General features: G+C 45.6%; 1 protein-coding gene and 1 pseudogene across 1 annotated transcript; one reads left to right on the top strand and one right to left on the bottom strand.

Moving 5' to 3' along the window:
• Nucleotides 1-38901: 38901 nt before the first annotated feature.
• Nucleotides 38902-40257, top strand: SOX3 (SRY-box transcription factor 3). The gene has a single exon (XM_040265392.1). It carries the CDS (start codon nt 38902-38904, stop codon nt 40255-40257), a length of 1356 nt encoding a protein of 451 aa, XP_040121326.1.
• Nucleotides 40258-51315: 11058 nt separating this feature from the next.
• Nucleotides 51316-51624, bottom strand: LOC120881556 (annotated as a pseudogene).
• Nucleotides 51625-72089: the final 20465 nt, after the last annotated feature.

Below are 72089 nucleotides of genomic sequence, written 5' to 3'. Positions count from 1 at the left end.
AACTATTTTTAAAGCCAGCACATGGATAGAGCAAAGACAAGAAAGAGACATATCAGCAATGTTACAAGGAAGCAGGACCAGCTACATAAATAGCAGGACTCAGTGCAAAATGGAAATGTGAGGCCCCTTGTTCAAAACTTAAGAATGTCAAGACAGGGACTTCCCAGGTGGTCCAGGGGTTAGGACTCTGCACTTCCACTGTAGGGGCCACTGGTTTAATCCCTGGTTGGGAAAAAAAGACGCTTCATTAAGGTATTTCTGGGTGTTAATAATATCAGTTAGTTTGTATTTATCTGATTCTATTCGTGAACATACACTATCTTTTATTTTGAGAAAATATGAGTGAGGTTTAAAAGAGCCAACAAAAGTTAATGGATATTGACCTATAATTATAAAGGAGCCTGATTGGGAACACCAGCCATACTATTGCAATATATCACAGACAGATGGAGATTGAATCTGGGATGAAGGGAGAAGTGGTGATCTGGCCAGAGGGGAAAAAGTCAAAAGGTGCCCCAAAAAGATAGGGAGAGGGTAAGAAAGCTCGACACCTGACTGAGGAAACAAGGCCTCAGCTGGCTGCAAAAAAAAAGAGTCCCTCCCCCAATCTAGGAAGACATGAAAGATCAGCCTAATGTACGGACAAAAATTATGGTTCTACAGCAGTTATATATATATAATTCATTTTGTTGTACAGCAGAAATACAACATTGGAAAGCAATTATACTCCAATTAAAAAAATTTTTTTTAAGTAGTGGTCTGCTAAGGAACAAAAGGCACCCAAGTAGGGAGGGGCACCCAGCCGTTTCCCCATGCTAGGTGGCAGAGGCAGGGCCCAGAGGACTCGATGCTAGTATTGAGTATATTTTTGTACCTTCAGGCTGGTATGAAAGGGAACCACATATATTTTACTGATTTATTTAAACTAATGTTTATTGTCTGTCTCTGCTCAACTAGAGTATAAGGTCATCAAGGACTAGAATTGTTAACTGTTTTGTTCACTATTGTACCCCAGCCCTTAGGAACATGCCTAGCACATGTGTGCTGTGCTTAGTCGCTCAGTCGTATTTGACTCTTTGCGACCCCATGGAGTGTAGCCCACCAGGCTCCTTCTCTGTCCATGAGGATTCTCCAGGCAATAATACTGGAGTGGGTTGCCATGCTTTCCTCCAGGGGATCTTCCCAACCCAGGGATCGAACCCAGCTCTCCTACATTGCAGGCAGATTCTTTACCATCTGAGCCACCAGGGATAGTAGGCACACACACACAAAAAATCATTGAATGAAGTAATTGTGAGTTTGGTCCAATTCTTATCTCATTACATGTAAGGCGAAGATTAGTAGTAGATAGGCTAGGCCAAGTCTCAGGAACAATCCCAATTGGGGAAAAAAAAAAAAAGTCCTTATTTTTGAATTCCAAAGGGAACATGAGAGATTCCTTCTTAATTATTCACTGCCTTGATTATTCATTGTTCATCCCAGAGGGGATTGGGAAAAAATATACAACAGGGTCAGGTGTGAGCAATACACCTATCTACATCTCATTAAGATAAATCAATTCCTGGGAATTCCCCAGAAGACAGGCAGTCTCCTCTTAGCTTCACAAGGTGACCCCAGACCCCATACAATCTCAGGGTCATTCTGAAATTGTATTAAAAATTCCTGCCACCACATTGTGAACAGGTGGAAGAGAAAAAAAAGGAAAGCAATTACTGAGACAGTAGGAGCTTAGAAAGGGTTAAATATGGGCCTGTGAATGAACACAGCCCACCTCCTTCTCCAACCAGATTGTATGCTTGGCCTGTGTCTGAAGCTCCTGATGCAGTCTGGTACTGCTCCCTCACAATGGTGGCACCCCTACCCCAACGCCAAGAGGCCTCTCCTCCACATTTCTCACCTACTCTCAACCACTTTGAGAAGGTGAATGTAGCCACAAAATGCTTTTTTCCCCCTCTTCTTTTTGGGGCACCCCTCTCCCCAGCATAATAAACAGGAAATGTCTCCAATGTTCCAACATTATCCACTGCAGGTACTTTTCTGAACCAACAGAGAAATGCAGGCACGTACCTCCCCCTTTCTATTTTCTTTCCCCAAGGCAGCCTTAAAGAATGCAGTTATCTCAAGTCAAAAAATAGCAGCTTCGGAGAATGTTTCCAGCCCCTGTAGAGACATGGGCCGTCTTCCACGTTGGCCCACAATGCAGGGTCCAACTAAAAGGTTGAGCTGAGACTCATACTTAACTAAAGAGTGGATAAAGGAGAAGAATGTCCTTTTTGAACTTTGGTTCACAGCTGTGAATTCTAAGCTGTGTGTGGAGACATTCTAAAAGGTCCAGCTATCCGCCTTCCTAGCCTGGAGTTAGGACAGAAGTGGGACATTTGAGAGTCTCCTGGTTTAGACACAAGACTGTGGGGTGCACACAGGGGCTGTAAAGTCCCAAGCCCTGGCTTTGCCACAGAACTTGTGGGCAGGATGCAGCTCCTGCAGGAACCCCATGGGTAGCCAACTTAGGGATTTAAGACAAAACACAATTTTCCCTAAGAAAGCACATTCAAACTAGTAGTAGAATAAACCACCTGCTACCAAGGAATTTGAAAAGTTGAACCCAAAAGTGGAAAATAGCCAGGTTTTCTCACTGCAGATGTATGAAAATGTAGACTTAAACAGTCTATGCTAGCCAAGATAAAATTGGTAGGACCAGCCTCCTTCACACCAAGAGAATTTGTTCCATGAACTTTGCTAATAGTGTATATCAGTAGTGTTTGTGCTCATAAAGCTTCTACTAGCTGGATGACCCCAGGGAAGTTAATAACCTCTTTGTGCCTTGGTTTCTTCATCTATAAGATACAGGCAATAATACCTAACTTAGAAAGACTGTATAAAAATTAGGAATGATGTGTATAAGGTACCTAGGACATGATAGATAAGATAGCAGTGATGTTCCAGTTATTACGTGATAGAAGAAGTGATCAAGAAGATAATTTTCCCTTGTACCTCTGCCTTTGCCCTTAACTGCTACCAGTTTATAGGATATTTAGAAGAAAAAAAAACACACAAGAAAATTCAAATTATGACCATTCTATAATGATGAAATTCTATGGAAGCAGGTATAATCAAAAGTTATAAAAGAACTTCCAGAACCTGTATGTGAAGTATAGTTGACATGGAGATTATGGTGAGCAATGAGGCAGAAAAACACCAAAGGATGGACACTGGTTCACAAGCTGCCCATAACGATCAGTGTATGGCTAATAATGACTCAATATGGCTTTTCTGAAGAAATGAGGGTGAAGAAAGATCACTGGTTTTCTATTAATAGTAACAAGACTACTCAGTGATCTGTAGAGACCATGCCTGCTTCCACCACTGAGCAGTTGTCTCCATGAAGACCATCTCCATGCTTCCCTGCTTCTTCAGAACCCTATATCACCTCCTAGTCCATGCCTCACAGAGCCTCCTTGACATGCTATGTTGTGTTTCTTTTTTTGCAGATCCATTTTCCCAGGTGGCATGGTGGTAAACAATCTGCCTGCCAACGCAGGAGACACAAGAGCTGTGGGTTCAATCCCTGAGTCGGGAAAATGCCCTGGCGTAGGAAATGGCACCCCACTCCAGTATCTTTGCCTGTAAAAACTCATGGACAGAGTAGCCTGGCAGGTTATAGTCCATGGGATCGCAAAGCGTTGGACACAACTGAGCACACACACACGTTGGTAGCCTACAATCATAAGGTCCTTTAGCGCAGGATTTGATCTTATACTTCTTTAGGACTGTGTAAAATTGACCAATACAGGAAAAGACCCTGACACTGCCCTATGTGCTCAGCAAATGTGTAGATGTGATGAAGGGCAGAAGAGCTGTGCCATCCTGGTCTCTGATCACAACATTAACCCCAATTCTCTGTCTGGTTCTTAAAATTCTGTCCTTTCCTCGTCCCTTTGTAGCCCTCACCTTACTGAACACAGGACCCATCAACAAAGGAGGTCAACAAATAGGCTGAATTAATGAAAGGCATGCTGCCAAGACTGCTGACATCGTACTCTTTCATCACCATACAGATCCAAGCAGCTTGCTGATGAGAGGGTAGGAGGTTACTTGTTACAAACAATTCAAAGCAAGCAGGAAATATGCCTCCACTCTTTGTATGTCAGGAGTGGGGATCGAGAGTCTTCTCCACTGACAAGCTTTAAAAATGGCAGTATTACCAAGTAATGATGAGACAGCCTACAGTATTAGTGTGGGCTAATGAAGTTCAAGAATTGATGCTTTTCAACTGTGGTATTGGAAAAGACTTTTGAGTCCCTTGGACTGAAAGAAGATCCAACCAGTCCATGCGAAAAGAAACAGTTTTGAATATTCATTGGAAGGACTGATGCTGAAGCTGAAACTCCAATACTTTGGTCACCTGATGCAAAGAACCGACTCATTGGAAAAGACCCTGATGCTGGGAAAGATTGAAGGCAGAAGGAGAAGGGGATGACAGAAGATGAGATGGTTGGATGGCATCACCAGCACAATGGACATGAGTTTGAGTAGGCTCTGGGAATTGGTGATGGACAGGAAAGCCTGGCGTGCTGCAGTCCATGGGGTCGAAAAGTCAGACTGAGCGACTGAACTGAACTAAATGAAATTCAATCATAAAAGTCACATTAGTTTGCAACATAATGCCTGGAGAACCATCACCAGTGGTGCCTGTGAAGTGAGTCCTTCCTGACAAGATGGGAGGAATGATATGGAAGGTAACGTCCATTGAGATGCAGAAGAGGGGACACTTGAAGCCTGGAAGAAATGAAGACCTCTAAGCTACTTTCCAAAAAGATAAAGCAGTTAAAAAAAGGAAGGAATCAAAAACTTAAAAAAAAATCTGAGTGTGTGTGTGTGCATGCGTGTGCATGTGTGTGTGTGTATTTCTGACTAGACTGACAGTTTTTTTGAGGACAGGGACAAGATCTGCTTCCTCTGAGCAGTCCAGCCCCTGGTACATGCCATGTGCCTAGTAGATGCTCATGGAATGTTAGTTAAGATTATAAAGTACAGATAAGGGAGCGAGAGAGCTTGGCAAAGATAAAAAGGAGTCTTTATGAGACTCCTGAAAAAGAAAGGTAAAAATCACTCCCACAGCAGAGAGGGCTAATGTAGGATTAGATGTGTCCCCCTTTCACTTCAATGCTTTCATCTTGAGTCCAAATCCCCACTTGGAGGACAAATACTTGCTTTTTTTTTTTTGCACTTGCCAGCAGAGAGTGGTTAAGCTACCAGTTGGTCTTCTCCCTGGGGGTTGGTCCCTTTCTCCAACAAAGCACTGTGGACCTCAGAACCTACCCCATCTAAACACCAGGAACTAGATATTTCCACCAGATCTCTAGTAGGACCCACTCCGGTTCAGCACAGCAGGGAGCCTTTGCTATTTCCAGGCCCAATGGCACATCTACATCTACATTCCCATCTTCCGTTGTTGGTGAAAAGCTGTCAACACAGGCAGTTTCTACAGAATCAGTAACCAAACTTCATTTCATCTTAAAATAACTCTTGGAGATAGATATTATTTTTTCCATTTATAGGAGAAAACTAAGACTCAGTAAAGTGTCCTCATTGAGATCAGCTAGCTGGTAAGGAGCAGACCTGGTAGCAGGACTCAGGCCTCCAGAATTCATCCACCTACCTTGGGTGAATTCATGGATGTCCAGGACTAAAACCCAGAATGTGCATGAGTGCATAGTTACTTCAGTCGTGTCCGACTCTATGCAACCCTATGAACCATAGCCCACCATGGCTCCTCTGTCCATGGGAATTTCCAGGCAAGAATACTGGAGTGGGCTGCCATTTCATCTGCCAAGGGATCTTCCCCTGACCCGGGGATGGAACCCACATCTCCTGCATTGGCAGGTGGATTCTTTACCACTAGCACCACTGGGAAGCCCCAAAACCAGGACAGTGTCGGGCAAACAGGGACAAATGCTGACCCTGGCAGAGATGGTGTCACCTTGTTCAGTGTTGTATACCCGTGGTGCATTGTGGCTGCTCAACAAAGATTTGCTGGATGAATGAAGTTAGAATGGATGATTTTATGACGGCTCCAGGACACCTTTAGGTGCTCCACTTCCTTTCTGAAAGGCCATTCAAGGAGTCTCTTAGCCCCCTTCCCCGCCTCATCAAATAGTAAGTGAGGATCATTGAGTCACCACGCAGAAGAATTTCAATGAGAAAAAGGAAGACGGCAGATATACTCCAACAAGCAACCGAAATTGTGTTCTGCTTGTCTTTGTCGCTTTAGAGGAGGAAAAGAAATGAGCGGCCAAGTTGATTCTTATTTTCAAATAAATTAAACATTCATCTATGTGTGTTTGTTGCCTACTTTTAATAGCATGTTTCTTTCTTAAGCCAGACTCCAAGCCAGCCTCCTGTCCAAGTTTTCTGTCATGCCTTATTGTCTACTCTGTTCAGCTATTTTAAAAGATGTTGAATATCCATAATGGCTTTCAGACGAGCATTGTCAACTTTTGTATGAAGCAATCTTGGTTGAAAGAGAAGATCCCAGAGCTTATAGTCGCTGTCTACTGTGCTGCCCGGGGCTGGGCTTGAATGTGTGTGACTGATAATAGGACACATTTCTGCCTTCGTTATTACATTCCTGCTCCATAATTCATTGGCCATTCTCTTTTTAGGAAAGATCTTTATGGCAAAGTGGGCAGGACAGCAGGTAAGTGCTCTTAGGAGGAAAGTGTGAAGTCCAGCCACCTCGTGGGGCTGCCAGGCTGGATGCTCATCTCCCGGGACCCCTGACGGGCCCTGGAGTGGCCCTCCAGGAGGGCTTTCCAACACCAAGCAGTGAAAGCCCATCCGTCTACCTGCCTGCTGCGCTAAGAGTTCGGGCTCTATAATAAGGGCATATTTACAAGAGGCTTGCCCCACCTTGGTTTGTTTTTCTTTTGGCCAGGCTAGAATGAAAAATGAATATGATGATTTGGAATGGCCTTTCTTCCCCATTGCTGGCTGGTGCTCTTCTGGAGGGTTCTCTAGGAGGTGCAGCATGTAATTTCCTGCCTTTGCAGAGGGCTCCTAAGCTTTGAAAGAGCTTTTATTATTATTTTTTTCTGTCCTCAGGTAAACAAGGGTCCCAGCAGGGGCCAGGCCACTGATTCCAGATAACTAAGATTTATGTTTCTTCCAACGAAAGAAATGTACTGTTTGACAAACTGCTCTGTGTTTCCTATCAAGATAAATCACACTTTGAGATTGCATATCTTAGCACTGAAACCCCTAGGGAAAGCTTTGGGAACCACCATGGCTAACTCAGCTTGTGTGACTGGCTTGCTTCCTGGGTGACTGGCTTAGAAAAGATGACACCAAGTCTTCCCTGAATCCAAATGCATTACATAAAGGCAGAGACACAGGCCCCAAGTCATTCTGGGCAAAAAACCAAAAAACACGCTGATAAGTAACTTGAGAAAAAGAGAAAGGCAGCAAGGGCCCCAGTAGGATGAGGTGCGTGGAAGAAGAACGAGGGCGGGAACACATGAGGGAAGTCCTCTTCTTACAAACTGCTTCTCTGTGAATAAAGCTACATTCTGAAATCTAGGAGATTCTAGCTGGGAATGGGGAAAGGAGCGAGATATCCCACAGTGTGTTAACTTGGTGAGGTAGCCATCCAGACTTCTAAGTCCATTCATGTATCTGCTGTGGTCCCTTTGTCTCAAACCCAGAACCTTGTCAAGGTCTCAGAGTGCACATGCTTCATGATGGACACAGGAAAAAGATGTGCAAAGGGCTTTACAATCACTTCCAGTTTCTGAGGAGCAGCACTCCAAAATAATATTTTGGTTGGCATGTATTTGGCTTTCCAACAAATATGTGAGATACATTAGACTTTGCAGGCAAACAAATTAGTGGATGACAGCCTGGCTGGCTTTCCCTTTTTTTTTTTTTTTTGCTTTCCCAGGTTTAGGTTTACCATCCTCCTGAGGTTTTCTTAGGTTTGCAGGTTTCATGGTAAGAAGTTCTTGGATTTTGCATTTAAGTATGCTACTAGCGAGAGTCAGAAAGGCAAATATGCTAGAAACTTCCTTTTTTCCAAAAAGAATGGTATTTTTAAAAATACATGTGTGAAAAGTTAGCTGGGGAATTAGTAGAAAGCCACAAAAGTTAATGTTGGCTAATAGGTGTCTTGAAAAATGGGAAAATAAAGATTGCATGCCTGTGTGTTCAGTCGTGTCTGACTCTTTGCAACCCCACGGACTGTAGCTGGCCAGGCTTCTCTGTCCATGGGATTTCCCAGGTAAGAATACTGGAGTGGGCTGCCATGCCCTCCTCCAGAGAATCTTCCTAACCCAGGGATCGAACCCGCATGTCTTGCATGTCCTGCATTGGCAGGCATATTCTTTACCACTAGTGCCACCTAGGAAAGCCCCAAATAAAGATTACTACTGGCTTCCCTGGTGGCTCAGATGGTAAAGACTCTGCCTGCAATGTGGGAGACCTGGGTTTGGTCCCTGGGCTGGGAAGATCCCATGGAGGAGGGCAGGGCAACCCACTCCAGTATTCTTGCCTGGAGAATTACCTGGACAGAGGAGCCTGGCAGGCTACAGTCCATAGGGTCACAAAGGGTCAGACATGACTGAACGTCTAAACACAGCACTGTTCTGTTAGTAAATAATAGTCATATATATAGTGAATTTAAAAGAATGCAGGCACTCACATTATTTTTCTAGTATATCAATGATTTTTTTCTGGTTCAGCCTTATTTACTTTTATTTTTAATTAATATTTACTGGATTGTGGTTGCTTTACAATGTGTGTTAATTTCTACTGTACAGCAAAGTAGAAATCAGCTATACCTCTACATATATCCCCTCAAATGATACAGATGAACTTATTTGCAAAGCAGAAATAGAGATGTGGATGATTTTTAAACTTGAAGCCCTGGGTCAGGAAGATCCCCTGGAGGAGGGCAGGGCAACCCACTCCAGTATTCTTGCCTGGAGAATCCCATGGACAGAGCCCAGTGGGCCACAGTCCATAGGGTCACAGAGTCAGACACGACTGAAGCGACTTAGCATGCATGCGTATGAGGCAACAGATTTAGGAAGACTGAAATCCTCACATTTCATCTGTTGATGAAAAGAAAAATATGTGAGGATTTTAGTCTTGCTCTGCCACCAACTATGTGCTGTGTGACCTTAGGCAAACAGCTTGCCTTTTCTGCACTTCAGTTTCTGCCCTTATTTTGAGATAGTCATATCAGATGAGTTCCTTCTAGTGTTCACAGTCCATGATTCTCTTTTATTCAGTCTGGAAATGGGAGCATGGTCAATGGGAATGCCTGTAAGGGGACAAAAAACAGAATCAACTGAGAGATGTTTGGAGTAGGTAGGGATAGAGAGCCCGAAGAATAAAATAGCAACAAAAAGTGAAACTTAACTCTTTTGGACTCACGCCAGCCATTCAGCTTAAAATAACAGGACTTCTGGAGTAAAAGAAGGTTGCAACAATGAGTCACCCCACACATTGCAAACCAAAGTAGGAGGATGAGTGGTAGGATGATAATCAGAGAAGTTCACTCTCTAAAGAGGAAGGACAGTAAGTAGTGGTTGGGTCCAGCCAAGAATGCAACATTCATTGAACTATGAGTTACTGCTGAATACCAATGACTGCACTCAATGAGGATGTGTCATAAATATTATGAATTATGAATATGTACTCATTATTGGGCTTCCCTGGGGGTCAGACAGTAAAGAATCTGCCTGCAATACAGGAGACCCAGGTTCGATCCCTGAGTCAGGAAGATCCCCTGGAGGAGGGCATGGCTACCCACTCCAGTATTCTTGCCTGAAGAATTCCATGGACAGAGGAACCTGGCGGGCTACAGTCCATGGGGTTGCAAAGAGTTGAACACAACTGAACAACTAACACTTTCACTTTTTTCACTCATTATTAAAAAGACATTATGCAAAATAGAAATGAAATAAGTCATAGTCTTTTTGCTTAGCATCTAAATAAATCCAATAGATTAGATTCACAAAGGAGGGAGCTGACCATCTTGCAGAAGGGGAAGACCCCCCTATAAAAGCAGACTCCTGAGGCTTGATCTCAAGTTGTGTGCAAATGGACTAGACAGCCAGCAAAAGAAAATGGAGAAAGCTCCTGGCAGGGACAAAAGTCAAGGGCCAGGAAAGAGGAATCAGAGGAGAGGCCAAAGCAGGAGGCTGGAGAGACAGGAGGTAGGACCCCAAGTCTACAGCAGATATGAGAACCCAAGGTGATAGGAAAATAGGGTCTTTGCAGGAGACACAAGGTGGAAGTGTATGTTTGCTCAGTCGTGTCTGACTCAGCAACCCCATGGACTGTAGCCTCCCGGGCTCCTCTGTCCATGGGATTCTCCAGGCAAGAATACTAGAGTAGGTTGCCATTCTCTTCTCCAGGGGATCTTCCTGACCCAGGGATTGAACCAGGGTCTCTTGCATTTCCTGCATTGGCAGGTGGATTCTGTGCTACCTGGGAAGCCCCTGACATGAAAGTGGGACTCGAAAGTACAGCAACAGGAGGAAAGGGAACACGTGAGCCCAGGTGGAGCAGCATGGGTGGGCCTCAGCAAGGCACTCCTGGAGGCCAGTGACTAAGTCCTGGGCTTCTCTGTCCCCACCACCGCCCCACCTCGCTCCAGGCATAGAAATGGAATAGACAGCGGAGGAAGCAGGCAGAAGCCATCACCATGGAGGAGGGAAAAGTTCTAGGATGCTTTAAAGGTGAATTGCTGAAAGTTCACAGGCTCTGAACACTGAAAAGAAGTGAAATTCCTTCGGATACAAATGACAAGTAGCCATAGCCCAGGCGCCTACAAGGAGCAAGCAGGTGGAGGGGCGTGGAGCCGGTGTGAAGCACAGTCCTTACTATGCAAAGTGTGCTCCGGGGACCCGCAGTGGGTATTACCTGGGAGCTGGATAGATGCAGACTCTCAGGTCAGGCCCCAGAGCCGGTGAATCAGAATCTGCATTTGAAAAAGCTCCCCAGGGGATTCATATGCACATTAAAGTTGAAGAAGCACTGCACTAAACCGGGGTGAGCAAACTTTCTGTTAAGGGCCTGATATGCTAGGGTTTTCAGCCGCCTTCAGTTTTGGTCCCTGCTTCCTCCTCCTCCCTCTTCCTCTTCCTCCTCCTCCTTCTCCTTTACAAGCCTTCAAGTTGAGCCCACAGGCCTGGGTCCCCACCCTGCCACAGGGCTGAGCTTGGGGAGGGTAGTGTCAGGGACCGAAACCAAAGTAAATAGAGTTGAAATTCCCAGGGCAAAGTGTGAGCTGCCCATGTGTCTTAACTTCTCTGTGACTCGGTGTGCCCATGTGTAACACAGGGCTGCTGAGGCTACTAGGAGTAGAGCATCTCACAGAGCCCTTGAGGGTAAACAGTAATCGGTGTTAATGGACTTTACAAACTATAAGACTATCATCTTGATCATTTTTGGTTCATTCTAAGTGAAAGAAGAGCTGGCTGTCCTGGCACGCGGTGGGTTGGATGACAGCTGTTCTCCTCGACTCAGATCACCGATAGGGGGAGCTGGCTTGTCAGCTTGAGATTCAAAAAGCTGAAGCAAAACCAAAGAAATAAAACAATCAGACCTGAAGCTCACTTCAGCTACATTTTTTTCTTTGGCATTATCCTCTTTTTTCTCTTCTGGCACATTCTAAAGTTCTTTTAAATTGGCATTTCCCTTGGATTCACCTACAACTAACTAATTCAACTTGGGCCTCAAATTCCCAACCGCCTGATGATCTGAGATGGAGCTGATGTAATAATAACAGAAATAAAGTGCACAATAAAGGTAACGTGCTTGAATCAACCTGAAACAATCCCCCACCCTGTCCATGGGAAAATTGTCTTCCATGAAACCGGTCCCCAGTGCCAAAAAGTTTGGGGACCCCTGCTGTAGACCACAGAATGTCCTGCATCATGTTTAGGCTTCACCGTATACTTTTCACTTGGGCTAAATGCTTTATATACATTAAAGTATTATCTTCATAACAATTCTGTTAAGTAGCTATTATCACACGTAATATTTTACAGATGAGAAGATAAAGTCAAAGAACTAACTAGTCCAAGGTCACACAGCTGTGAGATTCAAACTCGGCCGTCTAAGTCCAAAGCCCATGATCTTAAGAGAAAAGACTTACAACTAAAGAAGAAAATGAATGTTAGGGTATAAAGATACTAAATAACATGAGAACGGACTTTAGGGAAGTCTTTTTCAATACAACAATATCGTCTGTGTAGACTGTGAGTGGTCATAAAGGTGTCTAGCATTTCTAACATACATGTGCAGAGGTGACAAAAGGCAGGAGTTTTTGGTTCTTTGGTTTTGGATTTTTGTTGTTGTTGTTTGTTTTTTGCCGTGCCATGAAGCTTGAGGGATCTTAGTTTCCCTGACCAGGGATTGAACCCAGCTGCCAAGCAGTGGAAGTACAGATTTCTAACCACTAGATTGCCAGGGAATTCCCCACGATTTGTAAAAAGGAAAAGGCACGTGTATAATGCATCTCATCTTTCTGCCTATGTGGCCTAAACTTTTCAAGCTCTAGGTGGTACATTTGTTCTGTCTTGTATCCATCTCTCCTAGTCTAAGGCACTTAGGTTTTCTTGTCCAGAAGCTCAGAGGTGGCCAAGGCCCACACATCACGAGGTGTTCACGGCAGCAGGGCTACGGTGGAGAACCAGCAAAGCACACCAGGCCCAGGAAGCCACAGCACCCTCTCCCCATGGTTGGTCAAGGTTACTATTTTGCCTTTTTGACATACTATCAATTATGCTGCTGATAGAGATACTGGACCTTTAGTTTTCTTATAAAATAAGAAACTGAGTTTAATTAAACCATCAGTAACTTGGACCTAATTATTTCAGACAGTATTTAATTAATGTTTCATAGGTACCTAATGTAATTAAGGTTCCTTTAATAAGACCTTCTGTGACATTAAAATATATGACCTTTATCTTCCTTATCTACCCCATTCTGACAACTGAGATTTGTCATTTTCACTAAAAGGTATAGTTTGATTAAATAGAACAGACCATAAAATTAATCTGGCAAATTATACTTGTTTGTTTCTTTTTTTCCTCCCCCCCTCAAGGCCTAATAAGTTAAGTCTTTTAATTAGCTGTGCAGATACAAGTGTTCATGCTACCATTCTACTTTTAATTTGCCAAAGTGTTTCTTTTGTACCTGAATTTTTGTGACCAAAGCAGATAACAACTATCATTTATTAATCATGGTGAAGGGTTCAATCTTTTAAGATATGAAAAATAATGAGCTGTTCTTTACTTTAACAATGACTGGTGATTGCTTTAAGATGTCCAGCCGTTAATAAAAGGGTTTAATTCCCGATACGAATAAGATACTTTAAATACGAAAACCCCTACTGGCATTGCAAACAAACTGCATCCTAAAATCTAAGGTGATTCAAAAGGTGCTCATGACCTCAAAAGTCAAAAGATCTTCATGACCCCACGACCAAAATTAGAAAGGTCTCCATGGCCTTCACCCCAAAAGATGCAAATATTCAAGACCTGATTGGGAAAGGGGAACAAGTTAGTCTCATATTGGCTAAGTATATAATTTGCTAAGAAATTATATTGTTGGACAAAAGCAGGGAAAGGTAGACTAAGAGAATTGTAATTCAGGCAGGTATCCTAATACTGCCTTCCCACTTTCAAGACCCCCAAAGACTAGACTGCCTTCTATTTTAGCAACAAAGAGAACAAATTTCTTTTGAAAGACAAGACCTGCCCCCACCTTCAAAAAGAAGAGCCAAAGTTAGGAAAGGAAAAAGAAACAATGAGACACTGGCTGCTGCTGCTGCTGCTGCTGCTAAGTTGCTTCAGTCATGTCTGACTCTGTGCAACCCCATAGACGGCAGCCCACCAGGCTCCCCCATCCCTGGGATTCTCCAGGCAAGAACACTGGAGTGGGGTGCCATTTCCTTCTCCAATGCATGAAAGTGAAAAGTGAAAGTTAGCGACCCCATGGACTGCAGTCCACCAGGCTCCTCCGTCCATGGGATTTTCCAGGCAAGAGTACTGCAGTGGGGTGCCATTGCCTTCTCCGGAGGCACTGGCTACAGGGTTGGAAAGTAGTAGACAAGGAAGGAAGTGGGAGCCAAGCAGCAGCATCCTCAGAGGTCTGCAGAGTCTGGGGTGCACCTCAGTCTGCTGAGTGGGATTCTCAGCACATAGCATGGAGGCTGTCACTGGTCTAGACCAGCAGGATCCAATAGAACTTTCTGCAATGACAGAAACGTTCTATATCTGCTCTGATCAATATGGTATCCATGGGCTATTGAACACTTAATCTGGGGTTAATGCAAAGGAACCGCTGAGTTTTCAGTGTGACTTAATTTGAAGTAATTCACACTATAGTCACATGTGACTAGTGGCTACCTTATTGGACAGGGTGGATCCAGATAATCTCCCTCCTGGCCCCACCCACTCACAGAAGGGCAGCCTCCTTTGCTGAGCACTGCAATATCTGCAAGTTCAGTTTATTTGCTCAGTTGTGTCCCACTCTTTGCGACCTCATGGATTATAGCACACAAGGCTTCCCTATCCATCACCAACTCCCGGAGCTTGTTCAAACTCGTGTCCATTGAGTTGGGGATGCCATCCAACCATCTCATCCTCTGTCATCCCCTTCTCCTCCTGCCTTCAAACTTTACCAGCATCAAGGTCTTTTCCAATGAGTCCATTCTTCACATCAGGTGGACAAAGTATTGGAGCTTCAGCTTCAGCATCAGTCCTTCCAAAGAATATTCAGGACTGATTTCCTTTAGGATGGACTGGTTGGTTCTCCTTGCTATCCAAGGGACTCTCAAGAGTCTTCTCCAACACCATGGTTCAAGAGCATTAATTCTTCAGCACTCAACTTTCTTTATGGTCCATGTCTCACATCTATACATGACTACTGGAAAAACCATAACTTTGACTAGACAGACCTTTGTAGGCAAAGTAATGGCTCTGCTTTTTAATATGTTGTCTAGGTTGGTCATAGCTTTTCTTGCAAAGAGCAAGCGTCTTTTAATTTCATGGCTGCAGTCACCATCTGCAGTGAGTTTGGAGCCCAAGAAAATAAAGTCTTTCCCTGTTTCCACTGTTTCCCCATCTATTTGGCATGAAATGATGGGACCAGATGCCATGATCTTCATTTTTTGAATGTTGAGCTTTAAGCCAGCTTTTTCACTTTCTTCTTTCACTTTCATCAAGAGGCTCTTTAGTTCCTGTTTGCTTTCTGCCATAGGGGTGGTGTCATCCGGATATCTGAGGTTATTGATATTTCTCCCAGCAATATCTATGAATCAGCTCACAAATCCCCAGCTACTCTTCTGAGCCTGACTATATTGCCTCACTTTGACACTGCTTCCAGTCCATACTAACTCTTTCCTTCCACAGTGGCTCTGGAATAATGTCCCTATGGAAGGACTTGCCCTCTTACTGCCACTGCCACGTCTCACTGGTTCAACAGATGATCAAACTACTACGCCTTGTAAGGTAGAAAGGGGACGCAGAGAAATAGCAATGCCTAGAGGCTACTATCCTGCAGAGAACAAATATAACCGGAGAAAGGATAGCATTTTGGAACACGAGGACATGATTCTGTAGGTTTTCCTGCTCTATTAAGTAGCTTGGAGGTCAGACGGATCTAAAGTAAAATTCAAATACCTCCACTTTCTGGCTGTGTGATCCTAAGCAAGTCATTTCACTCTCTGAGTTTTCGTACCCTCCTCAGTGAAAGAGGAGAATAGCCCAGGCCTTTCAGAGTGACTATGAAGACTCAAGAAAGTAATGAGGGAGAAAATGCTCTAGAAAATGCTAAAGCGTTAAATCAAAGCTACATATGGTTATACCTGCTTCCCTGGTGGCTCAGATGGTAAAGAATCTGGCTGCAGTGCAAGAGACCCAGGTTTGATCCCTGGGTCAGGAAGATTCCCTGGAAAAGGAAATGGCAACCCACTCCAATATTTTTGCCTGGGAAATCCTATGGATAGAGGCTACAGTCCGTGGGATGGCAAAGAGTCAGACATGACTGAGCGACTGACACTTTCATTTTGTTAACCAGTTTAACACTGTGCCCAGGATCATGGGTGAAAATGGTTCTTGTTGCTGTTTTCCCAGATCCCGGATTGAAACCTAGAAGGCTGGGCTGAGACCTGGGAATCCTGGCCCTCGGGCTATTGCTCTGCTTACCAGCAGGTCCTCTGGACTTGGACTCTACAGTCTAAGAGTCAGAGAACAATTGGCTATTAAGGAGCTCCAATTGCTTAAGAAAAGAGACTGCAGAAAAGTCACAGTAAATCCCCAATATTTATTTATTTATTTATTTATTTATTTATTTATTTGTCCCCCATCCCCATCTGGGTGGTGGCTGTATGTCATTGTTCAGTGGCTCAGTCGTGTCTGACTCTGTGCAACCCCATGGACAATAGCCCACCAGGTTTTTCTGTCCATGTGATTCTCCAGCCAAGAATACTGCAGTGAGTTGCCACTTCCTCCTCCAGGGGAATCTTCCCAACTCAGGGATCGAACTGCAGCTCCTGCATTGGCCAGTGAGTCCTTTACCACTGAGCCCATCTCCAGGTGGCAGCTGTGAGGGGAGAGATTTGGGGTTTCCTGGGCATCAGATCATTGGAATCCCTGAGGCTTATAACAAGAGAGTGGAGATGTTAAAGATGTGAGAGAGGAAAAGCTAGAACTTTAAGAAATAAATGGTAAAATTTCTTGCAACTCAGCTCCTGGCTCAAAAAAAATAGCTGAAGTTTGAACTCTCTGTAGGTTATCCTCGGAAAGTTGAATTACATAAAAATAGAAAAGGAGCAAGAAACGTAAAATCATGACAGAAGAACTCTGGTAACGACTGATGACTTTTTATTATTATCGCTGATTGAATTTCCATGAGAAACTGTGTTGATCAGAATGATTAATTTAAAAAAATAGTTATGGGACAAAGCTTACATGTAATAAAGTAGTTCTAAGACTCTGACATTAAATACAGAGAAAATATTTCCAACATTTGGACTTACAAAGTGGTCCTTTTCCCATGAATTCCTGAAATCAGAGAATATTTGCCATCTCAGTGGATTACCTCAAGAAACAAATAGCTATTTTTGCTTATAACTTCTTTCTTTAAAAGCTTCTTCATTTCAAGAATGTGGGAGCAGGGCCACGATGGAAAACTGATCATCTTAAAAAATTAGGTAGGGATAGGAAACATAGACTCCCGTGTACGAATTAAAAAAAAAAAAAGTCTAATAGCTACAATGGAATATTTCATCACCAACACAAATCAGGCATCATTTTAATCAAATTGAATTTAGATTATAGACTTTCATGTAAAACCTAATTTACTTTGAATTCCCCGGTCATGACTTGTGCGCGCCTTACAGGACAAGGTTAAAGAGATTACATCAGGGTTCATGTCAGCAGCATCTGCTGGTTAGTTCTCTGCATGCTGATTTAATGAGAGGTTATGCACAGTCTGTCAGAAGGACTTCTGTTCCAGGCAGGTGCTTGAGAGAAATCTTCACTTCCATTACGATAACTGACGGGCTTTCAGAAATATGAACTGATGCATGCCTGTCCTCTGATGTATAATATAGTATGATATTTGTCACCACTTAGCTAAAACTTACAAGCAGAAATTATGACCAGACCCATTTTTCTTTTGCAGTTCCAAAAGAAAGTAGCATTGTCACTCTGAAATGTAGCTTTTCAGAAAACCGATTTATGCTTATTTTCCTTAAAAGGACAGTCATCCTAAAGAGGTATATTTCTAGGCAACACAATGCTACACATAATTGTATAAATAGTATGCAGATTCTAGAAGGAAACTGCGTTAAAGACTGCTTATGAGCAGGGAGGGAACACACAAATCATTCCTCCTGAAATTTCTAATACGAATTTGTAAATAGTTTAAATTCATTAAAACATTTCCTATTTCAATTCAGAAGTTCTTAAGACAAGAGCTTAAAGATGTTTCTGTAATTATTGTAACAGGAAGGTGTTCTAGCCATTAAAATAATCTTTGGCAAAAAAAAAATAATAATCTTTGGCAATTCAATGCGATTCTCCTTATTTATGCAGCATGCTTTTCTGAGTGTGTCTAAGTCCCCTTTTGCCTTTGCTGAAATGGTCACTTCTAAGCGGTGTATCACAAAGTTCAAATTCCAAAATCAATCAAGTCATTTTGCCAAAGAAGAAGGATTTAGAATCGAGTAATCCATAATCATATGGATGTCTTCCTTTGGAGCATATATTTCTGACCAGGGGTGTTAGAAAAAGGGAGGGTGAGGATGGAGGTGGTTCTTGGTATTATATAAGGATGAGACTGAAAAATTCCAAGCATTTTATCTTTATATTAAAACCTCTTTCTGCATATGCCCTACTCATCTACCATTGTGCCAGCCTAAGGACTGGACACAGCTCTTGACATATCACAGTTGAATATTCATTTTAAGTATGCACAAAAATTATAATAATAAGATGGTCAGTTTTCTCAACAGACTTATCATAATCATGAGGAGAACTGATTATTCGTGGTAGGGGATACAGAATAAACAGGTGTTTGGGCTCAAGAGCATGCATTAATTTCTCCAATTTCAACAACTGGTTCTCTTCTAAAGATGAAAGAAGTTTTTTCTGGTGCCTGTGTACTGGACGGAAGCAGACATGAGCACCCTAGGGTAAACTGGAGTTGTCCTGAGGCAGCTCCACACGTGGGTTTGCATCTGCTTTGGAATGTATTGACTGGTGCTTGTTTCCCACTGACTCATTAGTAAATTGTAGACTTCTCATCAAGCTCCCCATCTCCGACACAGAGAATGTCACCAGAATCCTGGTGGCTAATACAAAGCTGGAGAGAAAACGGAAAGAAAATGGCCTCAGCCGCAAGAAATGTGAAGGATTAGGACGTTTAATGACTTAGAAGCTGAGTGATATTGACAATTCTCCTGGTATTTAATCACACACTGAAGATAACTTGAAGAGTCAGACAGAGAGTAGTTTAATTTGAGGACAATAAAAGCACACAAACTGTCTTGTCCAGACAAGTCAATTTCTGGTAGAGTGACAGCATGTCCGCGATAGTTTCTCCTACCCCACAGCTACAGTAGTGGATAGATTCAAACAGCCAGACGCTCAAATACACATTGGCCTGAGTTGATCCCTTGCCAATTTGATAATATATGTAGTGAGAATGAGTGACCTTAATGGAGATCTATGACTATCTTTTGGTCCTCACTGGTATGTACATTAACTATTAAGGCAGACTTATGATTACTTACATGTCTAAAATGTATCTTTTGTGATTTTCCTAGTACCTCTCTGGATGCTCACAGGATAAACATAGGTAATAAACTCAATTACAAACAATGTTATGGAAACAAGGGCGAATGGCTTTTCCTGTATAAGCAAGGATTTCTCAGTTTGGCGGAAGTCTCAGCTCTTTAGTCAGCCTACAGATCCACTGCTTGTTGGAATTCTGACCATTAGGGAAATTACAGGACAAAAATTTTAGAAACAGTTTTTCAAAGGTTTCCTCAGAGGTCACAGAGGTGAGTGGCGTAGGTAAAACCTAGGTTGAGCAACTTAGAATTTGCATGCCAATAGATGAGTTTACCATACATTAACACATTGGCGGGTAATGAACCATTGTTTATGTGTTAATGAAGACATTTTCCTGATGATGGGTATGCATTTTTGCATAACTCTCAGGTAGAAAGTTGGTGGAAAATTTGACTTTCCCTAAGCAGTGAGGGAAAGTAAAATAGTGATTTCCCCCAGTAAGGAATTGAAACATACCCAGAAGGTGGCCAAAGCAGAATAATCCAGCACGTTAATAACTAAATGGGCTTCTCTGGTAGCTCAGCTGGTAAAGAACCCGCCTGCAATGCAGGAGACCCCAGTTCAATTCCAGGGTCAGGAAGATCTGCTGGAGAAGGGATAGGCTACACACTCCAGTATTCTTGGGCTTCCCTGGTAGCTTAGCTGGTAAAGAATCCGCCTGCAATGCAGGAGACCTGCGTTCAGTCCCTGAGTTGGGATGATCCCCTGGAGAAGGGAATGGCTACCTACTCCAGTATTCTTGCCTGGAGAATTCCATGGGCAGAGGAGCCTGACGGGCTACAGTCCCTGTGGTCCCAAAGAGTCGGACATGACTGAACGACTAGTACTTTCACTTTCAATAACTAAAACGTCACTATCAATCAATCAACCAGAAGGATGGGGGAAAAATATTTTCTTCAGCTGTGGCATGAACCTGTGGTTTTCAAAGTTGGAAAGATGTGTCCTTCTGAGCACGAGGTTGTAGATTCAAACATGAATCCAGGCTCTTAGCATGTTAGGAAGGTGACTGCCTGGAAGATACTTCCACGGACATGCCTTCCTGGCATAGGATGGGGACGGGTGGCGGGGGTTGATAAGTAAACTAAGTACCTTGGACAGAGCTTTGAGCTTGTGCTCCAGAAACCCTAGTTCCCCCAAGGCCACATTCACCTAGACCTGAAGTAATGCTCTAAAAGTCTTTTGGGTGAAATGACAACTTCTTCCCTCCCTTCCTCAAATCTAAATAAGCATCTGTTGTCTGCAGGGCCCACCGCCAGGCACTGAGCACACATGCCATCAAGGGCTCACATTCTCAGGGAGGGGAAGAGGGGTGGGGAGGGAGCTGACAAATAGAAAAGGAACAGAAACCATGGCCACGAACCTGGTCTGAGATCAGGGGACTTGACACACCTCCTCTCCGGGTGACTTCATGTTTTGGGAGAGCTAAAATGTTATCTCTCTCAAAGCTGGAAGACATCTAAATTATATACGGGGGGGTTTTCATTTGGCAAGGGAGGTGGGAACAAGTAGGAAAGATGGGAACCAGGTGGAAGGGCATCCACCCACCTACCCCCAAACTCCTTTCAAAGCATAAATAGAGTGGCGTGTCGGGGGGCTTTGCAAAGAAACCGACTTATGGCAAACTAGAAGACAGGGTGTCTGTCTCTTTTGTTTAGACTGTTTTAATAGCGCTTTACACAGTATTTCTTACTTTAAAACACAGTATCCAAACATTTGCTTCTTTTTCCCCAGTGGAATCCCCTTGCCTCCCACCCAAACAAAAGCTTCCGTAGAATCCCCAGAATAAAAGAGATGGGCAGCGCTGCTACTGTGGAAGCCAGGAAAGGAGGAAAGGCACTCCCAGGGCTACTCCTAAGGGTCTGTGGGCTCCACAGCCTGCACGTGACAACTTCTGTCCCCAGCAGTTTCCCAACTAGACTATGAGACCCTCAAAACAGCAACTGTATAATATCTTCCTTATGTTTCTATTTCCAAGAACAACCACACTGCCCAGTAAATAGCATGAACTGAAGTGAACCGAAGTGAACCAAAGTGAAAAGGAATGCAAGAGAAGGAGAAATAAATGGTGTGTGTCAAGAGACAAGGAGAGTAAGTTACTCATCGTCCAATGTGGTGAAGATAGGAAGAAAAGAGTTGAGATACAAAAATGAATAATGCCTGTCTCTGGTAGCTCAAAACACAGCCCAGGGAGAGAAAAGCAAGCAAACGATCAGGAGACTATAATTACAGCAACACCGTATACAGAATCCACCAAGGCAGGAACATAGAACAACACCAGGTATGCAGGGGATGGAGGAAGTAAAGCTTGAGCTAAAATGTAAATATCTGCTCACAGGACTGAGAGGGAAGGAAGAGAGAGGCAGGTAGGGACCAGATCAGGGAGTCCCTGAAATGCCACTTTCATGGGTCTAGCTTTACTCTACAGGAATTGGACAGCTGCGGAGTGATTCAAAACAGGTTAAGTGACAGGGTCACATCTGAATATTAAAAAGCTTAGAGAAAGGGAGGTGGTGAGGCAGTGGTTTGGGTATGGGAAGGAGACCATGAATTTAAGAGCTATAAATCGAAAGAGCAGAAGGGCTAGAACTTGATAGCCCTCTCTGGTTATTTTTGGTTTCTGGAAAGCAGAGTGTCATGTCTAGCTGGATCTCCATCTCAGCAACAACTAGACACTCAGGGGCACTGGAGGACAGAAGGAGGAAGGACTGGGTCCAGGATCTAATCTGCCTTTCTTCTCTGTGCCCAGTTCTACATTTTCCAAGTCCCTGCATCCTCCTCTCCTCCTTCTATACAATCTGAAGGCTGGGGCTTTCCCTTCTTACTGCTTCCAACTTGGACACGTGCGATACTTGTTATTGACAAGTATAATGGGAAAAAGCTAAAAGGTCCAACCACTCTCATAATTTCCTTAATATTGTCCTTCTCTAATGAAGGGGCACATGACTTCATCTTTTAAAACTGAGGGTTTTTTGGGGGGGCACCACCCCATGCACCTTGCAGTTCCCTGACCCAGGGGACCCACCAGATCACCAGGGAATTCCACAAAACTGAGGATTTTAATAGAGGGGCCCCTCCATTATATATGATAAAGCTTGACCACCAACCACATCACATCGATCTGCCTACTGCAGCAGCTAGTGAGAAAACTTCTTGAAAACAGTCGCATTTTGAGTCCACTGGGGACTGCTGATAAAACAATGTCACCAAAGGCAATGAAAGAGGAAACACTGCGAGCACTTGATAAGATACTGCCAATCAGAAAGACATCAGCAATCCCCAACAAGGCCATTTCCCTCCCACTTTTACTTTTCAGAAAGAAGGATTTCCTCAGTCAGACCCATTGCTTATGCTGAGAGCATGTGTTGAGGACATATATTTTCATTACTGAACTCCTTCCACCACTGGCCCTAGGCTGAAACGCTTGGCAGGAATCTCTTTTGAAATCCACCTTTATTGAAATGTTCTGTTCTTAATGAAAAACAGTTCTTTACTTACAGATAGTATCTGAGAGTTTACAAACGGATCTTCTCCATTAAATCACTTGATTAACTGAACTATCTGAGAAGGCCATGGACATCCCCCTACCAGGGAAGAGCATGCAGGCGCCCATAGAAGGGAAGTGACTTGTCTTCGAACTCAGACTAGGTCTCAGGCTTTCAGGTGCAGTACCTCAAACTTCTCCACACTGCTTCTCTTGTGCACTAAGGATTACCAAGACATTTTCTTTTTTGGATGGGGATCTCAGAAGAATTTTTTTTTAAGCCCCAATTTCTCCACTGCAAAGTTATAACTGATTTTGGGCATCATTATAATGATTACCGTTTTGTTTAAAAATCACTGTACGTAAATCCTACCTGAGGTGGGCAGAGGGATGGGCTGGGGTGGGGACCACTGGTGCTTCATTGTACAGAGAATGAACTCAAAGTCTTCTGCTTGGCCTTCAATGCCCTCCACAATTCAACCCTAAGTCCTTCCCCTCACCTTTACACTGTGCTTCTTTCCAGCTCTAAGCCACATGGATCTTACCATTTCCCAAACACATCTTGCACTATCATACTTAATGAGCTTTTGTGCTCATTGCTTCCTCATCAAGGATCTTTGCCCATCTGTGTCTTACAGTGCATAGTTCACAACACAGAGCCCACCTTCTCCAAGAATCCTTCTAAAATACCCCAGACAAAATGGCGCCTTCTCTCCCCTCTACTCTTACAGCACTGGACACCTTTGTAAATGCCCTGAGGATACCCTGGCTTTTGTTTCAGCTGCTGCTGCTAAGTCGCTTCAGTTGTGTCCAACTCTGTGCAACCTCATAGACGGCAGCCCACCAGGATCCCCTGTCCCTGGGATTCTCCAGGAAAGAACATTGGAGTGGGTTGCCATTTCCTTCTCCAATGTATGAAAGTGAAAAGTGAAAGTGAAGTCGCTCAGTCATGTCCAACTCTTAGTGACCCCATGGACTGCAGCCCACCAGGCTCCTCTGTCCATGGGATTTTCCAGGCAAGAGTACTGGAGTGGGTTGTCATTGCCTTCTCCATTGTTTCAGCTACTTTTCTGATAGACTGGGTTCCTGGAGGGCAGCATCTACCTCTTCCACACTGTCCAAGACAGGGTAACTGATCTTTTAAAAATGGGCATTTACACTATGGAGAACAGAGTGGAGATTCCTTAAAACACTGGAAATAGAACTGCCATATGACCCAGCAATTCCACTGCTGGGCATACACACTGAGGAAACCAGAACTGAAAGAGACACATGTACCCCAATGTTCATTGCAGCACTGTTTATAACAGCCGGGATGTGGAAGCAACCTAGATGTTAATCAGCAGACGAATAGATAAGAAAGCTGTGGAACATATACACAGTGGAATATTACTCAGCCATTAAAAAGAATGCATTTGAATTAGTTCTAATGAGGTGGATGAAATTGGAGCCTATTATACAGAGTGAAGTAAGTCAGAAAGAGAAACACCAATACAGTATATTAAGACATATATATGGAAATTAGAAAGATGGTAATGATGACCCTATATGCGAGACAGCAAGAGAGACACAGATGTATAACACAGTCTTTTGGACTCTATGGGAGAAGACGAGGGGGGTATGATTTGAGAGAATAGCATTGAAACATGTATATTATCATATGTGAAATAGATCATCAGTCTAGGTTCAATGCATGAGACAGGGGGCTCAGGGCTGGTGCACTGGGATGACCCTGATGGATGGGATGGGGAGGGAGGTGGGAGGAGGGTTCAGGATGGGGAACACATGTACACCCATGGCTGATTCATGTCAATGTATGGCAAAAACCACTATAATATTGTAAAGTAATTAGACTGCAATTAAAATTAAAATAAAATAAAGAAAATGGACATTTAACAAGACTAAGCATCAGCCTAGCTTCTTGACTTAATACAACTGAAAATGGCTGAACAATCATTTATTTTCTTCCTGCCAAAATGAAAGTTTATTGATGTCAGATAATATGCCTAATCTCTACCTGAACTTTGCATATGCCCGCCCTTGTTCAATGCCCTGTGGGGCCTCAAAAGTTAGAAGTAACTTTCCAAAATGAGGACAAAAGGTAACCGCAAAGCCACTTAAAATGGTGTCTGCTTTCTCATGTACAGACTTCTTCCTGGAGCCCACTGCTATAACTGCCTCTTTTCAGAGAATAGCATCATGGATTAAAAAAAAAAAAAACAAACCCTAAATCAAATGAAAATTATGTCAGGTAGAAAATATTAAAGTTCCAGTGACATAGACTGGAAGACAAACCAGGTTATCTGGTCATGGAGCAGAAAGAAAGAAGCAAAGAATGAATGAATGAACAACTAACAAATAAAACAAATAGATAACCTGCATTTTACAGCTGAGGAAACTGAGAACCAGGGGGAAGCAAGTGATACCTCTCAGGTCATGGGCACTTGAGCTGATCAGAAAGAACTGAACAACCAAAAGAAGAAGCATCTATCAGGTACTATCCAGTATATCAGAGGTTTACAGAGATATTTAATACTCACAAATCTCCTTGGCAGATATAGTCAGCAGCCAAGATGACATTCCAATGCACAAATCCAGATTGGTACTCCCCAGCTAAAAAGTCTTCAAAGAGATTCACAAACTTTGGGAAGTGGCTTGGAGAAGTCTCTAACCTGGAGAGACTTCTATTAAACGAGTCAAAATAAGCAAAGATAAGTATTCAAAAACTCCAGGAGGAAGTGGGAGGGGGGTTCATGTTTGGGAACGCATGTACACCCGTGGTGGATTCATGTCAATGTATGGCAAAACCAATACAGTATTGTAAAGTAAAATAAAGTAAAAATTAAAAAAAAAAAAAAAAAACTCCAGGAGATCAAAGGCTTATAGCAAACTGAGAAGCATTTATTCAACATGATCCCTTACCTTCGGAATCCAGAGCATTCAAGCAGATGCTGCCCCCACCCCCTGCCTTCCCCCTTCACACACAGGGTGACTTTACAGATGTGAAAGTCAGATTCATATCATTTAAATGACACCTGAAAGGCCACTTGAGCCCAGAATAACTTGACTCCAATTTTATCACTGCCTCCTGACCCTGGGCATGAATGTTGGTCAGCTGAGAGGAGAGACAGACTGCAGCCTGTATCACTCTGTATTACTACAGGCACTCTGCCTGCTTTGCATCCCTAGTTTGGACATTCCCCATCTCATCAGCACAGAGAACATCTCTCTTCTATGGGTCCAAAGACTGCTCCCACCTCTTTTGGGCTGGAAATTTGAGGACAGACCCACAATGACAGTGCCAGGCCTGAGAGCACTAGTGCACACGAGTATCCACTCTTCTGCTCATCCTGGGGCCCAAAACATCGGGGCCACCAACTAGATCATATGACTCCTCTGTGCCAATCAGAACAAGGCACCTCCTTGTGTGGAAGCAGCTTGTAGGTTCATGGCTTAGTGAGTGAAGAATGCCTTTGCAACAGAGGAAGAGAACCTCTCCCTCCACACAGATGCAGGTCAGTGCCAGGGCACACAGGTCAGCAAGGAGAGCATGGAACATATAGCCATACGTGCTCCTGTCCCCTCTCACACCAACTTCATAGATAAAATTGGGAGGATGGCCAGAGTACCGGCCACATCAGGTGGGGGAGGAAAATCAATGTCACATTTCTGAAGGTGCCTCTTGCTCCATGCTTTCCCAGAGGTCTCCCACAAGCAATGCCAGAGCTGATCCCCAGAGGCCCAGCTACTCCCTACGGAGCTGAGAGCTCGTTGGGGGCACGATCCAGATGTTTTTTGGCTCTATGAAATCTCATTTCGGTGTCTACTGTGGGTGGTCCTGATCATATGCTGTTGTCACACACTTTGTGCCCCCATGACCTTGCCTCTGGGCTAGGCACTGAAAAAAAACAGAACAAAAGAAGAAAGTCCATGCCCTCAAGGAGGTCACAGTTAAGGGATGAGGTGAAAAGATAAACCATTGGTGGTGAAACAGTGTGGCAAGAGCTCTGAGAGAATAAACACATTGTGGGGTGGTGGTGGGGGGCGGTGATCTTGGGAGCATCATGGAAAGGCACCCAATCCAGCCTGAATTGTGGGGCTGGGGGAGAATCAGGAAAGATGTTCTAAAAAACAGGCAACCTGGGCTGAATCTTGAGGACTGAGTAACATTTAATCATTTAACAGGAGGAGGGGAGGGCAGTTAAGGAAGGAGTTCCAAGCAGATGAAGCAAATCTGTGAAGATGAAAGCCAAAGAGTAGAAACTGATCAAGAACACTAAGGAAGTGATTCCTTGCAGTGCATTAGAGGCAAGGCGAGATGAGTCAAGAAAGATGAGGCTAAAGAGATGTGAAAGGGGCAGGCATGTGACCCCTGGCTTTCTCTACCTCCTGAAACCCACCCCAAGCTCCTGGAAGGTGTGGTAGGTAACTAGCAGTGGGTGTCTGCTCCAGGTCACCTTGTTATCCTTGTACTCTTCCAACCTGTCTTGGTCAGTTTGGGCAGGCATAACAAAATACCATAAGAGACTGGGTGACTTAAAAGACAGAAGGGTATTTCTCACAGTTCTGGAGGCTGAGAAGCCCAAGATCAGGGAGCCAACATGGCTGAGTTCTGCTAAGAGCAGGCTTCCTAGTTGAAGACTGCCCATTTATTGTATCCATCTTTGGCAGAAAGAGAACAGGCTAACTCTCTGGCCTCTTCTTATAAAGCACTTACTCCCATCCTCATGAGTGCTCCATGACCTTATCACCTCCCCAAAGCCCCACCTCTAAATGCCATCACTCAGGGGATTAGGCTTCAACATACAAATTGGAGAGGGACACAAACATTCAGTAACACAACTACACAGGCTCTCCTCCAGCCCCAGCCTACAGCAGATGGGGATGCCTTCTCTTGTGGATAAAGCTCTGGAACCTAGCTTCCTCAGCTTGGTTCTGCTTCTCCAAGAATTTGCTTCCTGTCAGAGGTGGTGGAGCTGATGGCTCTAACTAGTACATCTAAGAGAACTGCCATTTCAGAAGAAAATCTGAGACCACTTCCATTTACTTACTATTAAACATGGCATCACATGGAAAGTTTTGGAATCTTCAAAATCTTTCAAGGGAAAGGGCCCTGGGAAAGTATCTAGTCCAATGCCCTCATTCCTCACATGAGGCAAATGAGATCCTGGGAGGATATTCTTTGTCTAAAATCACACAGTAAGGGAATCAGGCCCTCCTAGGGCAGTGTGGTGGAAAGAGCCCCTCATTTCAAGATAGAGATAAAATATCAAAGCTTTGTCACTCTGTAAGGTAGCCTTAAACAGGTTGCTAGGATTAAACAAATACCATAACATCTGTAAAGACCATGTACAGTGTCAACCTATAGTGATCACCATCATTACAATTTTCTGGAACCTCTGGCAAACCTACCTTTGAATGTGTATGACATAAGCCAAGAGATTAACTTGAACCCTGGGCAAAGTGGGAGGTCACTGCTGGTGAGTCGGATGCTGTATCATCAGACTTCTTTGGTATGGCTTTCAATGTGGGGCCTACCTGACAGGGCTGACTAACAAAACACAGAATTGTTTTGACTCCTAAGCATGAAGGGAAATAGGCGTCACCATGAGAGATTAGGGTGTACTCTCTGAGAAGCTCACACTGGCATAATGGTTTATCTATTTAATCCTGAATCTGACTGAGTGTCAGTTTTAATGTTTCTAATTTGTGTAGTTTGAGAACTGGTAGTGTCTCTCTGAAGCCCTCCTCTGTGGGAACAACCTAGGGCAGGTAGAGTCCCTCTTCATTCTTCCTCTGCCATTTGTCACTGTTCACTAAGACACCTGGGCATCATGAGGGGCTTTACTTAAATACACTTAAATATAAGAAGAAATGATATCCTTCTTAATATGGTACAACAGCACTGTAGGCTTTGCATTTTAATGAAAATAATACTCATTTACAAAGTGGAAGCAAACTATAATTTGGTGGATACGTAAATAGACAAGGAGTCAGGAGGGGTCCTTTCTATGGCTGCTTTTGGTCACAATACGCTCTGCCATTTTGAACAGGACACTAATCCTACTAAGCCTATTTCCTCATCTGTTAAAATATAAGTAAGTTTGTCCCTATCTGTGTATATAGCTCACAAGATTGCTGTGATGATGATAAACTAACATTTACTGAGTCCTGTGACTATGTACGGAGACATTGAGTTTGGTACTTTACTTACATAATCTTGTTTGTTTTCCCCAATCATCTTTAGGTGTATACTCAATTCCCATTTTTATAGATGAAACTGAAGCTCAGAGAAGTTAGGTAACTTCTAGTAAGGGCCAGGGCAGGATTCAAACCAGGTCTGGGCTCTTGACCTTTCCTCTGGGCTGTACTTTTATCCAGCAGAGCCCTCCCTAGTCTTTCAGCAAAAGTTGTAACTAGGAGTCAATCAAGGTTTCATGCCAGATCTATTTCTTCAAATGCAACGAATGGCACAGACTAACTATAGAATTACTCTTAGTTTGAACTGAAGTCTCTCCAATTTATTTATTTTTAAAAAATGGTTTTTGTGATTCTCTAAGTCTTTTTAGAGGCTGCTGTAAGGAATGATAAGACTCTAATCTCTGCAGGTGATTAGAACTACTTTTCTTTCCTTGGCTTGGTCGACTGTGCCTATTTCTGAGACCTCAGAGAAAACATAAAAGCTATGAAATCAGAACAAGGCTCCTGCTTCAACACGACTCCTGATGCAATCTGTTGAAAGAATATCCTTTCTATTGAGCTCTGAAGGAAAAAAAATAAAACTTACATTTTAGGCAAAAATAAAGGATGTAAGACCCATGTGACACTAATTGTACATTTTTAACAGGAGGCATGTCTCTACTATTAAGGATATTTTATGTTATCTCAGAATTAAACACAAGAGGCCCCTCTGTCACAAACCAAAGCCCCCCTCATGTCAGTGAGTGCTCTCTAGACGGCCCTGACGGAAACAATCTCAAGTGATGGGCTGAATGTGGGAGACTGAGATGCCGAATTGGAACCATGGAGTAATTAGTTCATTTTTTTCCTCTCATTCAAAGAGGACTTCCTCAAGGACTATGATTCATTCCAGAAACATCTGTGCATAGCCATGTAAGGGGGAAGAAAAGTGACATGGGCCCCTCTCCCCCACACTAGAGGAATTTTCAATCCTGTTTCACAGGAATAAGAAAGCCCAGTTGAAAAACAAGATAACTCTTAATTGAGGGTGCTCTGTGCTAAACAGAATGCCAGATGCTTTCAGTTGTATTATCTCACTGAATCTCTACCCTAAGCCACTGAAGAAGGCCTGACTAGCCACTTCTTTCAGATGAGACAACTGAAGTTCGGGAAGAATAACAAATGTGCCCGCTACAGTTAATAATACTGTATTGTGTATTTGAAAGTTGCTCAGAATAGATCCTAAAAGTCCCCATCACAAGGAAAAAAAAAAAAGTACCTATGTATGGGGATGGATATTAACTAAACTTACTGCAGTGATCATTTTGGAATACACACAAATATTTAATAAATCATGTACAGTGAAACTAATATAATATTATATATCAATTATCTCTCAAAAAAAAAAAACAAACCAACCTGCTGAATTCATTCAGAAAAGTATAAACACCCAGGCCCCACCTCATGTCGACATCCAGAGAAACATTTCTTTCTATATTCCCCTTCTGAATATATTGTCCCATTCCAAAGCTGCTGAAGTTAAACCTTCAGGCCTCTCTGCAGACAGTTTTTGTACTCTCCCCCAAACTTCAGCTCAACTGCCCACAACATCACACACCTGAATCCTTCTTCAAAATGAAAGCCAAGTGCTGTAATATAGAGTTGGACCCATCAAAATAATCATGCAGCTCTCAGTCTGGACAAGTTTCAGTTACCGATCTGTGATCACACATTGCTGACCTCTGCCACAAAACCTCGCCTTGGCAAGTTGATGATTTCCAACCAGCTCCTGTGGAATTCTTTCTGAAAACAGATACCATCTCATGGTCTCACGGGTTCAAGGGACTTTATGGCCAAGAAAGAGTCCCTTCTTCAGCACGCATGGGTTCATGCTCAGTGGCTTAGTTGTATCTGACTCTTTGTGATCCCATGGACTGTAGCCAGCCAGGCTCCTCTGTCCATGGGATTTCCCAGGCAAGAATACTGGAGTGGGCTGCCATTTCCTCCTCCAGGGGATCTTCTCAATGACATGGCAACTCTGTGCTCCTTGGCAAAATGCTTTTGGTAACTCTATTCTGACATCCATTTGAACAAAGTAGCAAAGAAGTAAATGCTCAAGAGTCAAAGCAAACACAATAAATAATTTACTTGATACAAAAAGTATGGTAGGAAACCATTGAATAGAAGCATACTCAATAAGGAATACAAGGAGACAGGAGCATAAACCATTTGGGTACCATTTTTTTTGTAGCTGCTCTTTGGAAACACTTTGAATAATCATCCTAGTGGCTCTACTCTTGTCCATTCCTTCCTTCTAAATTGGCAGACTATCTCTAGGTTGTTTAAAGGATAAAGGGAATGACATCCTTCATGGACAAGTTCATGGTTATTGTGTTATTTTATTTAAATGATTTTATAGTTAGGTAAAAAACATTTCTTTAGTTTTACAGTGAGCAAATCAATCCTCTTTGACTGAATTTTTAAAAATAATTTTAAGTCCTTTTATGAACACAACACAAATCTGCAAGTTCCCAGACTAACCCTATAGTATTGCCCTATTATTTAGTTCTCCAGAGAATTTACATAATGATTCACAAAGATCAGATGATAAGTATTTTACTTTCAAGGGAAGCAAAGCCTTCCCAACCCATGACTCTGTTTTGATGTTTCTAGAACATGCAGCCAAAGGCTTATTAAGACTCTTTGGTATTATTACCAAATATTTTTCTCATATGTTTGGTTTGTGTATATTGAAGATTTTATTTTGTAGCACATCCTACAAATGGGATTTTTTTCTTCCTGCCGACTAGATAATTTCATCCAAATGGTGATGACATCATAATTTTTTAAAATGAAATTATATCTAATGACACCAAACCAATGGGGTTGGCAAATTTCAAAATGCATATTTTAAAAACACAAAGATGTATAAACCAAATTATGGTCTACAGGGCACAGAAAAATGATCTGGAGATGGATTTAGCTCTGTGAACAATTAGAAACAATACTGAAAGCTGCTCATTTATGTCCCTCCCCTGTCATCACCTCGTCTGGGTCTTTCAATAATGGGCTAAGAAATATAGGAAAAAAAACAAAGCAGGGTTTTCAATATGGTTTTTCTTTGAGGAACAATAAAAACATTAAACTTTATACATTTAAGTGTCTGTGCACCGAATGGTAGCCCTTTCATGGGAGTCCAGCTTGGGTTTTGTCTGGGTGGGGAAGGGGGAAGAGAGTCTGTGAATACCCTCAGAGTCATTTAAAATATATAGTATTAGCTAATTGATGAGAGGACTAAAAACAATAGTAAGTAGGTAGCCTGGCTGCATGCCAGGAGCAAGGCTTTATGGTGAAAGCGAGTTTACATTAGAGGCCTGTTTTTCCCCTTTCCTTATATGAAATGAACAGCTGTAATTGAAAAGCAAGGAGCTCTATGGTTTATAGAAATAGGTGTTGTGAAGAGCCTTGGCCGTCTAATTTTCTTCCTATTGCAGGGCAGGCTTCCATTGTCTGTTTTTTAGAGCTAATTTCTTTTCTGATCAAAAGGCCCACGTCGTTGAAAAGGTAGTAATGACTATTCATTTGGCTGAAGCCGCCATTCTCCAGACTGCAAGCTTTATTTAGAAATGGCTATTTCTTTCTAAAAGGAAAAGCTCATTTATGTCCTCTATAATGTCAATTAAAGTAGAATATATTTTAATTATTTATCCTGAGGAGAAACCTTTTAGGAACTTAATTTAGTATGCCTATGCTATGCAGACACTACAATATGTGAATGTGGAATGATATCTAGGCACATGGGTTTTATTTTATTTTACCACTAATGAATAGTTTATTTGCAACTAATTAACAAGTTAAATCGGCACAATTAGTATCGGATTTCTTTAATAATATAACTCATAAAGGGATAGCCATTGGAACTAGAAAATAAGGTTGGTTGTTGGCTTTGTAAAGAAACCATTCCACAAAAGGGGCAGTTTTTTTCCCATTAGGAAGGGTTATCGCGACGTTCGGCCCGTTGCTTGTTCAAATGCGAGCCCGGCTGGGCTGGGGGAAGAAAGATGTTCGGAAACGAGGGGAGACGGTGTTAATGACACAAACATCACCTTTGCCCAGCCTCGGGGTCGTAACCCGGCGACGCTTTCCCGAGAAATGGAATCGGGGTGACGGCAACCGGGGCGCCAAAACACCGGCGCGGCCGGGCCTCGCCGCAGACCTCGCTCTGTCGCACCGTCTGACAGCCAACCCGCGCGTCAACGGGGCGGCCCGAGGCTCGGCGGCCTCCGTACCTGGCAGGCGGCGGCCCGCTCGCCGTTCCCGGGCCGCGCGTCCTCAGCCCGGCTCTCCGTCGCCAGCAGCCGCCCCGGAGCCTCGCTCGCCCGCCACTCGGACGACGGCGCCGGAGCTCCCGGCCCACGGGCGCTTCTGCGTCTCAGCCGCTCGGGCCGCGCGGCTCCGCGCCGCGGAGGGGAAAGCGCGCGCGGGGTGGGACGAACGTGGCCCCCGGCGGCCGGGGCGCGCCACGGTCCCCAGCCCTCCGGGCCCTCCCCCGGGCCGCCGCCACTCTCGGCTGAAGGACGCGGAAGTGGGGGCGGGGGCGGTGGTCTGCTCCCGCGCCGGGCAGCACCGGGTAGCCCATAGTAGGTGTGCGGCCGAGGTTTAGTGCCAAGAAAAGCAATGACGGCCGGCAAGGCAGGGGAAGAGAACGGAGAGATTCCGTGCATCGAATTCCACAGCTCTCCCCTCTCTTGAAAGAAAGTGAAAAGGCGAAAAAGAAAAGGAAAAGGCGGTGGGGGAAAGGAAAACAGCTGTCTGCTGTCTTGAGGTTTAAAATTTGCTCCAGGGCGCGCTCTCCCCAGCCCCGCTATCCCGCGCCCCCTAGGGCTGGGGCCGACGGGCCGGCCGGGTCCCACGGGAGGTGCCGGGAGGTCCCGTGACCAGACGGGCATCCTTCCTCGGGAAGCACCGCCCGCCCGATGGAGCCGCGCCACCACCTCCTCCCCCCAGGTCTCGATAAGCGTGTAGATGAGATACGGGGAAGTGGAATAACTCCAGCCACGTTCCGCACAGATAACGATTTTTTGATTGTTTCCCCAGGCCCGATTTCTGGCAGGCCACCTCGCCGCCGGAGAGGTCCGTGCCTTTGCAGCCACAGAAGGAAGAGAGGAAGGCGACTGGCCCAGCGGGAGGGCAGGGTAGGGTGCTGGGTGCCGGGAGGCTGCTCCGCGGGGGGCGGGTCCCCGCAGCTCAGAGGGCTGAGCGCGTGTGGGGGTGGGGGGCGAGGCCCGCAGATCGTCTACAGTGACCCGGAAGACGCTCCTCCAGTGGGACCCAGTTCCCGGGCAGATCCTCCTTTCCCACGGGGGAGGTGGCTGTATTCGGGTGGCGTTTGGCAGTGCTCGCGTTGTGAGGTCGGCAGAGAGGGCGCTGAAGGTAGAGACTGCCAAATTCCTGGCAGTGGCTCGACACCTAGTGAAACGGCTGGCATCCTTGTCGCCACACCCTGCAGGTGGACAGGACTCTGCAACTGAGCGCCAAGGTCTGGGCCAAGGGGATTCCCCGTACCCACCGATCGCAGCTCAGCTAACTCAGGGAAGCCAATTCGGAAACTCTTTTAAAAGTACACCCTCACTCCTAAAAAGGGCTACATCAAAGTGCGATAGAATACAGTTGGCCCGCCCACTGGAGACTTTTTGGTACCCTGAGGACCGTGTCACCGCACACCTTGGTGGCTCCTAGTAAGCTTTCCTTGGAGAGCGTCAACTAGGCTATTACTGCAAACTGCACCGCCAGCCTAGGACCGTCAGCTCCTTCCCAGACTCTGAAGAACGAGAGCTTTATTGGGAGCTGCGGGGGGGGGGGTGGGGGATGAGAGGTGCTGCGGGTATCAGACTGAGACCTCGACAGCTGCGAGGTGCTCGGCTGTCTCTTCCAGCCTCGTTGGAGATCTGGTGACCTTTTTTGCGACCTTTTGCGGGAGATGATTCTACAACAGACCTAAGCTCCGGATTTCGTGGTCAAGGCCCTCAATCTGGGGCCTAAATACACCCTCTTGGCCAGGAGCCAGAGTAAATAATGAAGGGTTGTTCTCAAGGAAGAAATAAGAAAAAAGACTGTCTCTAGACCGGCAAACTTCCCCCACCCCTTGCTGGCAAGCAAAGCTTCTCTGAGGGTCTTCGGGATAAGTTTTTCGCACTTCCTCAAAGCTGGACCCCTCGCTGGGCTCGACTGCACTTGAAAAAAGGCGAACACTTGACTCTATTGTCAGGCCGCAGCTCCCGGAGCGGACACTGATACACACCCATTCCATCCCACCCAGCACGCAAAGGGCACCTCTTCTAAGAGGCGGGGTCCTAATTGAGCCGAAGACTCCGGGAAAAAAGCCCGCCTTGAGCAGTGGCGGAGCAGGGTTCCACGGGGGCACCCCCGCGCGAGCCCTGGGACAGCCCCTCCCCTGCTCGACTAGTAGCTCTCAGGCCAAGTGCTAAGGAGTTCACTTTGCAGATACGACGCTCCTGGGACACTGGATTTCCGTAAACCGCAGGAAGGCAGAGTTGGAAACGCCCTAGGCACCCGGAGCTTGCAGGGCCACCCACACTAGAGCCTACCCCACCCCCCGAGTTTTGCCATCACCAGCCCTCTAAGGAGAGTCCCACTTCTGCCCGCAGCGATGCAGCTGCCTCTCTTTGGAGGGTTGGGGCGACCTCGAAGCCCCGTAGGAAGAGAAGGGGCGCCTATAGGTGAAGTTTCCAACCGAAGCCAACAAACGGCGCTGTTGCCACGCCCTGGGTCCTGGAATCCCCAGGCCCAGCCCCAGTCCGAGAGAGCCAGAGCTCTCTCCAGAGGGTGGGGAGAATGGGGACGGCGTGCTTGGCCGAGTTCCCTACCCGCCGTCCGGGGGGCTCTGTTTGCCGCCCAAGGGCTCCCGGAGGCCCCGAGGGAGAGAGAGCTATCGAACACGCTCTCCTCCCGCAAAGAGTGGAAGGGACTCTTCCCGAATCACGCTGTGTCCCTCTGCTTTCCTCGCGGGGTGCAGGTGCGGGTCGGAGACACCGGTTGGGGCTCCACCGGACGTCTAGCTTCCCCGCGGGCAGCGCCTGGACCGAGCACCTTCGGGCGGTAGTACCTGCCGTGAAGCTTCTCCCGACCCGCGAGGAAAGTCTCGTCGCTTGGCCGGTGCCTGCTCCGGTACTGCTAAGAGAACCGTTTCCTTCTGCCTTCCCTCCATCTCCCCACCCCCATGATGGTAATCCCGCTTGATTACTGAAATGGTAGTATGGGCTGAGAATGTGTCCTCTCAAATGTTTCGAAGGTACTTCGGCGTGACTCTTGACTTGGGGCTGGGCAGACCACCCCAGAGCTACCAGGCACAGAGATCGGTTTAATCGTGACCTCCGAGGGAAGCCAGGAGTGTGGGAAAGGGTGTCTGATCCTAGCAAGACTGCCATAAATCAGGAAGAAGGACCTTAATGTGAGAAGGAGCTTACCTAAACCGCGGGATAGGTGTGAGCAAGTGACAAACAGCTGGGAGCAGTGACTAGTTCCCCCAGATAACCTGCTGCGGCGAGAAGCGCAGGCCAGGCACCGCACCCCTTGCCTAGGCAAGTAGGCAGCCCAGGCGCTGTCACCACAACGGCTTATTTGGGTCCTAAAACTTGGAAAGAATCCTGACATCTGTCAGGCTACTGGACGCCAGGCCGCGCGTCGGTTGGGTAGTTTCCTAAAACGCGCTTCACTTAGCAACAGCCTCAGAGGCCCAGAGAACCTGAGAGAGCTTCTGAAAGGCGGCCAGAAGGGCAGGGCTACTGGACACTGACTTCTTGGGGAGAAGGTGGGTTTACCCAGGAAATTTTGTCTGTGTCACCCAGTCTGGCAAGAAAACAGTTGCAGGTGGAGACTGTAGAGTCACTTCTGTTTTCTGAAACATGCCTTCCAGTCCATGTCAGCTTAAGTGCACATACCCGTGCGCGCGTGCGCGGGCGTGCACACACGCACACACACACGACTCATACACAGAACCATTCCACATAGTTTACTTCAAAACCCTAAATGCGTAGAACCATTCAAACGATCGCAGCAGCCCTTGACTGTATACGTTCGCTTCCTTCCGCCCAGAAGAGTAACAGAACCAAGTGGAACCCAAACTTAAGAGGCGGGTTTCGAGACCCCAAACTTCCAGGAGACGTTGCTGCTGGGAGCCGGGATTCTGGTGCTAGCGGTCCGCGGGCCCCAGGGCGGGCTGGCCTGCTCTGCGTGCCCCAAGTCACAGCGGGTTACTTTATAATATGTGCAAGAAACGGGGAAGCAAGCTACTGGCACGCAGGCTTCCCAGGATCGCTGGGTCTTGCTTTATAAGAAGCTAAAAACCTCGGTTTGGAGCTGTTTTTTTTTTTTTTTTCACACTTAGGATATACGCCTTTCTTTGGGTTCCCCATCTTTCCACGAGGCTGGGGGCGGGGGTGGTGGGCCACACAGTGGGAACACTTATTTCAGTCTCTGCCACCTCTGCCCGGGGTTGGCTTTTCCTTCCCGCCGGTCGCCTCGAGCGTCTCCGGGAGTTGCAAACGCTGAGCCACTACCTTGGGCTGGAGGCGGCGATAGTCGGGGTGCCAACTACCCGCAGCCGGGCTTCCCCTCGCCGCTATTCTTCGGCAGACAACCCCGACAAGCGGTTGAATGTGGCGCTCCGAGTCTCGAGGCTCCGGTCGGGAAGGCTATTTAAAAAAAAGAGGAGGAGGAGGACGGCATCCGTTAGCAGCGCCTGCTCCCCGGGGAGGCGGCGCGGCTGCGCGGCGAGAGCAGCGCTCAGTGGTCCCCGGCAGGTGCGCGGCCGGTGGAGGGGGCGCCCCAGGACTGCCTCGGCTCCTCTCAGGCCACCATTCCCCCCCTTCAAGAAACTTTTCTTTCACTTAGAGAGGCTCTGTGTTGCCATGAAAACGGATTTTCCAAGGGGCCCGACCCTCCCCCTCAGGGGCATCGAACTGGAAAAACCGAAATGGCCAGAGAGCAGAGACAAAAAGGGGCCGCTAAACGGGGGCCCGGAGAAGAGAGCTGAGACCGGTTCACTCCTCCGCGCCCCCCCGCAAACAGTCCCCGCACCACCGCATGGGAGCGTCTCGGCCCGGCCCGGGCGCCGGGCAAACCACCGAAAGCTCGCAGCCCCAGTGCGCCCCGCGGTCCCGAAGCCTGTCTCCCGAGCCCCTCTCCCTGACCCCCGCTCAGTGCTGGGCGCGCTGGCCCGGAGCTTCCCGGCAGAGTGTCCTACCGGAACGGGGCCGATTCCAGGGAGGGCTTCTCGGAGCCCAGCACCGGGGTACCTCCACTACGCCCCGAGTCTCCAAGGCCCCCTGGGTAGCTGGCCATGTCCTGTGTCCCTTAGCGCTGGCAGCAGAAGCGGTCGGAGTACCTCCGCGCAGACAGCGGGAAGCTGTGCAGGGTGGCCCCGGGACCGGACTCCCCCCGGCCTTGACAAAGTTGTTTTCGGAACCCTGTGGGCGCCCCATGCCCCCTCCCCCCAAACCGGCTCGCGCCCCCTCCCCCCTCCGTCACCTCCTCGAGTTTCGTTCTTTCAAACTTTTTGAGACCCTAATTGGTGGTCCCTGAGCTGCTGTCCGGGACTCCCGCCTCTTGAATAACTCTCAACACGTCACCAGGCCTCAGAGAGGCGTGGGGGTGAACGAAAGGACTCCCCGAACTTTTTTTTTTCCAGCCTGGCCGAACAAGGGCTCCGTGATGATTGGCCAGGGCGCATCACTGCAAGCCTGTCAATCACCGGGCCTCCGGGTGGCGAGGGGCGGACCAAGCCCCAACCCCGGGGGATCCGAGCAGGTATATAAGAGGCCCAGCGAGCGCCCGACCAGACTGCGAATGCGACCTGCTCGAGACCACGCATCAGGTGCCAGCAGCCTGCTGGGTCCCGCTGACTTGGCGCGGACCACTGCGGCCAGCCTGCCCTTCCCGCCCGACCCGCGGGCCCAGCGGCCCCCAAGCGCCCCTCCGACGGAGTCCCCGGGCCTTTTCACCGTGGCCGCTCCAGCGCCGGGAGCGCCTTCTCCTCCCGCCACCCTGGCGCACCTTCTTCCCGCCCCGGCCATGTACAGCTTGCTGGAGACTGAACTCAAGAATCCCGTGGGGCCACCCACCCCAGCGGCAGGCGCGGGCGGCCCGGCAGCCCCGGGCGGCGCAGGCAAGAGTAGTGCGAACGCCGGCGGCGGCGCGAACGCAGGCGGCGGCAGCACCGGGGGCGCGAGCGCCGGGGGCGGCGGCGGGGGCGGCGGCGGCGGCGGCGGGGGCAGCGATCAGGACCGCGTGAAGCGGCCCATGAATGCCTTCATGGTGTGGTCCCGCGGGCAGAGGCGCAAGATGGCCTTGGAGAACCCCAAGATGCACAACTCCGAGATCAGTAAGCGCTTGGGCGCCGACTGGAAACTGCTGACGGACGCCGAGAAGCGGCCGTTCATCGACGAGGCCAAGCGGCTGCGCGCGGTGCATATGAAAGAGTACCCGGACTACAAGTACCGGCCGCGCCGCAAGACCAAGACGCTGCTCAAGAAGGACAAGTACTCCCTGCCTGGCGGCCTGCTGCCCCCCGGCGCCGCGGCCGCGGCCGCCGCCGCCACCGCCGCCGCGGCCGCCAGCAGCCCGGTGGGCGTGGGCCAGCGCCTGGACACGTACACACACGTGAACGGCTGGGCCAACGGCGCGTACTCGCTGGTGCAGGAGCAGCTGGGCTACGCGCCGCCCGCGACCATGAGCAGCCCGCCGCCGCCGCCCGCGCTGCCGCAGATGCACCGCTACGACATGGCCGGCCTGCAGTACAGCCCCATGATGCCGCCCGGCGCCCAGAGCTACATGAACGCCGCGGCCGCCGCCGCCGCCGCCTCGGGCTATGGGAGCATGGCGCCCTCCGCCGCTGCCGCCGCCGCCGCAGCCTACGGGCAGCAGCCCGCGGCGGCCGCCGCCGCCGCCGCCGCCATGAGCCTGGGCCCCATGGGCACGGTGGTGAAGACGGAGCCCAGCTCGCCGCCGCCCGCCATCGGTTGGCTACCGCATTGTGCGTGCCTCGGCGACCTGCGCGACATGATCAGCATGTACCTGCCGCCCGGCGGGGACGCGGCAGACGCCGCCTCGCCGCTGCCGGGCGGCCGCCTGCACAGCGTGCACCAGCACTACCAGGGCGCCGGGACTGCCGTCAACGGCACGGTGCCACTGACCCACATCTGAGCGCCCGCCGGCGCTCCCCGTCCCTCCGCCCCACCCCGCCCCTGCACCCCCGAGTGGGGACGCCTTGTTGTTTAGCTTTGCTTGCCTGGGACTGTTGCCTTGTTCCGATGATGGGGAGGACGGAAAGTTTGGCTGTAGCTGTCGGGGTTTGTACGAAAGCTGAAAGGAGTCCGGAGCGGCGGAAATGGGACTTTCTCGAGCTCGCCGGCCCCTCGCCGCCTTCCCTCCCTTCCCCTTCTGTAGGCTGGGAATCCGCTGTGTTGTTTGCCAAGAAAAAGCCGCCCCCCACCTCCACCTCCTCCTCCTGGGTTACTGGGTTTTTCTGTTGCGTTTGAAAATGTTGTCGCGTTAGTTTGCTGTTAGCCGAGGAGTGAGTGAAAGGGGCAAACGGACTCGGGTGAGGCTGGCCTGAGAACTGCAACGCCTCCTCCCCCAGTCGCGTTGCATCTGTTTTCCTCGTGGGCTAGGGGTGGGGGGGGGTGGGAACTGACCGCCGCGGCGCGGCAGCCAAGGCCGAAGTTAATTTATAGCCAGGTGTGCGTTGTCTCCCGCCTCGCCGCCCCTGGTCGCGGGACGGCTTTCTGTCCAGTCCGCATTTAAGCTGTTGAGTTGGTGATTTCTGCCGTGATCTGTTTGATATTTCGTCGCGCTAATGTATGTGGATTTCGTTTGGGTGGTAGGGCTAAGGGGCTATTTTGTTTCAGGGTTTTCAAGGTTTTACTCAGTTCCTAAATGAGAGATCAATAAATTTTATAACCAACATAATGGAGTCCTGGTAATTTTGCGGGCCTGAAACTTTAGGTGCGGGTTAGGGAGGGAACCAGTCCTCGGTACTGCGACCGTGGTCGGGTCCCGGGGCCGGGGGTGAGGGACCTGGGGGGAGGCGAGCGTGATCTGGAACGGTTTCTTCTGTAACTACTGGTGATCGCAAACACGGCGTCTCCCGGTATTTTCAACTGAAATTCCAAGGAGAAAGCGATTTGTCTTTCCGGGAGCGAGCACACTCAGGCGGAGGCTAGCACCCCGCGGCCACGCACTTGTTGATCGCGGCGGCAGCAGCGGCCACGCGGGGCGGGGAGGGGCGGCCGCGGAAACTGGCCCCGAAAGGGGGCACATTTACCTTTGTGCACTGGGGCGGGAAGACACTAGAGTCAAGCCAAATGATTTACAAAATGAAAACCCTTCGGAAATCTCAGCCTATTAAAGAGAAATAGTTCAGGACTCCCTAGCAGGAAACGAGTACATTTCAACCGAAGTTGGCTGAAGCGGCGGAGCCAGCATTCAACGCTGGAAGGTGTGGATTTCAACAGTCCACCTTAGATTTTTGCAAAGATCTCTGAGATTCCTCCGATGGCTTTCTCTTTTTGACTTGTCACTCCAGCCCACTGACTGGATTTTTAGAAGAGGCTCCCTCTCAACCCGAGCCTCTAGCTAGTTTTCGACTCTCTCCCTCCCCCAACTCTGCCTCCATCCCTGACCCTTGGGATTTCCACTGTGCCCCCCGAAAGGCCTTTGGTTTCGCTCCTGGCCACTCGGCCCCAGTGAATCTGTTTGAGGCCTAGGAAGAAAACAAATAGAACCAGTGTTTTTTTACCCCCTCCTCATCTGTTTGAGGTGATTTCCTTAATCCCTCTAATCCTGTTACCTCGCTATCCCAGAATAACTAAACTCGGGCTTTCCAGTAAGCGCGGCCTGGTGAACTGTGTTTTATCCTCTTCCACTCCTGACCACAGGTTTCTTTGCTTGAGGTCTGCTGGACTCGGGGCGACAGGAACTCCCGTTAAATTGGTCCGAATTCCACATTTCCAGCCGGTTTCCTTTGTGCGGGCTGGCCATTCACCTGCGAGCCGGGGCGGGCTTCGCGGGGGGTGGGGGGTGGGGTGGAGGAGGGGCGGGGGCTTTCTTCGGCTTCGGGGGTCGTGCCCGCTTTTTACACCTCACTGCGGATCCCGGAGACTTAAGCTCACCACGCCTCTTAGAGAAAGGTCGGGTCTCCCTGGAAGGCGGCACAACCCCTCCCCCGCAGGCGCTGGCACTGGCCTCCCCCGACGGTACCGCACGGGGTGGGAGGGCTCCCGGTCGTGATGCACCGACCCCGGCTCATCGCCCTCCACCCGGTGCTCCTCCCGGGCGCCTGCTGCGTCCGGTGTGGCGAGGCCTCACTACCGCTCGCTCCCCTTCCCGTCCCACGGATCCCGGGCCCCGCCAAGCGGGTTGGCGCTGCCAGTCTTGCTGTCGTGACTGGAGAGCTGGGTCCCAGGCTACCAGGTTCCCCGCCACCCGCGATCCGTGTCCAGCGGGGAGGGGGGGCGGGAGGCAACTCTCTGGTCATATCCACCCCCTATTCGTATCTTTCACAGTGTTTGGGCGTCCGTAAAAATACCTGTCCGTCGGTTAATCTGGGTTCAAATTGCTAGCAATTGTGGACCCAAGTTTGGTCTGAAAGACTCCGGGCAAGGGAGAGTTGAAAACAAGCAATTCCGCCCCACTGAGGGGGCGGTGCCAACGCGGGAATAAATTGACACCGCTTCTTTCCAAGAGTCCATTGTGCTGCTGCCTTCTTAGAAGTGCCAGGGTCACCCTTTCAACCGGTCTCACACACTACTGGCCCCCCCTCTCTAAACATCCACGGCTTTGTGCTCTACTTTGTCCGATTTCCAAATTGCCTTTAAGAGAAAGGATTTCATCAATCAGCACACTGGAGGATTTAAATACAGATGAAAGATAATTGTTTTTTAACTTCAGCCACAGGGAAGAGAACTGCACTAGAGTGCAACTTCCATCCCCTGGGCCAGAGTTTCCAGACTAGCGCAACACCCCCCCCCCTTCCACTGCTCCCCCACGTCTATGGGGACAGTTGCCCCGCAATCTGTTTTCTAGCTTAGGGTTCTGGTCAAATTTGATTTGAAATGGGTTCTGAGGCTGAAATGGCAACAATAACAAAGTCTGGTCAAGCCCCAACTCCTGCCTTTGGGGGCTTGTTTTACACATGAGAAAACTGGCCCCTGCAGGGGAAGTGAGAGCGCTCAAGGTTGCTTAGCTGGTCTCTGGCTGCACGGGGGAACCGGACTCCCAGGCCTGGTGGACACCTGACTCTGCCGCAAGATGGAGAGCAACTGATGAAATTCCAGCTCCAGCTGCCTCTCAAGCCCTTAATCTAGTGGGGTCTCTATAGAAAAGATGTAATTCCTGACATACAGACACCTAGTGGCCAATGCTTGGCGAATGGTGAAGTGATGGGCGCATTGGATCCTTACAGAGGGAGAAACACAGTCCATCTTTAGCGTCTCCTGACAGGAGCAGAGTTATCTTTTGATGGGAATTATCCCAGGAACAGGGGAGCCTGGTGGGCTGCCGTCTCTGGGGTCGCACAGAGTCGGACACGACTGAAGCGACTTAGCAGTAGCAGCAGCAGCATCCTGCATGGAGATGTTCTTTCCTGGCTTGTCTGTATCTCTCCCCTCATTAATCTTCTGTCTAGAAATATACAGGGGGAGAGGGTATCCAAAACGCAGGTATAGATTTATAAACAAAGACGTTCATCACAGACCTGCTTGCGATAGTAAAAGTTATACCCAACCCAACTGTTCAACAGATAGGAAAAGGTTATGTAAAATACCTTTTCCCCCAAAAGACTACTTTGCAGATATTAAAAATTGTGCTGGGAGAGATCATAATGATACAAGAAAATGCTTAAAACAGATCTAAAAGAGCAAGACATGCAAAAGTATATTCAGTACGTGTGACCTATTGAAGTATATATGAGTCGGAAAACATACAAAAATGCAGGGTACTAATATGAATACTGGTTAGTCTTCCTTCTATTTATTCATACTTCAATTTTCTCTGATAGGACTGTATCCCTGCTATCATCAGAAAAGTCAGCTTTAAAATATATTCTCTCCCAGTCACAAATACAGAAGTGTGTCTCCTTGTGAAAGAAGAAAGTTCAAGCTTTCCCTTCATTTGTTTGGGGTAAGGGGGGTCAGGAGCCCCAGCAGCAGTAATTCCCCAGCTCTCCTCCAGGTTGGGGGCTGCAGTGAACACAGCAGAGCAACCCCCTGCCAAGCGCCCTCATCAGTCAGCGGGAGCAGGAGCAGATTAGTGACGGCTCGGTCATTCTTCGGACCCACTCACTGAAGAAAAAGACCTCCTTGGGAGCCAAGCTGAACAGCTTGGACCGCGGGAAGCAGGGGCCATTGAGGAACCAGAAAGTGCACAAACCCAGGAGCCTGCAACTCACTGCCCTCTTGGGAGGGGGGGTTCAGAGCAAGCCCACGGGATGTGTCCTGGGCCAGGAGAGGAGGGACTAGATGAGCACCCAACTCGCACCCACACAGCCGAATGAACAAACACGGTTGGTTGTGTCCCTTCTCCCCGTCACTGCCATCTTCATCCACATCACCATCACTGCCTGCCAGACCACTGCCGTGGCCTTCTACCTGTTTTCCCTGCATCCACTGTGCTGCTCACCAATCCACTCTCCCCAGAGTGTCCCGTCGACTTTTCAAACAGAAATCCTATCAGTGTCACTTCCTTTCTTCATAACCTTCTGGTGACTTCTTATTGTCTGATCAATGCTGTGTCCTTCAATGCCTCTCTCCTCCAACCCCCACCTCCCCCACTCCCACCTCAGGATCCCCCTGAGAAATGTTTGTTAAATAAATCATGGTTCTGGATCGTTTCATATCTAAATAAAATTTGAAGTCCAGTAATTTTCTCAGATACAGATTATTATGTGCTGTGCTTAGTTGCTCAGTCGTGTCTGACTTTTTGCGACCCCATGGACTATAGCCCGCCCAGTTCCTCTGTCTATGGGGATTCTAGAGGCAGGAATACTGGAGTGGGTTGCCATGCCCTCCTCCAGGGGATCTTCCCAACCCAGGGATCGAACCCAGGTCTCCCACACTGCAAGCAGATTCTTTACTGTATGAGCCACCAGGGAAGCCCTTACTATGCACAGTGCACTTTTCATCTTGCATCAGCAAGATTCCCCCAGATCTCCATATCAAGCATAGATTTCTTGATGATTAAAAAAATCTACTAGCAAAAGTACATAAATTCTTCCCTGCCCCAGTTCTTTTGAATGTGCTGTTCCTTTTTCCTGGAATCTTCTGCCCCAAGCTCTTCCCTCAAATGGTCCAATGTTGTCTGCAAGGTCTCAGCTCAAACATCTCTTCTGGTGAAGGTGTCCATGAAGCTCTCCTCCAGAACAAGACAGGTGTCCTGTTCTAAACTCTCACAACACTGGACCCTCTTCCTAGCCCTGATACCAGTGGTCATTTTACATTTATTTGTGTGATCCTGCCAATCGCTGGTCTCACTCCTAGTCTGTAAAGGCAAGACTGCAAAGTCTGTCTTTGAGGGCAAAGACAGTGCCTGGTTTGTTCATGAATACCAAGCACAATGCCTATTCCATATTAGGCCCTCAAAAATACATGTGGAGTGTTTACTGTGTGTTTAAGGAATAGGGGCTCTGAGGACTTGAAACTAACAGGATGAGTGCAAGCCTGTGAAAATCATCAAGAATGAATCTGTCACCTTGGCTTCATCCCTTACCAGCTGTAGGCTCTTGAGGACACCATTTACACGGAGCTTCAAGTGGGAACAATAATGTCTCTGGTTTGTTCTGAGGGTTCAAAAAAAAAAAAAAGATGCTTTGAGCGCTGAACACAGTGTCTGGCACTCAGTCTTGTGCAGTATGTGTTAGTGATGATTATCACTTTCCTTAGCAGCCTCTGTTGACTCTTCAGGGAGGAGCTAGTGCTTTCTGGTCAAACTCTGTATTTCCCACCATCACAAGGGATGTTTCTCATTGCTGAGGCCAGTTCTTGCTACAGAAAGAAGGCAAAATAAAAGATCACCATTAAAAATGAATGGATCCTATGACACCAAAAGCATAAACACAAAAGAAAATAATAAGCTGGACTTCATAAAGATTAAACAGTTTTGCTTGCAAGGGCACCATCAGCAAAGTGAAGAGAAAACCCACAGAATAGGAAGAAATATGTACCAATCATATATCTGATAAAGGAATTATATCTAGACTGTATAAAGTCTTAAAACTCAATAATAAAAAAACCCAAATTACCTAATTATAAATGGGCAAAGGAAGTGAATAGTTTTTTCCAAAGGGAATATACAAATAGGCAACAAGCACATAGAAAGATGCTCAACATCATTAGTCATTGAGGGCATCAAATCAAAACCACGATGAGATACTACTTCATGTCAACTAGGATGGCTGTCATAATTCTTTAAAGATAGGCACTAACAAGTGTTGCCAAGGATGTGGAGAATTTAAATCCTTATATAATGCTGGAGGGAATGTAAAGTGGTAAAGCCACTATAAAAAACAGACTGACAGTTCTTCAAAAAGTTAAACATCAAGTTACAATATGACCCAGAAATTCTACTCCTAGGGCTAACATAAACATAGGTTCACTCAAAAATGTGTGCCCTAATGTTCACAGAGGCATTATTCATAATAGCTTCAAAGTGGAAACAACCTAATTGCCTCTGAACTGATTAATGGATGAATAAAATATAGTATATCTATGCAATGGAATATTATTCTACAAATAAAAAGAAATAGAGTACTGAGACTTCCATGGTGGTTCAGTGGCTATGACTCCATGCTCCCAGCGCAGGGGGCCCAGGTTTGGTCTTGGTTAAGGAACTAGATCCGATATACTGCAACTAAGAGTTCGAATTCCGCAACTAAAGATCCCACATGCTGCAACAAAGACTAAGTGCAGCCAGATAAATAACAAATAACTATTAGAACGGAGAAGGCAATGGCACCTCACTCCAGTACTCTTGCCTGGAAAATCCCATGGACGGAGGAGCCTGGGAGGCTGCAGTCCATGGGGTCACTAAGAGTCTGACACGACTGAGTGACTTCACTTTCACTTTTCACTTTCATGCATTGGAGAAGGAAATGGCAACCCACTCCAGTGTTCTTGCCTGGAGAATCCCAGGGACGAGGGAGCCTGGTGGGCTGCCGTCTCTGGGGTCACACAGAGTTGGATACGACTGAAGTGCTTAGCAGTAGCAGCAACTATTAGAATTTTTTAAAAAAAGAAAAAAAATGAATACTCATATCAATATATATACAAGGTTAGTATTCACACATGTATTACCTAGCTCTGCCAGCAGTGAGTAGGCCCAGAAACAATGACATCTCAGCAACAACAAACACATCTAAGTATCCAGGTCTTGGTTTCTAATATCATTCTTCAATGAAAGGAAGTGGGGATCTTTGGGAAAGTGGCTGATTCTAGAACTGGGGCCAGAAATATACAAAGTGAGTCTAGAGCATCCTGCAGTGGGAAAGAAAGAAGGCAAAGAAGGAAGAGAGAAAGGGAGGAAGGAAGGGAAGATGAAGCCCAATAATGGAAGTGAGTCAAAAGGACATATTGTTTGTTTGTTAGCTGCTCAGTCATGTTTGACTCTATGCGACCCCATAGATGATAGCCCACCAGGCTCTTCTGTTCATGTGATTTCCCAGGCAAGAATACTGGAATGAGTAGCCATTCCCTTCTCCAGGGGATCTTCCCAACCAGGCATCGAACCTGGGTCTCCTGCATTGCAGGCAGACTCGTTATGGTATGAGCCACCAGGGAAGCCTCAAAAGGACATAGGAGCCACCTAAAACAGTTTCCAATGACCAAATCTTAATAAATTTGAGCAACAAAATGAATAAAGTAGTACTGGATTATAACGCAGAGAAGGCAATGGCACCCCACTCCAGTACTCTTGCCTGGAAAATCCCATGGGCAGAGGAGCCTGGTAGGCTGCAGTCCATGGGGTCACTAAGAGTCTGACACGACTGAGTGACTTCACTTTCACTTTTCACTTTCATGCATTGGAGAAGGAAATGGCAACCCACTCCAGTGTTCTTGCCTGGAGAATCCCAGGGACAGGGGAGCCTGGTGGGCTGACATCTATGGAGTCGCACAGAGTCAGACATGACTGAAGCAACTTAGCAGCAGCAGCAGCAGGATTATAACCCAAAGTATACAACAAATAGGCATCATCCACACTGATATAAATAAATAAGCGGGGACTTCCCTGGTGGTCCAGTGACTAAGATTCCATGCTCCCAGTGCAGGGGCCCAGGTTCAGCCCCTGGTCAGGGAAATAGATCCCGCATGCTGCAACTAAGACCTGGCACAGCCAAATAAATTAATATTTTTAAAATAAATAAATAAATAAGTAAATACATGAATGAGGGAAGGGGAGGAGACAAATCTGTGCATAACTCCCCACACCTTAAGTGTGGGTTAGTCATAGTGACTACCTTCCAAAGAGAACAGTATGGAAAGGGGGAAAAGAGTTAACATTGCAGCTGAGAAATTGAACAAACACTACCTTAGCCAGAAGATTAAAGTCAACATTGGCAATTACAAGTCATGTTGACAGTACGTACCTTGACATGATGTGACAAAAATGGCACTTTTCTGCTGTGGCCCTAAACCCATAATCAATCTAATGATTAGGGAAACATCTGACAAATCCTGATTGACGATGTTATTGTTGTTTAGTTGCTTAGTTGTGTCCGACTCTTTTGTAACCCTGTGTATGGTAGCCTGCCATGCTTCTCTGTCCTCGGGATTTCCCAGGCAAGAACACTAGAGTGGGTTGCCACTTCCTTCTCCAGGGGACCTTCCCGACTCAGGAACTGAACCTGTGTTACCTGCATTGGCAAGCACATTCTTTACCACTGTGCCACCAGGAAAGTCCCAACTGAGGATAACTGTACCATATATCTGACCAGCAATCCTCAAAACTGTCAAGGTCATAAAAAACAAGGAAAGTCTGAGAACCTGTCATAGCCAAGAGTAGCCTAAGGTGACATGATGATTCAACATAATATATGATGATTCAAAGAAATATAAATGTAATATGGTATTCTGGATAGGATCCTGGAACACTCAAATGACTTTAGGGAAAAACTGAAGAAATCTTAATAAAGCATGGGTTTATTTAGTAATAATGTATCATTGTTGGTTCATCAATGTCAGGCATGTACTATACTATTATAAGATGGTAACAATTGAGGAAACTGGGTACAGTATATGGAGAGTCTCTACTATAGTCTCAATTTTTCTGTAAATCTAAAACTGTTCTAAAAAGTGAAGTTCATTTTTAAAAAAGAAATGAAGTATTGATACATACTACCACATGGATGAACCCTGAAAACATTATGCTAACTGAAAAAGGCCAATCAAGAAAAACTACACATTGTATGACTCCGTTTATGTGAATATCCAGAATAGGCACAACCACAGGGACAGAAAGTAGATTATGGACTGCCTAGGGTGAACTGTGGTATTGGAGAAGACTCTTGAGAGTCCCCTGGACAGCAAGGAGATCAAACCAGTCAATCCTAAAGGAAATCAACCCTGAATATTCATTGGAAGGACTAAAGCTAAAGCTCCAATACTTTTTGGCTATCTGATGTGAAGAACTGACTCATTGGATAAGACCTTGATGCTGGGAAAGATTGAGGACAGGAGGAAAAGGGGAGGACAGAGGATGAGATGGTTGGATGGCATCACTGACTCGATGGACATGAGTTTGAGCAAACTCTGGGAGATGGTGAAGGACAGAAAAGCCTGGCATGCTGAGTCCATGGGGTTGCAAAGAGTCACACATGATTGAGCAACTGAACAACAAGGTCAGGAGGGATTGAGAAGAACTGAGGAGTGACTGTTAATGGGCACAGGGCTTCATTTTGGTGTGATGAAAAAGTTCTAAAATCAATTGTGATGATGGGTGCACAACTCTGAATATGCTAAAAACCACTGAATTGTACATTTTGCACAGATGAGTTTTATATTATTGAATTATATCTCAACAAAGCAGCTATTTAAAACAACAAAAACAAAATGTTCTGGTGGATGACAGTAGGAGAGGTGTTTGGCAGGCAGCATGTCCAGTCCTAGGGCCTGCCATAAACACCAGGTGCAACCTCAAAGTCAAATGTACTCTCCGAACCAAAGCTGTTCGGGCAGGAAGAGTCCTCAGTCTGGTGTTCTCATTTTATTGCTCCATCAAATTTAATTTGGGTTTGTATAGTAATAAAAGCCAATTCCATCTACTAATATTGCTAAAAGAATTCTCTGTTCACTGCTTTATTAATTGCTCAATTGAAATACCATGGATTATTTACAAGCACACAGTTTGAAACACTCAGAATTAGCCTGTGCACTCTATTGTAAAGCGACCTCCAAGGTGCCTTCTACCTTAAAGAATCTTGTACGAGCTTCTCAGTGCAGGAACGGGATATCTGTAATGTCAAAAGCCCCAAGCAGCTCAGCAAAATTGGAATGGTAACAAGCTTCTGTGCTCACACCCTGGGTAGGATAGTAGTGTCAACACCTCCAGCAGAGCTGATAGAGCTGTCTTTCAGTCTGTCTGCAGGCTCTGTTTACATTCTGCAGGTTAGCTGGAAACACTCTCACCACCTCCACCCCCTGAAAAGATCTCTGGGTCAACTTGACATCTCCTAGACGCTCCATGTACTATATTTCTTCCAGTTACAAGCTCTCCTGCTATGTTGCTTTATATGATTTCTTTGCAAAGAATAAATTAGGCTGAGTGTGTAAACAACATATAAACTCTAGAGATGTTGCCAATAATTACAAGCAATGGAAATCACCAGCAGATGTGCATAGCAGTCTCTCAGCTGGAGCTTGTCCCATTTGGAGAGGCTCAGGTACACCTGAAAGGTGGAAGGGCACAGACATTTGGAATCTTTAGTGAGGTAAAACTGGGTTGCAAATATGGCTGCAAAGTGAAGGGAAAGTATTTTATTTTATTTTTCTGCATCTTGGTGATCACGTTTATTGGAAGGGGTAGAGAAAAAGTAAAAATGCCATATAGCTTAAGATTTTGTGAGTTATCTGCAAATCAGTTTATTTCAGGAGTGGAAGAATTCTTGGTTATTCCTTAGTATAAAAATGTAGACAGTTTCTCTTATGAATATCTTCTATGTTTAAAGCGGCAATCATACAAAATCTCCTGCTTTCCACCCTGGATAAATTCTTTGTTTCAGTCAACTGTAAATGGTGGGACCACTAGCACAACACCATCTCCCCAGACAAAGAGCATCAGAATTTTCCATTTTGTTTACTTATATATCTCTTGAAATGCTTCTCTTTCACTTTCTATAGTTGCCACAGTTTCTTCCACATTTCCCAATATTGTTCTTAAATATTGGTCATAAGCATGTAACCTGCCTCAAAGTTCTCTGTTGTTTCTCATTTTCACATAGATTCGCTCATCCAGGCTGAGCCTGAGAAGATCCAGGGGCTCTTCTATGGTGTTGGTAGTTTGTTGCCAGTCTATGTGATCTGCCATGTTTGAAACCTGGAAAAGTATTTTGGAATGAGAGGCAACTGCTTGGGAGAAGATATACATAGACGAAACACATACATAATCACCAACAGTTTTGTGATGATACAGGACAGTCTTTTAACTGCTGAACATCTCTATGGTCTTGGCCTTGGTCTCTGCATGTTTAAGAGTCACCTCTCCATTGATCTTCTCAAAAGTTCAGTCTGTATGGTTTTCCTGAGCCTCAGATCTTTAGACCCAACTGCCTCTTGACTGTAGTACTGTCTACAGTCCGTCAAACTTTGACTGGACCAAACTAACTTATCATTTTCCTCCCCAAACCAGCACTTCTCTATTTTCCATCTTGATTAAACAGCACCCCTGTCCGCCTAGACATTTCTTTCCCCCTCACACTCTAATTTCCAACCAGTTCCAGAATCCATCTGTTCTTTATTCTCATTCTCTTAGTTGAGGCTTGGTGTTACTTATCTGTTGCTGTGTAAGAAATAACCCAAAATGTTAGCAGTATAAAACAACAGATAGTAACTACTCACCATTTCTGTGGCCAGGAATCCAGGCCCGGCTTAGTGGGCTCCAGGTTTCTCACAGGCTGCAGTCAAGGTGGTGGTTGGGAGAAGAGCTGGCTCCAGGCTCCAGTGGGGAAGGATGTGCTTCCAATGTCACTGACATGGCTGTTGTTGGCCTGCCTCAGAAACTCCGCTTCCCAGTTAACTCAAGTGGCTGCACACCAGCCTCTGGTCCCCACTGGCTTTGACCACAGACATCAGTGATTTGCCATCTGGGCCCCTCCATAGGACAGTTCATCACATGGCAACTGGCTTCAGAAGTCACAGTCTTTCTGTAATCTGATCTTGGAAGCAATATCCATCATCTTTGCTGTACTGTCATAATTTGTCTCACTAGGGCTAGCCCGCAACCGAGGGGAGGGATTCCACAGGGCCTGAGTATCAGGAGGTGGACAGCATCATCCACCAGAGGGCCATTGTCCTTTGTCTGGACTCTCCCTTGTGAACGAGCATCCTAAATCCCCTCCAGGCCTGTAGGGTCTCCTGTGCTAGATCATCCTCCCCACTGAGACTTGGGTGACAGTCCCACAAAAGCCATCTGATTCTGCAATCTCATTTCTAAAGAACCCCTGTTGGCAACCTGTGCTGCCATAGGACAAAGTCCAAATTCCCTGACCAGCCATTTGAGGCCTCATTCCTTACCACCACGCACATCCCGACAGAAATACCCAACTTCCTGTGGCTCCCAGGTTCCCGGAAATGAGCCAGGTTCCTTCTGACTCTTTCACAATTTCAGGTGATTCAGAAGAGTGTGTGGGCCTCTCGCTGCCTGCTCTTGTTTTCTGCTGCTCATTCACCTCAGCACAGCTTCAGAGGCACCTCCTCTGACATGCCCGCCTGAACTCTCACTGTCTTTGTGGTCCCCAAGCCCTTTGGCTGTAGCTTTACTTGAGGAACTTGCATAGTGACAGGCACATATGATGGGCACTTGATGAAGGCTTGTTATTTTCTTCAATGAAATCAAATAACACTAGAGCTGTAAGCACTTTTAAAAAGGAAAAAAAGAGCATATAGCACTGAAGTTCAAATGAAGAAGGACTCAAAGGGCCTGAGAAGGGAAAGGAGAGGACTTGTCCAAGGCCAAGCAGAGCTGAAATAACCAACTTGCTTAGCCAGACCTGCTCACTTCGACTCGAGGGCATTTCTACTTCTCCCAAGTACCTTCACTGTTTCAGGCTCCCTGCTTCCACCCCAAAACTCCAATTCTCTGAAGATGTTTAATAGTAACTGCAGGTAATGTTTCTCCATCCGTCTTTGGGTCCACATACATCTTAGGGCTGTCTCAGGCTTGTGTGAACATAAACTTTCTTTATAGGAAGAGAGTTAGAATCAAACCCGAATCTTTTTTTTTTTTAAACCCCAATCTTAAGTAAAGAAATTTGAGGCAGTTGCAGGCTTTCAGTTTTTTAGTGGCAGGGCTGACTTGGTGGCAGATGCTGGGAGGGATTGGGGGCAGGAGGAGAAGGGGATGACCGAGGATGAGATGGCTGGATGGCATCACTGACTCGATGGACATGAGTCTGGGTGAACTCCGGGAGTTGGTGATGGACAGGGAGGTCTGGCGTGCTGCGATTCATGGGGTCGCAAAGAGTCAGACACGACTGAGTGACTGAATTGAACTGAACTGAACTGAACTGAACTGAGGACCACACTGGAGCTTCCTTGATGCTCAGGCAGTGAAGAATCTTCCTGCAGTGTGGGAGAGCTGGGTTTGATCCCTGGGTTGAGAAGATCCCTTGGAGGAAGGCATGGCAACCCACTCCAGCATTCTTGACTGAAGAATCCCAATGGACAGAGGAGTCTGGCAGGCTACAGTCCATGGGGTCGCAAAGAGTCAGATATGACTGAGTGACTAAGCACAGCACAGCACAGGACCATACTGGTCTTCCTTGGTGGCTCAGATGGTAAAGAATCTGACTGAAATGAGGGAGACCTGGGTTCCATCCCTGGGTCGGGAAGATCCCCTGGAGAAGGGAATGGCAACCCACTCCAGTATTCTTGCCTAGAGAATCCCATAGACAGAGGATCCTGGTGGGCTACAGTCCATGTGGTTGCAAAGAGTTGGACATGATTTAGTGACTAAACAACAACAAAGGACCACGCCTGGGCCTCTCCCAGTGTTGCATTCTTCTCCATTTTCTGTGGGTTCACTCAACACTCTCCTGGCTGGGTATGTGGATTTCCATGTCCAGAGATACCAATGCCAGGATACGCACAAGGAGAAATACACGTACTGGCCACAGAAGGTTTTCGGTTCCTTCTTCTTTTTCGACTGAATAAATCCTTAACATACCAGAAAGAGCAGTCCCAGAGATAACAGGGACTTCCAGCATGTGCTGCCTGAGTAGCCACAGCAGCCAGGGCCCGTCCAGTGACAGTCCAGTCCCCGACATCAGCAAGAACGAGGCATCTGACAGGAGGTGCTGAACAGGAATACGCTGCAACAGCTCAAGAGGTGCTGATGGGGGGAGGCCCGGGGCAGGGCAGCTGGTTGTGTTTTAAAATCCTAAAGATATGGCTGGGTCCTTGCTAGAGACTGTGTACTTTCAGTCGGCAGAGGAGAGAACTGAGACTCAAACTACAAATCCAACCAGTTAAGTCTTCCAGAGCTTGGTTGTTCTAATCAGACAAACTTCAGAGCTCAGCTCCTCTCCAGGTCCCTACATTAATAAAACTTTCCTCAAAAATGTTGTGTTAATGTCTCTGAGACTCAAGTGGCTCATCTGTAAAATGGAAATAAAGCAGTACTTATGTTATAGTATTAAGTTTAACTAGGATAATGCATGTAAAGGGCTTATCATTCAATACATAGAAAATCTGACCTTTATTATTATAGACCTAAGAACCAAAATGTCCACATTCTAAATGCATATTATACCGTACAGCTTCTAATATATCAACTCATGGAGCTTCTCAAGCCAGCTACTCCACTTATTAGCTGTGTGGCCTCCGGCATGTTTCTTAACCTCTCTGAGCCTCCAATTTCCTTATCTGTAAAATGGGGATAATAATTGCATTGACTTTACAGAGTTGTAAAAAGATTCAGTAAAGAACTTAGCACAGTGTCTGGTATATAGCATGAGGATTATTCTATACATATTAAGCATCATCAAACCTGGGTTTATTCTACTGCTGCACAGGCTTATTATCAGGCAGATGTTAAATTTATTTATTTTGTTGTTGTTGTTTGGGTTCTTTTTGGCCAAGCCATGTGGCATGTGGGATCTTAGTTCCCTGACCAGGGATCAAACCTGCGTCCTCCGCAGTGGAAGCATGGAGTCTTAACTGCTGCACTATCTGGGAAGTCCCTTTCTGAGATGTTTAGAATGTAGATTCCAGAGCCCCAGAGCCTGGGATTCGATCCCAGCTCCATCACTTACTAGCTGTATAATCTTGGGTAGGAACTTTAACTAGAAGTCAAAGATTCATCTCAGATCCTTTGCTTATTAATACATTTCAACTGCACACTCTGGACATAGAACATTCTTAGGCAGGTCGGAATGAAAATCTTAGCAGTGTGTTTATTTTCAGGAGTGCTTTCTGTAATTGTGTAAGCTTTTTACAGTCCCTGTGCATGACTTTGACCTCCCTGTTCCTCAGTTTCCTCATCAGTAACGTGCTGATGATAACAGCAGACGCCTCAGAGTTGTGCTGTGGTCATCTACCCAAAGTTTGGTCCCAATGTCAAGACTGATGCTGTTAAACACACACACAGAGGGTGTGAAAAGGGTTATTAATTATATAATGGGGTTTTTCTAGGGAAAGCAGGGCAGGGTTCCCAAGCTGGTCCAAACATGGCTTGGGAAAGCAGGGAAAGAAGGGGTTTTACCTCTGATTAGGGGGTTGGCAGAAGTGAAGGTTCCCACAGGTGTACAGAGCCTTGTGTGATTTAAATCTCCTGCTGGGCACTAAAGGTCGCAACACCCAAGCTTTCTCATCAGCTTGCCCAGATGTGGGGAACAATGGCAAGGGAAGGAGGCTGAAAAGCTGTCAGGAAAGTGAGGGGTCGGACTAGATGTTCTTACAAGCTCCCCACGGGTCTAACAGTGTCTGAGAGCCATGGTGGTTGGCCCACTCATAAAGTGATACTGCTACAGAATGAAGAATCATCTTTTTCAGCCCACTTTCTACCATATTCCAGATGTTGTTACACCCCTTGCTATTTGTGCCTTTAAGACAGAGTTAAACTGACAGGGTGAAAAAAATAAACCAAAAATAGAGACTGATAAGACTAATTCCAGCTTAAGTCCCAAAAGATCTACTATTGTTTCTCAACTATCAGAAAAAAATGCTACATGTCACCCTTGTCTGAAAGAACCCAGTTTCACCATTTTACAAAGCATTCTGTCTTTACTCTACAGACATGTCCACTGAAAAAATAATTCATTTGGAATGAAAAAGGATGGAAGAGATGGGAAAAGAAAAGTCCTAGAGTAATGGAAAAATTTAAAAAGCCATCCCCAGAAATTAAACATCACCTGTCACCAGCATAAATGACTATTTCTGTCCAAAGAATGTTTCTACTGGTGAGCGAGCTAGCACTCCCATGTATGGAGCGGGTACCAGTTTGCAGGACAAGACACAGAATGGCAGCAAGTCTTCGATGGCCATTTCTCAGAGACAAATGAGGTTCAAAGACGACTTCCCAGGAGGAACTTGTTCACTCATCCCAGTTCCTGATGTCTCAACTCTCAGATGTCCAACCCCCAACTCAGCCACGCAGAAGAACATTCTTGTCAACAGTAAGTTTCAATCAACTTTTGGTCACTTTCTTCAACTGCAGTTCATCCGGGGAGGATGAAAGGACCTAGACTATGGAGGGGCACAGCTGACAAGGAGGTAAGCCACTCTCAAGAAGGCATCATTTGGGATCGTGCTTGCTAAAGAAATGGTGACCATGTGGACTTTACTCAGGACCACTCTGTCTTCTTTGGGTCTGAGATTGTCACAGGATGTCTCTGTGTCCTTTGGAGAAGAAGATGTACACTGTACAAGTTTTCCACATTTTTTCCTGAACCTCTCACTTGAGATATATGACTATATCTACACATCTACAGAGCTGTGTAGGTGCCCTGGACCAGACACTCTACTCTTTCCACTTGTTGAAGAGTGTCACGTGTCATGTGCCATGCGCCATGGATCTCAGGGCCCCATGCATGTGATATTTGAATCTCCTCTTCAGCATCCCAGCCAAATGGATGGCCAGCTTGAATACCTCCGGGGATGAATGGATTGCTATCATGTGGGGCAACCTGTCTTCTCTTTGGAAAGCTCTCATTGTTCTATACCGCACCTTTCATCCACTCCTCCTGGTTGGGCCTTACCGAGGTCACTCCCCATGTGTTCTGGGGCAGCCCTGTGCACCAAGGCTGTTTATCTCCAGGCCACTCACTCTCCTATCAACTTTTTCTCATTTGGAAGGCTCTAGGCTGGATGGCATCACCAACTCAATGGACGTGAGTCTGAGTGAACTCCGGGAGTTGGTGATGGACAGGAAGGCCTGATGTGCTGCGATTCATGGGGTCGCAGAGTCACACACAACTGAGCAACTGAACTGAACTGAACTGAGGTGTTCCTTAGAACTCTCGTCAGAAAATTTTGCAATATGTATTTCTCTGTTTGACAGCCCAAGGTAGCAGCCAGATGCCCCTGGGTGGAGTGTGACTCATACATGGCAGTGCAGAGCTCACTCACTTCCCCACTCAGAGAGCAAATTTCACCTAACCAGAAGTCCACAGATGTGCTTATTGCACTGTTGACTCACCTTCAACTTCACGTTCATTCATTTAGCTACTCAGTCCAGCTTTCATTGTCAGGTCCTACTTCTGTCTTGCAACATAGCCTTCCAAGCTGTTATTCTGTGGAGGTAGCTTTGTCCAACTATATATATATATATATATATATATATATATATATATCTCATATGTAGAGGATACATATTTATCACAACATGTATCCATTTGTGGGCTTCCCTGGTGATTCAGCAGTAAAGAATCTGCCTGCCAAGGCAGGAGACATAGGAGACTTCAGCTGATCCTTGGTTCGGGAAGATCCCTTGGAGCAGGGCATGGCAACCCACTCCAATATTCTTGCCTGGAGAATCCTGTGGACAGAGGAGCCTGGCAGACTACAGTCCATAGGGTTGCAAAGAGTCAGACATGACTGAAGCGCCTGAGCACACATGTATGCATGTATATATTTATATATATACATACATACACGCATATACATATTACACTGAGATTGCCACTCAGAATCAAAAAATTAAAGAAAGCTAATTCTGGAACTTCCCTGGTGGTCCAGTGGTTAAAACTCTGCTTTTCAATGCAAAGGGTATGGGTTCAATCCCTGGTTGGGGAACGAAGATCCCAAATGATTCACAGCCAAAAAAACCAAAAAAAAAAAAAAATAGGGGGAGAAAAGCTATTTCTGGCCCCTGGGTAAGAAGTATCTATTTATATCTTGATTTATCTTATTTTGACAATGGAGTGAAGGAGACACTGGCTTCTAATCAGATTCACCTTTTAAGTTTGTGTATGTGTGTAAGCTGCCTCTGGACCCATTCAATTCCTGGCATGTCACCAGGAGCCCATCCTTCCCACGCTGTGCTGTGCTGTGCTTAGTCACTCAGTCCGACTCTTTGTGACCCCACAAACTGTAGCTTCCCCAAGCTCCTCTGTCCATGGGATTCTCCAGGCAAGAATACTGGAGTGGGTTGCCATGCTCTCCTCCAGGGGATCTTCCCTACCTAAGGATCGAACTTAGGTCTTCCGCATTGCAGACGGATTCTATACCATCTGAGCCACCAGGGAAACCCAAGAATACTGCAGTGGGTAGCCGATCCCTTCTCCCGGGGATCTTCCCCACCTAGAAGTTGAACAGGTATCTCCTGCATTGCAGGCAGATTCTTTACCAGCTGAGCTACCAGGGAAACCCCATCCTTCCCATATCCATACCAAACTCTCCACCTGCACTGAAGTCAAGGGACCACCACACTGGACTCTTAGGCCCCAGGCCCAAGGATTTCAGTTCGAATGCTCACCCTGAGGAATTGTGTTGGAGGAGTGACAGGGAGAGTGAGGGCTGTGCAGATTCTCATGAAAGTTCTCTTCAGGAAGGAGTCTAGAAGGAAGGAAAATCAAATTCTTACACAGACCTAGACCCTAGAGAGCTACTAGAAAATAAGAGAAGAATAAGAATAATCCCGCCATCTGTGTTGCCTCTAAGCCGCAACCCTCCACCTAGTTCAGAGCCACTGGCCTGTTTAATAACTCAGGGCCAGATTGAAATCATAACAGGCATGGCCGCATGTCATAGATTATGATTTTAAAATTTGGCAAGTCCATGAAATTCCAGAATCTGATCTTCAGAGGGGCTGTTAAATGGAACGATCTACAATACTCTTGGTCCCAAATATTAGCAACAGCCTCCAGGCTCGAGTAAACAGGGAAACTACTTGCTAAAACCGTTGCTTCTCAGCACATCTTTTGAATCCAACAGTAGCTGCCAAATTCCAAGAGCCTCTACTCTTGTGATTCACTGACCATGTAATTGACCATGGAATTTATTCAGTCTTTTCTTTTACTTGTATCTCAACATACAGGAAAGAATGCTTCTTTAGCCGTGCCGAGATTAAATGTAACTGTTTGGCTTATATGCTCTGAGGGATAAAGCATTTTTATTTCCCAAAGTAGATAAATAAGACACACACACATTTATAGCATTCTATGGAAGGGCCAGAGATGTCATATTCTAGTCGAAACCCCTCCTCTTACGTGGGAAATACAGTCCCAGCAAGGAAAGGGATTTCATCAAGGCCACACCAGGAGTTGGTGGTGGAATGTGCACGACAATTTAGGTCTATTAACTGCCAGCTCAGAGTTCTTGCCTCCATTCAGTGCTAAAAATTAATTTAAAAATAAATATATATCTTTGTTGATGACTGAAGGGAACTCTGCTAAGGAATATTGATACTTCATCCAGAGTAAGAAGCACCACTTTCTTTTTCCTTCCTTTCTTTGGGAAAAAACTGAATATTCTTCAGAATTCACTTTGAGATATATTTATTCACTCATGAAAATTAACTCCTAAAAATTTTTAAATGTATTTTAAAATTAAATATGTATGCATAGTGGGTACTCAAGAAATACCACAATATGTATAGAAATATAATAGCATGTATAACTCTGATCCTGAATTCAAATGCTCACTATGCCCATAAGTACATTTGCATTTGACAGACAGTAAATTCTAACTTTTGCTTCAAATCTGTGGTTATCATTTACATACCTTTATATTATGATTAATATAATCCATATAACATGATAATGTTATCTAGTGAAAGTTAAAAGAATTAAAACGCTTGGCCCAGATCTTCATCTTGGCAGAAGTGAGAAGTGTTGTTAAATTCTCTGGTTTTGTTTTCAACTTCTTTCTTTGCATGCTTTTTCTCAATTAAGGGTGTTTACTGACCCCAAATTGGCCCTGGACATCTACCCATACGTTGGCAGAAAGAAATACAAATGACCAGAAAAAGCTTAACAGACAGCCAGAGGTCCTCCTCATTAGAGAAGTAAGGAAACTAAAAAAGTCATTTTTCCTCATGTTGCTTGGAGAAGGAAATGGAAAGCCACTCCAGTATTCTTGCCTGGAAAATCCCATGGACGGAGGAGCCTGGTGGGCTACAGTCCATGGGGTTTCAAAGAATCGGATATGACTGAGTGACTAACATTCATGTTACTTAGTTTCTTATCAGCAGCCACTGAGCACAGTTGAATTCTGACTCCATAACTGCCCATTTTCTAGTTGGATTTTTATTATTACTGTCATTACTATTGTTATTTTGCTGTTGAGTTTTGAGAGTTCTAGATAGTAGTCTTGTGTCAGATATCTGGTTTGCAAATAGCTTCTCTGAGTCTGTAGCTTGTCATTTCATCTTCTAAACTGGGTCTTTCTCAAAGCAGAACTTATTGGTTTTGATGGGGTTCAATTTATCAGTTTTTCCTTTTACGAGTTTTGCTTTAGTTATCAAGGCTAAAACTCTTCATCAAACCCTAGATTCAAAAGATTTTCTACTGTGCTTCTTCTAAAAGTTTTACAATTAAGCTTGTGATTCATTTGCATTAATGGCAGCATAATGTTCTGTGAGGCTAAGGGAGATTTAATTTTTTTGTCAATGGATGTCTCATTACTTCAACATCATTTGTTGAAAATGGTTTTTGTTGAATTGCTTTTGTAGCTTTGTCAAAAATAACTTAGGCTTATTTGTTTGAGTCCATTTCTGGATTCTCTATCTGCTCAGTGTATCCATGCCTCTGCCAACATCACACTGGCATGACTGAAGCATTTTTAAATTGGAAGTACAGTTGATTTACATTATTGTGTTAGTTTCAGGTGTGCAGAATAATGACTCAATATTTTTGCGAATTATATTCCATTATAGCTTACTACAAGATAATAATTTCTGCCTTCCCCCTTCTTCTCCCCTTTGGTAATCTCAAGCTTGTTTTCTATATCTGTGAGTCTGTTTCTGTTTTGTATATAGATTCACTTGTATTATTTTTTAGATTCCACAAATAAGTGATATCGTATAACTGAGGCCATTAATTTGAGACTTTTCTAATATAGGCATTTAGTGCTATAAATCTCCCCCAAGACTACTTTCTTAGCAGTTTTCCACAAGTTTTGTTATGTTGTGTTTGCATTCAATTCAAATTACTTCCTAATTTTACTTTTGAATTTTCTTTAACCCACAGCTCATTAAAAATATTATTTGGTGTTTAAATATTTAGAGAATTTCTGGAGATCTTTCCATCATTGATATTTGTTTTAATTTTTTAAACTTTTAAAATTTTATTTATTTATGGTTGTGCTGGGTCTTTGTTGCTGTGTATGGGCTTTCTCTAGCTGTAGCAAGCAGGGGCTACTCTCTAGTTGTAGTGCACGGGCTTCTTATTGCATTGGCTCCTCTTGTTGTGGGCTTCCCTAGTAGCTCAGATGGTAAAGCATTTGACTGCAATGCGGGAGACCTGGGTTCTATCCCTGGGTTGGGAAGATCCCCTGGAGAAAGAAATGGCAACTCACTCCAGTATCTTTGCCTGGAAAATCCCATGGACAGAAGAGCCTGGCAGGCTGTACAGTCCATGGCGTCACAAAGAGTTGGACATGACTGAGCGACTAACACACACTCTCTTGTTGCTCACAGGCTCCAGAGCATGCAGGCTCAGTAGCTGTGGCTCTTGCACTTAGTTGCCCTGAAGCATGTGGGATTTTCCCAGGCCAGGGATCAAACCTGTGCCCCCTACATTGGCAGGCAGATTCTTAACTACTGGACCACCAGGGAAGTCACTCCATCATTGATTTTTTATTGAATTCTCTGTGGTCACAGAGCAGACTTTGTATGACTTGAATCTTTCTAAATGTATTGAGATTTATTTTATGGTTCCAAATTTGTCTGCCCTGGTTCATGTTTCATGTGTACCTGAAAAAAAAAATGTGTAGTTAATGGTTGTTGGGTGACATGCTCTATAAAGATCAGTAGGTCAAGTTCATTAATAGAAATGTTCAGATGCAGTTTTTCTGTTTACTTATTCTATGAAGATTGAAATTCACATCTAAGTCTTACCCATTCTTAGAGCTGAGCCAAAATGATCACACATACGAGGACTGTACAGACTTAAGTTCAAATCATGGTTCTACCACTCATTCTTTGTGTGCCCTTCAGTTCAGTTCAGTCACTCAGTTGTGTCCAACTCTTTGTGACCCCATGGACTGTAGCATGCCAGGCTACCCTGTCCATTACCAACTCCCAGAGCTTACTCAAACTCATGTCCATTGAGTCAGTAATGCCATCCAACCATCTCCTCCTCTGTCATCCCCTTCTCCTCCTGCCTTCAATCTTTCCCAGTATCAGGGTCTTTTCCAATGAGTCTCTTTTTCGCATCAGGTGGCCAAAGTATTGGAGCTTCAGCTTTAGCATCAGTCCTTCCAATGAATATTCAGAACTGATTTCCTTTAAGATGGACTGGTTTGATCTCCTTGCAGGCCAAGGGATTCTCAGGAGTCTTCTGTAACACCACAGTTCAAAAGCAACAATTCTTCGGCACTCAGCTTTCTTTATGGTCCAACTCTCACATCCATAGATGACTACTGGAAAAACCAGAGCTTTGATTAGACAGACCTGTGTTGGCAAAGTAATGTCCCTGCTTTTTAAATATGCTGTCGAGGTTTGTCATAGTTTTTCTTCCAAGAAGCAAGCATCTTTTAATTTCATGGCTGCTGTCACCATCTTCAGTGATTTTGAAGCCCAAGAAAATAAAGTTTCTCACTGTTTCCCCACCTATTTGCAATTAAGTGATGGGACTGGATGCCATGATCTTCATTTTTTGACTGTTGAGTTTTAAGCCAGCTTTTTCACTCTCTTCTTTCTCTTTCATCAAGAGACTCTAGTTCCTCTTCAATTTCTGCCATTAGGGTAGTGTCATCTGTATATCTGAGGATATTGATATTTCTCCCAGCAATCTTGATCCCAGCTTGTGCTTCATCCAGCCAGGCATTTTGCATGATGTACTTTGCATATAAGTTAAATAAGCAAGGTGACAATATACAGCCTTCACGTACTCTTTTCCCAATTTGGAACCAGTCCATTGTTCCATGTCCAGTTCTAACTGTCGCTTCTTGACCTGCATACAGATTTCTCAGGAGACAGGTAAGGTGGTCTGTTATTCCCATCTCTTTAAGAGTTTTCCACAGTTTGTTGTAATCCACACAGTCAAAGGCTTTGGTGTTGTCAATAAAGCAGAAATAGATGTTTTTCTGGAATTCTCTTGCTTTTTCTATGAACCAATGGATGTTGGCAATTTGGTCTCTGGTTCCTCTGCCTTTTCTACATCCAGCTTGAACATCTGGCAGTTCTTGGTTCATGTACTACTAAAGCCTAGCTTGGAGAATTTTGAGCATTACTTTGCTAGCATGTGAGATGAGTACAATTATGTGATAGTTTGCACATTCTTCAGCATTGTCTTTCTTTGGGATTGGAATGAAAACTGACCTTTTCCCATCTTGTGGCCACTGCTGAGTTTTCCAAATTTGCTGGCATATTGAGTGCAGCACTTTCACAGCATAGTCTTTCAGGACTTGAAATAGCTCAACTGGAATTCCATTACCTCCACTAGCAGTGTTCATAGTGATGCTTCCTAAGGCCCACTTGACTTCACACTCCAGGTTGTCTGGCTCTAGGTGAGTGATCACACCATTGTGGTTATCTGGGTCATTCAGATCCTTTTTGTATAGTTCTTCTGTGTATACTTGCCACCTCTTCTTAATATCTTCTGCTTCTGTTAGGTCCATACCATTTCTGTCCTTTATTGTGCCCATCTTTGCATGAAATGTTCCCTTGGTATCTTAGATTTTCTTGAAGAGATTTCTAGTCTTTCCCATTCTATCGTTTTCCTCTATTTCTTTGCACTGATCACTTAGGAAAATTTTCTTATCTCTCCTTGCTATTCTTTTGAACTCTGCATTCAGATGGATATATCTTTCCTTTTCTCCTTTGCCTTTCTCTTCTTTTCTCAGTTATTTGTAAGGCCTCCTCAGACAAGTCATTTCACCCCCGAGCTTCAATTTCTTTATCTGTAGAATGGGCTTAATTACTGTGGGATTGTGTGAGAAAGTATCAGAGAGCTAGCCACATTTCACATGGAGTGTCAAGGGTTAGGAATTGCTTCCCACAAATGTTCTTATTATTTGAAAAGTTAGTGGGGTCATGAAAGTACTTGTCAGGTTTCAATTTATTCTGCTCATCTTTGTTTAAGATTGTTTTTTATCTGGCCATGTAGTCATCAACAATTTAACCAAAAAGACTGTAGTTTGGGTGTTAAATGTCTGTAGAGCAATAATTAACTATAATATGAATAGATTTGAAATAAAGAATAGTTGGCCATTAATAGCTCTCCTCTATCTCTAGCCCCACCCAAAAGGATTCAGAAATAATGGGGTTAATAAAAAGAAATGCAGACATCACAAAGAACTGGATGATTGTGCTGTTTTGTTATTGCTTACTTTCCATTCTGGCTATTACAGACATATCCTGGCAACAAGTTATCCGTTGCAACTTAGGTCAGAGTGCATTCGAATGAAAAAAACCAACAAACAAGCAGAGACCATTCAAGTGGGCTTTCAAAAACCAAACTAATGAGAAATTGCAGATAAAAGATAGTCACTCTCTCTCTCTACTGAAAAATAGCCTCTCAAACAGATCATCATTTTCTGGCATCCAGGGAAAGTCTGTTCAATGCAGTGTAGTGAGGGTGCCTTTGAGCATGAACTTTAAAATCAGAAATAAATGGAACTGAATTCCATACTTCACAGTGCACCATTGATATGACCTGACTTAGGCAGATCTCATATGTAAAAAATGGAGCTAGTGATACTCAGCTCCCTGGGTTGTGGTGGGGGTTGCCTGAACTGATATTATCTAGAGCCCAGCTCTCTGCTTTAGAAAGGAGGTCCTTAAGCTTTCTAAGCCTTCTTTTTATTAACATCCGTTACTAATGTAATACTCTTGCTTGGGTTCTTAGGCGTTCTGCTTCTATGCAACATATATCCTTTCAACTTTTTTTTTTTTGTCATTTCTATATATAGTTTCTTCCAGAGAAAGATCATACAATTATATAGACTTGTGAATTACAAGATCATCTGGGCCCACAATCTCAGCCTGAAATCCCCTGGCTTTTGATCAACTTTCTATCCTGCTTAACTTTTCAAAACCTCACCGCACAAACACAAGCCCTGTCCCTACTGCCATGTCTGTGATTCAGGACAGTAGCATGAATAAACTCTTCTTTCTGGGACCTGATGGAGACTGTGACCAGTAGGTCCTCCTTTTCTTGTAGGTAGTGGCATTTCCTGGCAGTAGATTACAGTTTTCTCAGACAGGGCATACATACAAATGCCAAGAGAGATTTGCTATAAGCTGAAGTGGAGCTGCCAGGGCAGTTCTCTAAGTTCAAGCAGTTCAAATCTGATCCTTCCTGAGTGGATTCTTAGAACTATGTCCTTATAGTGTGGGCTTTCCCACACAAGGCTTAAGCCAACAGCTCCAATTTGGAGACTGATGGACAGACCTATTCTCTAGGTGGAAGTGGCCATATCCTACTTTAATAAGGGCTTTACCTATTCCTTATGTGCAAACCAGGAATCCTGCATTATTTTCTTGGCAAACATTTTCAGGCCTGAGTGAAAAATTTCCCAGCATTTCAGGGTTGCCCAAAAAATCTCTTGGGAAGAATTATAATGGCACCACAGGGCGGAAGGGCCTGATTCCTTAGTTCCTGCCAATTCCCTGAGTAAATCTTACTGGAAGCAGATCATTTGGGCTGGGGACCAAAACACTCTTTACCAGTCATTGTGTACCCTCACTTTAGAAGTAATAAAAACTAAATATTAATTTCTCCAGCTTTCCCTGAAGTTAGGGCGGCCACATACAATTCTAGCCAATGAGTTATAAGCTTCAATCTGATGGGAGATTCTGGGGAAATTTTTGGTTTCCTGAAAGCAATCTCTTTTCGCCTTCTAACTTCCTTCAACATGGATGTGATACCGGAGCCATGTGGCCATGTTGGGACTATGAAGCAATAAGCATAGAGATGAAAGTGAACACAATCAGGATGATGACTATAAAAGATAGAGCCTGAGCTCCAAGAGCACTTGTTGACCTTCTGAACCAAAGCCAGAAACTGCCTTCCTTCAGACTTCTTGTTATATCGAGAAAAAAATTTTATTAGCAAATTGTCTGCTACTTATAGCTGATGTATTCCTAACCAGTACTCCTTACATGGTTCCCTGCGCCCTCAGGAAAAGATCCACTCCTTAACATGATAAATAAGACCCCACTTGATTTAGCCCCCTGCTTATGTGCCACGCCTTGTCCCTCCCACATTTGCCCTTTGCTTATAGGATCTGGTAATACAGAGCTACTTCTGTTGCCCTAAGCATGCCTTGCTGTCTCAGCCTCCTAGCTTTATCTTTGCTGACAGGATACAAGCAAGAACTGTCTTCCTCATCTGGGGATCCCTAAAGTGTAGCACAGTGACATATAATAAAGAATTGCAGCAAAACACTACTACCTGACTCTCTTTTGATAATAAAATAATAACTTCATGGCACTTGTGCATTTTATGCATCATTTAATATTTTCATATCTCCTCATGTATGCAAAGGAGAGTGCCAGGCTGAGGTACTGACATCAACAGATCTTACAGCATAGTGTTAATTTAATAAAAGAAACCTCAGAAGAACACACCTAGTATGAGCCATCAACGTAAAAAACAAAACCCAATGGAACTATGTTTATCTATCTGTGTCGATGTGTGTATATAATATGGCTAGCTAGCTATATGTGTATAGTACAAGCACAGAATGAGCCTTGGAAATACAGATAACAAAATGTTGACAGTGATACACCACAGGAGCACCAAAGCCAGGGGGATTACACTTAAACAAATTATTTATTTATTTATTTTTGGCTACACTGGGTCTTCGTTGCTTTGCACAGGTATTCTCTAGTTGTGGAGAGCAGTACCTATTCCTCTTTGCAGTACGTGGGCTTCTTGTGGTGACTTCTCTTGTTGTGAAGCACAGGACCTAGGCGTGAGGGCTTCAGTAGCTGCAGCTCGCCAGCTCTATCACACAGGCTCAGTAGTTGTGGTGCACAGGCTTACTTGCTCCACAACATGTGGGATCTTCCCAGACTAGGGATTTAACCCGTGTCTCCTGCATTGGCAGGTGGATCCTCATCTACTGTGCCACCAGGGAAGTCCCCTACACTTTTTACTGTATAAAAATCTTTATGGTTTGAATTTTTACAGCATGGATATGCTCACACATAATTAGTGAAGTTAAAAAAGTAAACTTAGAAAGGCAGAAAGAGGCATACCAAAGTATATGGGAGATGAAATTGAACAAATTTAGACTCAAATCCCTGCTCTGCCACCAAGTAGCTGTGTTGCCTTGAATGATACACTTTACCTCTGTGAGCCTCAGTTTCTCATCTGTGAAATGGTGATTCACTCACTCATTCTTTCATTTACTCAATAAACATTTGTTGAGCACTTACTTACATGTCAAGCACTGCTGTGGGCACTGGGGATCCAATGATGAATATGTGAATCTCTGTCCTCATGGAGGTACTATTTAGTGGGACAGGTAGAGAGAAATCAAACGCGCAGACAAATCAGTGCAAAATTATATGTGTGAAAGGGAAAATCTAGAAAATCCAAATAAAAATTTGATCTAATCCAGAAGATCAGAGAAGGGGGTGGTAACTTTTAATAAATGACACAGATTGGCTTGAGGTAGGTGAAGAATAAGATTTCAGGAAAGGGGAAAAGCATGTAAAAAGGCCTTATCATGGCAAGAACACGACTGGCTTAAGATTCTAAAATAAAGCTAGTGTGACTGGTGTGTGTGTGTGTGTGTGTGTGTTGGGGTGGTAGGGGAGGCAATACCAGTATGAAACAAGACTAGAGAAGGAGGTTGGTATCAGACCATATGGATCATGAGTCTGGCCTCTAACCTACCAGGAAGAACTTAAGAGTTATGTGATGCCATGGGAAGCTTTAAGCAAGATAAGAGCATTCTGAAATTTGAGTTTGAAAAAGGTAACTCTCGGTGCTGTGAGGAGAACAGATTAGATGGGGGCCAGAGCAGAAGCAGGGACACCAGTCAGGAGGCTATTGCATTGGTCCAGGTAACAGATGATGTAGGCGTGGATCTCAGCGGCAGTAATGGAGATGGGGAAGCACTTGGCCTCATGAGTAGGAAATAGGAGACAAATGCAACAGAACCTGGTAACGGATTAGACCTGGTGATAAGGGTGTGGGGAAGGGAGAGAGAGTTCAGAGTCAGGGATGACTCCTATGTTTCTGACTTGCATCCAGTCAATAGATGGTGGGGTCATTTCTTCAGCTTGAGATCACTGGACAAGGATTAGGTTTTCAGGAGGCAGTCATAGGTTGGATTTTGAACTTGTTGATCTGGAGGTATTTTAGAGGCCCACCTCTCTTCCTCCACCTCCTTCACTTCCCCAATTCAAACACCATCATCAACAAGGCCTTCTCTCTACCCCCAACCTAAAAGTTCAGCATCTCTCCAATATTTGATATCAGACTTCCCTGGTGACTCAGATGGTAAACCGTCTTCCTACAATGCAGGAGACCCAGGTTAAATCCCTGGGTTGGGAAGATCCTTTGGAGAAGCAAATGGCAACCCACTCCAGTACTCTTGCCTGGAAAATCCCATGGACAGAGGAGCATGGTAGGCTACAGTCCATGGGTTCGAAAAGAGTCAGACACGACTGAGCGATTTCACTTTCACTTTCTGTTTTATTTATTTATTTTTTTACCTTACCTCTTCTCACTATCTAGATATCGTTCTTTTCTTTCTTACCCACTAGAATGTAAGCTTCAGGAGAAAGGGAATTTTGTCTTTTTTTTTTTTTTCCTGTGCTTCAAGGCATGGGTGATCTTAGTTCCCCAACCATGAATCAAACTTGTGGCCCCTGCAGTGGAAGCACAGAGTCTTAACTACTGAACTGCTAGGAAAGTCCCTACTTTCTAAATCCTTAGCATCTAGAACAGTGCTTAATACATAATAGGTGCTCAACAAATATTTACCAAGTGAACACACGAATAAATTCAAGAAGTCAAGTAGGCAAGCAGAAATCCTACTCTGGAGTGCCCAGAGAAGTCTGGACTATGGAAAGATGCTTGTCACCCCCCGGAAGAGAGGTCCTACCTGCAGCTATGGGTGTGGCTGAGATTACACAGCACAGGGAATGAAGTAAGGGAGCAGAAGGGTACCTGCCTCAGAGGATTATTGTGAGGATAAAATGAAATAATGAAAGTCAAGGATTTAACATGGTGCCTGGCACCTCGAGTGCTTCCCTGGTGACTCAAATGGTAAAGAATATGGCTGCAATGTGGGACACCTGGGTTCGACCCCCAGGGGTGGAAAGATCCCCTGGGAGGAGGCAATAGCAACCCAATCCAGTACTCTTGCCTGGAGAATTCCATGGACATAGGAGACTGACGGGCTATAGTCCATAGGGTGGCAAAGAGTCAGACATGACTGAGTGACTAACACACACACACTGGCCCCTGGAAGGTGGGCAACCATTGCTAGCTCTTCTTAGTTTTGTTATTGCAGAACCATGGACTTGAAGGGTGGCAGACTGAGTGGGTGGCAGGATGTGGCCTCTAACACTCTCACCGGTGAGCTCTCTATTTTGCTAAGTGGGAGTCAAAGGAGTCCCATCTGGGGCAGAATTCAGGTTCTGTTACTTGCTCTGCTGTATGAGCCCATCCATCAAATTACCTAAGCTTTGTGAGCCTCACATTCCTCATGGTTAGATGACTCCTCACAGGCCTGAGAGAATGTGTGTGGCACCATGTCAATTCCCAGTCCAGGCTCAACAGATCACCACTGGTGGGAAGTACACTGGGCTTGGAGTCAGAAGATACTTAAAAGCGCTTTGATTTTGCCCAAGCCACATACTCTCTGAAGGACATCATATCTAAGGAATGTTGTGAGCATCAAGTGAGGTTGGTGTATTTTAAAAAATATTATTTATTTATACTGTACATCATTTGGAAAAAAAAGATTTGTGATGGCTCACAGAGGTATAGCAACTTCAACAGGAGGGGGAAAAATGGATGAGAAAGTCGAGGCAGAGAGAAAACAAGTGAGGGAAAGTAAGAAGGAATCAGAGCTAAGAACAATATATAGTCTATTCCAGGGGAGTTCAAGTCTAATAAAATCATGTGACAAGTCACAGCCCATAGCAGTGGCTGTCCCTCTCCTGTTTGCCTCCCCTCCAACTCAATACAGACCTGCTGGAGAGACTCAGGTGGTGTTTAAAATAGACCCACCCTAGCCCCACCCAGTTTCTTGCCAAGATCCCTGAGGGTTTTCAGCAGAAGGCTAGGGTTGACCCTCTATGTCTGCCCTCTCCCTAGTGGCTCCTTAGGCTGTTCCCAGCAGATCTCAGTGGCCCATTTCCTCTCTCACATCTGCTTGATGTCTGGAGTGCACCTTTAACCAGCTCCTGTGCATGTCACGTGGCTGCTCTCATACCCCAGCTATTCCACTAGTTCCACTAGTTGTAACACCGAGGATTCCACCCCTGAAAAAAAGCCCCTTTCAAACATACACCCATCACAGCTCAACCCTCCAGGGGGACCCCCAACTCAAGGGGTTGTTTCGTAAGAGTAGACCTTGTAGGGTCTGAAGCTGTTGGGGCATTGTTGCAACTGAGATTGGCACCCTGAACTCTGGAGCACCCAGAGTGGCCCCAGGATCTTTGAGGCAAGGATTCAAGATAGTCTGATCCAACTTCATTGAACACTTGCCATATGCTTGTCACTAAAATGAAAAGATGCAATACCAAGATTAACACTCCCTGGCCTGCCATCGCTCACAACCTAGGGTGTTACAAAAAGAGTTATAATTTATTGAGTGCTTACGATGTGTCAGGCACTATGCTTTCCATGGATTGTCTCATATCATCCTAAAAATAACTCTGCTAAGCAGATGCTATTATTATTTCCAGTATAGAGATGATGAACCTAAGGCTCAAAGGGTGAATAGCCTTGCCTAAGCTCACAGAGGTGGTACATTTTTCTCAGTCTGGTCTCCTAACTCCCCCAAAGTGTCCTTGGCATAAAGGGAAAGGAGAGATTGAGTCTCTCTGGTGGCATGGAGATAGTGACAGTGGACATGCCCCAGGGCTCAGGTTTATTGCAGGAGCACTTTGACTCTCACCAGTTGATTGGACTAGGTCAAAGGCAGACCTGAGGAAGGTCCCTGTGGGGGGTGGTACTGCTCCTTGAAAGGCACAGAGGCAGG

Source organism: Oryx dammah, unplaced genomic scaffold (genome assembly GCF_014754425.2).
Source record: "Oryx dammah isolate SB20612 unplaced genomic scaffold, SCBI_Odam_1.1 HiC_scaffold_23, whole genome shotgun sequence".
Classification (NCBI taxonomy): domain Eukaryota; kingdom Metazoa; phylum Chordata; class Mammalia; order Artiodactyla; family Bovidae; genus Oryx; species Oryx dammah.
The sequence above is the reverse complement of the archived record's forward strand: the minus strand, read 5'-3'. Positions and strand labels throughout refer to the sequence as shown.

Excerpts from the sequence above, each read along its gene's own strand:
- SOX3 (XM_040265392.1), top strand. The coding sequence starts at position 38,902 with ATGCGACCTGCTCGAGACCACGCATCAGGTGCCAGCAGCCTGCTGGGT.